At 40.0% G+C, this 72,089-nt stretch overlaps 2 protein-coding genes across 2 annotated transcripts; both read left to right on the top strand.

Annotated features, from left to right (window-relative positions):
- Window positions 1-30,151: 30,151 nt before the first annotated feature.
- Window positions 30,152-30,682, top strand: LOC127121343 (major pollen allergen Ole e 10). Its single transcript, XM_051051863.1, has one exon. It carries the CDS (start codon window positions 30,220-30,222, stop codon window positions 30,643-30,645), a length of 426 nt encoding a protein of 141 aa, XP_050907820.1. The 5' UTR covers window positions 30,152-30,219; the 3' UTR covers window positions 30,646-30,682.
- Window positions 30,683-44,712: 14,030 nt separating this feature from the next.
- On the top strand, window positions 44,713-63,061 carry LOC127122856 (uncharacterized). Its single transcript, XM_051053132.1, has 2 exons — window positions 44,713-44,831; window positions 61,810-63,061. Exons 1-2 carry the CDS (start codon window positions 44,713-44,715, stop codon window positions 63,059-63,061), a joined length of 1,371 nt encoding a protein of 456 aa, XP_050909089.1.
- The last annotated feature ends 9,028 nt before the right edge of the window (window positions 63,062-72,089 follow it).

Here is a 72,089-nt window from a genome sequence, read left to right as displayed (position 1 = left end):
TTAGATCACACACCTCAAATTTCAAATCCATGTATCTTTCAATATACGTGGAATTGGGAGAAATTGAGGTCAGATTTGGACTCCGGAGCATTTTTGCTTTAAATTAGTGTATTCATTTTTATTTTTGTGAAGGTTGGTGGTGGACGAGTCCGATGAGGTCCACCAGAGAAGAAGACCGGAGCTAGGGCTCCGGTGGTGTGTTGACACCCTTCTAACCGTTTGATTGTGTTTGAACGTTTTAATCATAACCATTGGTTCAGATTACCATGTGTGTGGCGTGTTTGACTTGGTGTACCTTGTTTAGCATGCATGTGACCATCAGATCTGCCACCTCAATTAATAAGGGAGATCTGATGGCCCTTGTTTTTTCTAATTTCTTTTTATTTTCTGATTTTTCTTTAATCCTTTTATTTTGATTAATTCATAATAAATTCATTTTTAATCCAAAAAATATGGGACTTTCAGCAAAAATCTTTAAATATTTCCCCCCTTCCATATTTTAAAATAAAATCATTTTTTGGATTAATTTTGATATTTTTTGTGAATTAATTGATTTTTGACTTGTTTTTAAATATTTTAAAATACTTATGACTTTCCAAAAATTATGATTTTTTTTGTCTAAGATCCTTTGATCTTGTTTGACCTAGGATAAATCCCTTGGCTATTTATTTGGTGATTTGAAGGAATTTGAGGTTTTGTCCATTTCAAAATGCCTTTTAATTCATTTTAAAATTGATTTTTAATTGTTTAATTGTTTATAAATATTGTTGAGCCATTCAATTGACCTTGTGATGTTTGAATTTCTGTTTGGCCTTGGTTATTGTTGATTTGACTTTTATTTGACCAATACTATTAGATATAGGGGGTTGATGAAATGTACATTTCATCCCTCAAGATGAATGAATAGTATTGATCATATGAATTTCCTCATGTGATCAATTTGGGTTTCTATTTCCCTTCCCCTCTTCATCTTCGTTCTTATTCTTTCCTAATCCATCATTGACCAACGATTTCTCTAATGTCCAAAAGCTAGTTGATTCATCAATGACCTTGTGTCAGATGAATAAACATGAGCTGGATTGAGATAGGTCATTCCCATCTTTTTTTGTGTGTGGTATGTTTTAGGAGCTTGGTTCATTATACTAAGTCTCTAACATGCATTAACATCCATATCTTTATTTCTCGGCCTTAGATAGTTGTGACTTATACATAAGTCCAATTACGATTGCTTAACATAGAGCTAAATTTGTCCCGCAAGGCATAACATTCTAGTAAGTAAGATTATAAGTCTCCCATTATTCATGGTATTGTGTGAAGACTTGACCTTTTTCCATTCATGAGAGCTAGTGGCATACTTGTTGATTTATCCAAGTTGGAGCCCTTCTAATCGATGATGTCTTGGTTCATGTATTCATACTTGTGAATGAATGGTTGAGTGTTCTCCAAGGAATGACTTAAACAATCAAAACTCTTCACTAACACTTGAATAACTCTTTACTAATGTTGATTTACTTTCAAGTCATTTACTTAATGCAATTTAAATTTTAGTACCTTTATCATTCATTGCCATTTACATTTCATGCAACTTGTTTATGTTTCAGTCTTTTTCACTTTGCTCACTTGAGCCATATCTTGTGATTGTATATTGTTTTCTTATGATTTTGTTCTGTTTATGGTCTTAGGACCTTAAAATACCTAATAACAACAAAAAACCCTAAAAATATCTTGTTGGACTATTGGGCTTGATCTGAACTTTTGGACTTAGAGTAGGCAACTTCCCTATGCTTCGAGGACTTGGCCAATGCCACTATCTGAGACTGAGTTATTCTTGACTGTGCCTTTCATCTGATGCAAACCCTAATTGCTCTTGGTTCATTTGTCACTTTGTATCTATGCTTGATTGTTATATTATCATTATTGTTGATGTTTGATGATTGTTTCTGTGAGCTTGCCAAGGAAATATTTCATTTGATACATTTGAAAACACTGAAGATTGCTTGCTATTGGAATGCTTTCTTAAATGTTATGTTTATCTTTATTTGATGCCATGGTCTTCATATGGTTTTCTTGGATATTTCTTATACTTGTTGCTTGCTCAAAAGTCCAAAGGAAAATGGGCTTCTATATGACATTCTTGTCTTATGGATTGCATCCCATTGGTCAGATCTTTTCAACTCTTAACTTTTAATTTCTGTCTAGGGTAGCCTCTTCATCTACTCCCACTTCTTTAATTTCAAAATCTCTCCCTCTTTTTAAAAAAACTATCTTTGTTTGTGTTTTCAATTTAGACATGTTTTATAGATTAGAAACAATGGGCTTATGCCATTGAATTTTTAAACTTTTTCTTAAATCAAACTTGTAAAAAAACTTAACTATACTGACTTTAATTTCAAAAGACAAAAAGAATTAGCAACCCCATTCAAATCTTTGGCAATTTTTGTGCCTTTTTCTGTTAAACTTTTTTTAAAATTAATTCACCAACTTCTTTGAAATTTTTACCACGAACTACGGGGCTTGGATCCTTCATTTTTATGTTGGTACTGAAGGAGAATTGCGATCCAAAACGCAGCAGAATTTAAAAATTTCTCCTTTAATGATCCTTACGAATGGGCATGATCAGTGATAGAATCGTTACCTCTTGTGGCGATCACGAACTTTGAACGATGACAACGCCTCTACCCAGTCCACACGAACGGATTCCTTCAATCTCAGTGCTAGCTATTACGAATGAAGGCTTTGAGTGAGAGAGAGAGAGAAACGAAATTGCAAGTGTTACAATGCTTCTACGCAAGGGTTCTATTTATAGAACCACTTGTGTGGGCTGCAAGCTAAAAGACCCACTCAAGTGTATATGGCCCATATCTTATAATATGTCAAAATCACTTAAGCTCGTGGTACCTTACCATATTTCGTATTCTACTTAAGTACACCGTACCTTACGATGTTCTATAATTCACTTAAGGGCACCGTACATTACGGTATTCCTTAATTACTCTATCTCTCATCAATCCGTCCTTTGTGTGTGACCCTATAGGTTTTCGCGACATTGGTAATTATATTAAATCACGTATTTAACATAATAAACAGTGAGCGGTATCTAGCAACACATCACTGCTACCCAAGACACGAAAATGTCATGTGATCTGACAAATCCTTCTGTGATAATAATTATCTGTATAATTACCCTTTTTCCCTTATGTCTATATTGAACACAAGGCATAGACCTGTAGCGGTGTATTCGTCGCTATATGATTTATTGATTAAACCATAAGCAAAGCATACAATGAAATTTCGAGTCGCCACCGCACTTTTATTTATCCAAAGGATTGGCTAAAAAGCGAACAAAAGCCTAAGAAGTTTTACACGTAGAAAACTAATAAAAAGATCAGAGAGTCTGGGTAAGGGGTAAATTACGCAATGGGAAGGTGTTAGGCACCCATCACGTCCTAGGTACTCCTAGGGAGCCCTTTTCACACTTGTTGTACTCAATTGTTATTTGTTATGACATAAATATTGTGCAAACATGATTGAGATGATGAGAAAAGAATATACAATTTTTTATTGGGTTTGAACGGATGAACCCGCTGCCTACGTACCTTCCATCAAAGGTAAGGATCAAAACACCGTAGTTCGGCTAAAAGATTTCCAAAAGTTGGTGGATTCAATTTTAAACACAAGCACTGAGGCTTTTCATTATCAATGGGAGAAAACTCGACCAAAACCAACATCCACCATGCGAGGATAGCTTCGACGTACTAGAGGGGTTAGCCCTGTTTTCAGTACGGAAGTCTTACTGTCGACTCACTAAGGATAGGCAAGATTTACATCAACCACAAAGATAATTGAAACCTATGGCTAATGCATGAAAAGATTAACAATGGACAAAGCCAAAACAAGTGAATGAGTGAAGTTAATTGATTGTGATTATGAAAGTGGAGTCAAAGTATGATTAAGATTGATTTGAAAGAAGTATTATGAAATGGAGTTTGAAAAAAGTCAAGGACTTGGGTCCAGGTTTTTAGTTTGAAAACATGAAGATGTTTGCACAATATCTATGTCAAGTTTGAAATCAAAGTGTGAAAAGGTTTAGGACATAATGAGGATGAATGGATGAAGATGGATGTAAAACTTCTTAGGAGGTTCACTTCTTGAAATCATATAGAGGATGATTCAAGTGTGTCCTTTGGAGTGGCAATGGATAATAACAAACAAAGAAGAAAGTCAACAAATGCGGATATCGGATGCCAATCACTGGGCTTATACCAATCTCCTAAAACAAAACTGGATATCAGAGGCCACTCAATGGTCTTACACTAATCTCCTCAAACAAAGAAATAAAAAGGTGGATACCGGATACCAATAGATGGATTTACACCAGTCTCCTAAAACAGAAATGGATATCAGAGGCCACTCAATGGTCTTACACTAATCTCCTCAAACAAAGAAATAAAAGGTGGATACCGGATACCAATAGATGGATTTACACCAGTCTCCTAAAACAGAAATGGATATCAGAGGCCACTCAATGGACTTACACTAATCTCCTCAAAAGAAAACAAAGATGAGAAATGGAAATCAACTGCCAATCTATCTGGACTTAGGTTAACTCCACATATGATCACAGGAAAACCAATGCCACATTACAGGGACTTACAATGGATCCTCACATACAAGAACAAAAGCAACAAATGATCACAGGAAAGCAAATGCCAACTTACAGGGACTTATAATTGCAACCTCACATACAAACAGATAAACCAACTTATGATCACAGGAAAAGCAGATGCCAACTTACAGGGACTTATAACTGCATCCTCACATACAAACAAAGCAACAGAAGATATGAGTGACCAATGAGGTCTTACACTCTATCCTTCCATATCATAGGAACAAATGGCCAAAGAGATGGACTTACAATTGTCCTCAATGGGCAAACAACAAATGACAATATCACAAAGACAAATGAGATGATTGTGCATTAATGAGCAATTAATGATGATGATAAATGCATGGAGCATACAAGCAAACATGTGCATATGAGGTAATCAATCAATCAATGAATAACAAACAGCACACTCTATAGCCAAACAAAGAGGCTCACACAAGAGGGTTAGGCACTGAGGCCAACTGGAATAGGGTAAAAAGTTTCTCTTAACCTTGCCATTGAGAGGCTAAGGTGAAGCAGATGAAAGGATATGAGGGGTGTGCCTCATTGCTCTTATCCCTAATTAGGGAGAGCATATCAGAAAGTGTGGGAGTTCAGAAAGTAGGAACTCTCTCCACATTATTGACTCGATAGATCTTGGGTTTTGATCTCAATGCTACAACCATGTAATGGGAGCAAGGAGAAGACTCACTGAATAGTAGGGGATAGGTTGCTTATCCCTTTGATCTACCAATTGCCTTACTTGAAGGACTTTTCCTGCTTGGGACAAAATTAAACACACACAAGCATTGCCTCTTAAGGAGGACTTCAGACAGTTTGCCCGGCCAAATAACAGGCCGGGTCTCCAGACTACATGAAGAAAGAGGGATTACCTCAAAGCAAATTGCTAAATAGCAAAGCAAAACAAGTTCAAAGAACTTAAGCAACTAAAGGTACCTGAAATAGTCAAACAAATCAGTACACTGTTCAACAGTTAAAACAAAAGGAATGGACTCAACAGTCAAACAGATAGACAAATGTGCAAAGCACAAGGCACAAGGCTTATGAGCCAAGCAACCTACAAAACAAAGAGGTTAGCACATGATAAACAATCAAGCTCAAACAAATTGGCAATGGTCTCTTTGAAGCATTTGTGCTTAACCTGAAACAATGAGCTCAAACATAAGCAACAAGACCACTAGGACAAGCCTAGGGTCAAAAATAAATGAGAAAGTCAAAACAGCAAATGAAAGTCAACCAAAATCAAGTTTAAACATTCAAGAAGAAAACTCAATTGGTCCCACATGCATATCATTCATCATCATGATTTCATAAGCAAAGGAAGGCAAAGCATGGCAAATGAGGGCACATAGAAGTCAACAGAAATACTTGGCTTCAAAAGTCAACTCAAACATTTTCAAAAATCACCAAATAATTCATGATCAATCCTAACACTTAGCATGGTAAGCATGTAAAATTTCATCACAATTGGACAAGTGGAAGGCAGTCAATGAAAATCATGAAGTCAAAGCAAATTTGAATATGCTCAATGAGGTCAACAGAAAGAATTAGCTCAAAAGCAAACATGGTCAATTCCAAAAATTATAAAATAATTCAGGGTCAATCACAATCCACATAATGATATTCATATAAAATTTCAGCTCAATTGGATCATGGGAAGATGGTCAATTAAAATCAGGAAGTCAAAATAATTTCAAGCATGCACAAAGAAGTCAAACAAACATGGGTCAACTTCAAAAAATCATAACTAAATGAAAACAGATGAGAAATGAATGGGATCAACACCAATGCAAAGCTCAAGATGTCTAGTATGCACATGTAAAATTTCATGATCATCCAATAAGGTATGAGAATTTCCCAAATGGAATGGCAAGATCTATCACACAAAGTCAATAATTGACTAGGCAGGGAAGAAAATTCTCAAACAATTAGTAAATGGCATAATTAATTCCAAGAAAATTCACAAGTGAACTAGACATATAAGAGATGGCTCATGCAAGATTTCACATCAATTGGAGGTCAGGAAGCATGTGAACAAAAATCATGAAATTGCATAACATTGGTGTGACACAAATTGTCACACCCTACTTCCAAAATTCATATCTCACAAACCACATATGATAAATGCAAGAACTTTACATCAAAACAAACATGAATGAGTGTAGATTAACCACAAAAAATTTCAGGGTCATTGGATGCATCATCATTATTTCACAAAAGAAATGGAAAAAGGTACAAATTAAGCATACATGTCAAGAAACCTAGAGCCATTAAAAATCCAGCCAACCAAAAATTCAGCAAAAATCATGATAAAAAAGTAGACATTCATATGAACACAATGCTGAAATTTTCATGAATTTTGGATTTGAATTGAAGATGTTATGATTTTTGTGAGTCGAGGTAACAATTTGAATGATTATTGAAAAAAATAAATAGAATAGCATATGATTAAATAACAACAATTAAACACGGTGGCAGTATGGTAAATACCGGTTCACTTAAGTGAAACGGTGTGCTTCGATGGTGATGTGGCAGGTAGCAAATGGTAGCATGCTAACGAAACAGTACGCCCATGCAAATACGATACATACAACAGCCAACAACATTTGAAAAATGAAAATCTGGGAAATGTTTTTTAGGGTTTTACTGTAGCATCAGTGTTCATCACCATCTTCACAAAACGCGATTCCACGAAATTTCCAGAAATGCAAATTGGACATACAATCATGATCAGCAAGCAATGCATAACACAAATCCAACAACCATTATCACTAATTCGAGCTCACAAAAGAGTAATCAACACAAACAAGTTTGAACATAGAACTTCAAAGTCAGATTTCTCTTAACACAGTTAATCATTTCAAGTGACACAAAGCTCAATGGAATCAGCATCAAAAGATCTATCCTAAGCACCTCATGATTTTGGAAATAAAAGAGATCGAAAACTTACTTATATTTGAAGAAAAGAGTGAAACGGTTGCTGTTTTGATGATGTATGCTCAAACAGTCGAGGGTCCAAACTCCAAATGATGGATGATGAAGTTATTTAAGCTCAAACTTGCTCGATTCAACCCTTAGCTCCAAACTGCCATGGAAGTGTCTTGAAGAAACAGAACCCGAAAATGGCCTTCCAGCTGGTGTTTTGTGTTTGAAAAGGCTCTCAAATGTTGGCCAGAATGAAGAACAAACCAATGGAGATCGTGTACTTTGAAGGTTTTGAGCAGAAATTGCAAAAATGTAAAAATGGGAAATGAGAGAGAATGAGGATTTCTGATGTGCAAAGGCTGCTAGGGCTGCTTCCAATGACAGAAAATGTCTTAAATATGGACTGTTTAAGCAATGCTAATCATGTGTTAATCAAACTTTGCTTAAATGAACCAAATTGCAAAATTGCTAATTTTCAACATAAGCACATGGAGGTGTAAGGTTCTGCACGAATTTGGGCCCCAAACATGTTTCAAATATCAATTAAAACAAATCCCAAATGGCCAAAGTGAGTGAAAATGTTTAATTTCAAAAGTCAACTTTTGGTCAAACTTGAATTTAAATGCAACAAGTCCAAAAATGCCATTTTGATCCATAGATTTTTGGTACATAAAATTTATGTTTTTGGAAAGAGGAGATGAAATGTGGTTTGTAGGAAAAAACCCCACCAAAATTGGCCAAATGGTTTGAGAGATATGGCCTTTTGAAGTTCACAAATTTTTGAGATTGATTTGATCATATCTTGCCAACCATACATGGGATTTGAGAGTTCTTGGACTTTTTGGAAATGGGAGAACAAGATCTTCAACTTTCATGTTGGGCAAAAATTCATTTGAAGCTTGTATCATGATGTAAGTTTAAGATCAAGAAGTTTCCATTTTTGGCAGTTGAAATTATAGGTCCACTTTCTATTTTGGGAAATTTTCTGTTTGACCTCAAATTCTTCCATGATGGGGTTTGGCATGATATATGAGGCTTGTATAGACATGAATGAGCTCCTTCAAATCAATTCCATCCATCAAATCACTGATTAAATCAACAGTTGACCAAGTTTGACTTTTTGTTGACTTCTCTAGGGTTTTGCCTGATTGAACCACTTCTGATGAATTCCAAACCCTAATTCTTTGAGACCTTGATTCCAAATGATGTCCCAAGTCATGTGAACTCTTGATTATTGATCATGGTGCCCAAATTCTGCAAGAATGGCCACCATCCACTGCTTTGACTGACTGTTGACTGATTTTGACCTAATTGCTGATGATTGCTTCAACTGCAAGCAACAAGGTTAAACTGACAATATTTTTGTACTTTTTGGTTAGTAAACATATGAAAAGCAAAGATATACAAATGCAACATGCTTGGTGATCCAGAATCAACTCACAAGGCAACCCACCCACTAGGAGAAAAGCTAGGGCATGCAATGATCCTTGAGGCCATGATATGATATGATATGGGCCATGAGGGATCTTAGGGCCCAAAATTGGGGTCTTACAGATGCCCCTATTTAAGGTCATTCTAGCCGGAGAAGTGGAGTTTAGAAATCTTCATCTCGACGCGGTAGAATGGGCTTAAATAACAGTAATGAGACAAATTTTGGTCCCTAAGAGACCTCATGATGCAAATGTATGCATGCAAAAGACACAAACTCTGTGGGGAATATGATTCACACAGAAGAAAAGACGATCCATCGGAGTAATACACTCACCAGGAACAGAGACTCTAACAAGACTCTAGTTGGGGATAAACAAAACTGACACAGCGTGAACAATACACGACTCTGATTAGAAAAACAGAAAACAGACTGGAGAACTCACTGGGGAGTGAAGGACTCACACTGGGGAAAAGATTTCCAGAGGAAAATAAATCCATTGGAGAGACACAAGCTGACTCCTGAGGGAAGCAACAGGAAAAACTTCACTGAGGAAGCGCCAAAGAAAATGAGATGTCATCGGGTGTAAGGGTAACAAAAATCAGGAAGGAACACCAAGGATACCGGGTTGTAGGTATGTAACAGGTGACCGACCAAAGACGTGAATTGGTGTGTGTTCCAAAACACTCATCATCCTGAAGAGAGCGAAAGCAAACTTGATTATAGGATGGATATTTGATTCTGTAAAGAATGCAAATCTTACTCAGTTGGGGAAACAAACAAAGTGTTCGACAAGAGAGTGCATGAGATATATTATTCATAGCCGTCAAAACGTGAATAATGTACTCGCATGGAAAATTATCCTGAACCGGGTTGTAGGTTGTTTATAGGATAAGATCCGAAATCGTGAATTGGTTTGTGTTCCAAAACACTCATCACCCTGAAGAAAGCTAGAACAGCAGACTTGTTTATAGGATGGCCAAAAAACGTGAATTGGTGTGTGTTCCAAAACACTCATCACCCTGAAGAAGGCTAGAACAGCAGACTTGTTTAAAGGATGGACAAAAAAAACGTGAATTGGTGTGTGTTCCAAAACACTCATCACCCTGAAGAAAGCTAGAACAGCAGACTTGTTTAAAGGATGGACAAAAAGCGTGAATTGGTGTGTGTTCCAAAACACTCATCACCCTGAAGAAAGCTAGAACAGCAGACTTGTTTAAAGGATGGAAAAAAAGCGTGAATTGGTGTGTGTTCCAAAACACTCATCACCCTGAAGAAAGCTAGAACAGCAGACTTGTTTAAAGGATGGACAAAAAAAACGTGAATTGGTGTGTGTTCCAAAACACTCATCACCCTGAAGAAAGCTAGAACAGCAGACTTGTTTAAAGGATGGACAAAAGGCGTGAATTGGTGTGTGTTCCAAAACACTCATCACCCTGAAGAAAGCTAAAACAGCAGACTTGTTTAAAGGATGGACAAAAAGCGTGAATTGGTGTGTGTTCCAAAACACTCATCACCCTGAAGAAAGCTAGAACAACAGACTTGTTTATAGGATGGACATTCGATTCCACAAGGAATACGAATCTTACTCGACTGGGGAAGATCAACAAAGGACTCCAACCAAAGAGCGCATGAGACATATTATTCATTACCGGCAGACCGTGAATAATATACTCGAAAGGAAAATTATCCACAACCGGTTACTGGGTTAATAAAGGATAAATCAACCGAAAAGAAAAGGCATCGGGATACCAAACTAGGTATATAATGATAACCAATCAAAGGGAGCAACAGACATTACCAACAAAAGGGTAAATGAAAGGCGATCTGCTGAGGATAAATTGCAAGCATCCGGCAATTATCCACAGGGACTAGCTGGGGATGCATTGATATACAACCAATGATCCGGGGAACACAATCACTAGCAAACGGTGAGAGGACCCACTGGGGATAAAATTGCTAGCATACGGCAATTATCCACAAAAGACTTGCTAGGGATATAAGTGCTGATCTGAGCAACTTATCTAAGCAAAGGAAAATCAACATCAAGAACTAGATGGAGATAACCACAAAATTAGGGTTTACATCTACCGAATACGGGGTAGAAGACCTAAAACTCCGCGTGGGGATAGAACAAATCACAAATCCGCACGGGAAACCAAAATAGGGTTATAACAAACCACAAACTGCTGAAGAGCAGGAAAATAGGGTTTACGACTACCGGTATGAGGGTAGAAAACCAAAACTCTGGCTGGAGAATAAAAGGTGTATAACCACAAATTCTGTTAAGAAAGCCAGGAAAAATAGGACTTATAACTACCGATATGAGGGTAGAGGCCCAAAACATTCCGCTGGGGAACAACCCACTGGGAAGCACAAGACGTTTGACAAATGGTCGATTCGGGAATAATCCGAAAAGACAGACTGAATCAAGACACGTCCTAATGAGGATGTAACTCAAATAGGAAAATCCATCCCAATATATGTGTTGGGAGGAAACTGAAGAAACCGTCATCCACGAGAATGTATCTCAGTGGGGAACTGCAGAAGGAAAAACAACATTTTCTGCTTATGGGGTTGACTCTATATGCAAAGATTTATAACACCCGACATCCGCTTGGGGAGATCTGTAAAGATCTATATCACCATAGCAGGAGACACGTCAAACAAAAGATATATGGCAAGAAATGCAACATGAATATCTGAATGTTTAGTGAATATGCATGAATATGCGTGATTTATGTTTGATGAATGCTGACAAAACAGACAATTCTAACACAACAGGTTCAGGAATAAACGTCCGGTATTATACTTCCAGGGGAAAAACCAGCTGGAGAGCCAATCTGCGGAGATCTATATGCTGTAAAGCAAAGATCTGCAGGTACTGCTGAAGAAGCAGAGAGTCAGAGATATCAGGAAACAACCCCATCAGGGTACAGAAAGTCACAACGGGCGAAACGGCCACCAAGACAAATCTGTAAGGGAACAAGAGAAGTCCCAAAGATATCTGCAGGGGATCCCAGTGCCAACTGAGAAACAAAAAGGGTGCGTAAGCACGAACTGCTGCTGTAGAAGCAACTCCACACAACTCCGCTGGGGAACAACCCACTGAGAGAGAGTGATATCATCCAAATAGAATCTAAATGCATAAGCAATTCTACTGGGGAAAACTGTCGGCTACTCTCTTGGGGAACAAGCCACTGAGGGGGGACAGATCAAACAAGCAGATTCTGCAATAAACCACTCCACTTGGGGAGAATACACATAGCAAACTGATTACAACAAGTAGATTCTGCAATACAAGCCACTCTACTGCGGATCACGAACAGTCAGGAAATCAATCCATTCACTGGAGGCTAGAGCCATCATCCGGCCATACTGGGGATTGAAGGAGTATTCAACAGGCGAAGCTGCCACAATAAACATTCTGCAGACTAAGCTGAGGAAAAGATGGTTGAAAATACTGGGATATCAACCCAAACAATCCACTGAGTAGGAAAATAAATCCTGCTCTGCTGAAGAGAAAAACTCTGATGGAGAGATAGCAACAATTCCACAGACGACTTCGCCGGGGAGAAGGTAAAGTACCGGGTATCAAACCACTGACTTACCGAGTCTTTAAAAGAAGGCGATCGTGCTGAGGAAACAGACAATTCCGCTGGCAACTGCACTGGGAAGAGTGACAACAACTCTACTCGCGAATCCGATGGGGATATCAATAACAACTCTACTCATGACTGCGCTGAGGAGACAAATAAAGTCTGGGGCATACGACCCACTGGAGAAAGTGACGGGGCACCAAGATGACAAACCAACAACCGCCGAAACTTCACAATAAAACACCCATGCTAGGGAAAAATTGCTGCTGGAGAAAACGAAGTCTTCAACAACACTCTGCTTGCGACTATACTGGGGAACAACCCCAACAACAACTTTGTTTGAGGAACAACCCCAACAAAGATCTGAAGAAAGAAGATACAACCAAACCAGGAATATGAACCAATGTCTTACCTGTTGGAGATCATGCCACCCTCGGGAGAGCACTGAGATATTCTTGAGTATCCTTTCAATCTTGTGAATGTTCACTTTGTTTAATACAACAAATTTTGAAAAATTTGATTTGTTTAAAACAATGATATTTTATCAATTTAAAACATGCAAAACATTTGTTGAATTGAAACAAATAAGAGTGCAAATAATTGGATAAAAAGCTCAAATTGATTTGATAGAATGGTAGCCTGCAAATGGCAAGACTCCATAGATCTGTACAAATTTGAAATCAGTGATATATATTGGAAGAGGGCTACATTGAACATAATGATCCTTTCTCTACCAATTTGAATCTCGATGTATCCGAAGCTTCAGTTGACGACGAATCGAGAATCTTCTGACGAAATGACAGTTGTGGAACAGAAAGTCTTGTCAGGATGCAGTTACTTGCCAATTCCCTAATTTTTGCCTAGATTGCCCCAGGGTGAGGTACTCAATCTAGCGGGATGCAAATATATTCTTTTTTCAAGTCTCTAATTTTTGCCTGGATTACCCTTGCGGGTTCTCCACCGAGACGCTCATTTTTGCCTAAGCCGCCCTTTCGGGTTTTCAACTTAGCGAGCTATTCTGTTTTTTTCATTTGTTTTTTCATTTGCATATACTTTTTTTTAGGCAAAGTATCTCTTAACTGCATCTGAATTCACAGGACGAGTGAAATCCTCCCCATCCATTGTTGTAAGCATCAAAGCACCGCCTGAAAAGGCTCTCTTAACAACATATGGACCCTCGTAGTTTGGAGTCCACTTGCCCCTGGAATCGGGCGTGAAAGACAAAACTTTCTTGAGCACGAGGTCACCTTCTCGGAACACGCGAGGCTTGACCTTCTTGTCGAATGCTTTCTTCATTCTCTGCTGATATAACTAACCATGGCACATGGCAGTTAATCGCTTCTCTTCGATCAAATTCAATTGGTCGTAACGACTTTGAATCCATTCAGCATCAGTCAACTAGGGACTTGAGGGTATAATTTTTTCTTTTTTTTTTCTTTTGACAAATCTTGAAAATTTTTTGCTGATTTTTGATTTTTCATCTTTTTCACCCTCTTTTTTTTTTTTTTTTTTTTTTTTTTTTGATTGCATTTGCAATGCCCCAGTTTGACTGTTTTACTGATTCTCATGATACAGCTGAATGAGCTCTTCTTTGTGCTCAAGAAGGCGGGTAATCTCGTCAGGAATCCCCTTCAACATCATCTTCCTCTGCCTCAAATACAAAGAATTCAAGATTGGGAGATGGCGTTGGATCATTATGTTCAATGGGTTTAGAAATCCCTGCATAATGATTCTGGATAATGAAAAGCTTTTTGATATTTAAACAAGCAAATCAGTTATGCAGATGAAAAAGTTGTTTTATTTGTTTTTCAGGGTTTTTTGTGATCACTGATTTCATGCAAAAGCAAAAAGTGAAAACAAATGGAAAAACAAATGTTTAACAATGCATTAATTGAATGAAAACATCATTGTATTAAATGCTGCCAACAATGTCATCACTTCTCCTTTTGGCATGGGAGAAGGGTTTTGAACAAAGTGAACAAATCACGCTGACTTATGAATGACCGTAGGAACATCCACAGCGACCCAATTGTGGCAGACACCACCAGGAATGATGAAATTGTTCAGGTCCTCTGCATCCGCTTCCAAGATAGCAGCAGCCTCTTCTGCAGGTTGATCGACATGGATGAATCCTCCACTTGTGAACAAACCTTGCTCATTAAGTGCCCCAGAACAGTAGCCAATGTCAGCCCGGGATTGGTTAACCAGGAATAAATCCATCAACAGCACATGGTCTGGCAAAATCCTCCTTGAGTTCACAACTCTCTTGCTCAAGATGATCCATCAATCTGGCAGAGTTGGCTCTGGTATAATACCGGCGAAGTGCGTCTTCAAAATAAATGAAGATCGCAGGGTCAGACCACAGGACGGGAGACCGGAACAAAACACCTGCTTATGCAAATGATGCATGAAGTGTTTGTGCATATGCTTGTTTTTGTATTTCAAAGGAACCCGGGGGTTTTATTTGCACACTTCGAAATTTTTAGCATTTTGATCTTACATGAGAATATCTCGTCAGATATATCAGGTGAAAAATTTTTCCCGGTTTTTCATGTTTTGAAAATTTTTGCAAATAAACTCCTTTGAGTTCCTTGAAAATTTTCTTTTTTTGATGACATGAATGCGGATGAATGCGTGAATGTATGAATGCAACAAACACACTCAAGGATCAAGCAAGGCACGCCAAACAAAGGTCGTGGGAAAGCTCATTGTATCCCTAATATCAATCATCCATTTTGGTGGATTTAGGTTTTCACCTTATCGACACCCAAGTTCCATTGATATTAACGGTACCTGAACCGGTTCTAACATTCTTAATATCAACCAGCCGCTTTGATGGATTTTAGGTTTTACACCTGATCCGGGATCCATTGATATTAACAATGTTTGAACGACTCAACCACGAATCACGGGTTTGTTGAGAGTCACGAGCATGGAGTCTCGGTTAAGAACCACCCAAAGGGAGTGTACTAGGGTTTAAACCTGCCAGACATGTTCTATCAGAGGTTCCCATAATCATCGTTCCATCTTTCGAATATTATCGGAGGAACGAATACTCGTATTCCAAGAATATTCTCAAGAGAAACTCTCATGAGTGTAGTATCGCGTAACAATCGTATCAGAACTGACATCTGAACGACCTCCGCACTACGGTCCTAAAAATAGGCCAAGATGGGTTTGGTAAACTAAGGTCCTTGGCTTCTGCGGAACATGATTGAAAGAATAATGCCTAACCACAAATAACTTGTGTGACGTTATTAGTCCAACATGACCTCCACCAAGTGAATGGACTCGCAAGTCAACTGGCTAAGGAATACTCCACACCAATCAACAAGACTATGCCATTCTCGTATCCTAGAGTGCACTCGAGTTCGGGTATAGAACTCATCTCACAGATCACCAAAGCAAACAGCAATTGTATATCAAGCAATTCAAACATTACAATCAATACAGTGATCCCAAATTGTACAAAAATATGTCATACAATAAATAACAATATGGCACAACAAGGGTGAAAAGTAGGCAATACCACCAAGGATGGTCTCTTCCCCAGCAGAGTCGCCACTTTTCTGTAGCGGTGTATTCGTCGCTATATGATTTATTGATTAAACCATAAGCAAAGCATACAATGAAATTTCGAGTCGCCACCGCACTTTTATTTATCCAAAGGATTGGCTAAAAAGCGAACAAAAGCCTAAGAAGTTTTACACGTAGAAAACTAATAAAAAGATCAGAGAGTCTGGGTAAGGGGTAAATTACGCAATGGGAAGGTGTTAGGCACCCATCACGTCCTAGGTACTCCTAGGGAGCCCTTTTCACACTTGTTGTACTCAATTGTTATTTGTTATGACATAAATATTGTGCAAACATGATTGAGATGATGAGAAAAGAATATACAATTTTTTATTGGGTTTGAACGGATGAACCCGCTGCCTACGTACCTTCCATCAAAGGTAAGGATCAAAACGCCGTAGTTCGGCTAAAAGATTTCCAAAAGTTGGTGGATTCAGTTTTAAACACAAGCACTGAGGCTTTTCATTATCAATGGGAGAAAACTCGACCAAAACCAACATCCACCATGCGAGGATAGCTTCGACGTACTAGAGGGGTTAGCCCTGTTTTCAGTACGGAAGTCTTACTGTCGACTCACTAAGGATAGGCAAGATTTACATCAACCACAAAGATAATTGAAACCTATGGCTAATGCATGAAAAGATTAACAATGGACAAAGCCAAAACAAGTGAATGAGTGAAGTTAATTGATTGTGATTATGAAAGTGGAGTCAAAGTATGATTAAGATTGATTTGAAAGAAGTATTATGAAATGGAGTTTGAAAAAAGTCAAGGACTTGGGTCCAGGTTTTTAGTTTGAAAACATGAAGATGTTTGCACAATATCTATGTCAAGTTTGAAATCAAAGTGTGAAAAGGTTTAGGACATAATGAGGATGAATGGATGAAGATGGATGTAAAACTTCTTAGGAGGTTCACTTCTTGAAATCATATAGAGGATGATTCAAGTGTGTCCTTTGGAATGGCAATGGATAATAACAAACAAAGAAGAAAGTCAACAAATGCGGATATCGGATGCCAATCACTGGGCTTATACCAATCTCCTAAAACAAAACTGGATATCAGAGGCCACTCAATGGTCTTACACTAATCTCCTCAAACAAAGAAATAAAAAGGTGGATACCGGATACCAATAGATGGATTTACACCAGTCTCCTAAAACAGAAATGGATATCAGAGGCCACTCAATGGTCTTACACTAATCTCCTCAAACAAAGAAATAAAAGGTGGATACCGGATACCAATAGATGGATTTACACCAGTCTCCTAAAACAGAAATGGATATCAGAGGCCACTCAATGGACTTACACTAATCTCCTCAAAAGAAAACAAAGATGAGAAATGGAAATCAACTGCCAATCTATCTGGACTTAGGTTAACTCCACATATGATCACAGGAAAACCAATGCCACATTACAGGGACTTACAATGGATCCTCACATACAAGAACAAAAGCAACAAATGATCACAGGAAAGCAAATGCCAACTTACAGGGACTTATAATTGCAACCTCACATACAAACAGATAAACCAACTTATGATCACAGGAAAAGCAGATGCCAACTTACAGGGACTTATAACTGCATCCTCACATACAAACAAAGCAACAGAAGATATGAGTGACCAATGAGGTCTTACACTCTATCCTTCCATATCATAGGAACAAATGGCCAAAGAGATGGACTTACAATTGTCCTCAATGGGCAAACAACAAATGACAATATCACAAAGACAAATGAGATGATTGTGCATTAATGAGCAATTAATGATGATGATAAATGCATGGAGCATACAAGCAAACATGTGCATATGAGGTAATCAATCAATCAATGAATAACAAACAGCACACTCTATAGCCAAACAAAGAGGCTCACACAAGAGGGTTAGGCACTGAGGCCAACTGGAATAGGGTAAAAAGTTTCTCTTAACCTTGCCATTGAGAGGCTAAGGTGAAGCAGATGAAAGGATATGAGGGGTGTGCCTCATTGCTCTTATCCCTAATTAGGGAGAGCATATCAGAAAGTGTGGGAGTTCAGAAAGTAGGAACTCTCTCCACATTATTGACTCGATAGATCTTGGGTTTTGATCTCAATGCTACAACCATGTAATGGGAGCAAGGAGAAGACTCACTGAATAGTAGGGGATAGGTTGCTTATCCCTTTGATCTACCAATTGCCTTACTTGAAGGACTTTTCCTGCTTGGGACAAAATTAAACACACACAAGCATTGCCTCTTAAGGAGGACTTCAGACAGTTTGCCCGGCCAAATAACAGGCCGGGTCTCCAGACTACATGAAGAAAGAGGGATTACCTCAAAGCAAATTGCTAAATAGCAAAGCAAAACAAGTTCAAAGAACTTAAGCAACTAAAGGTACCTGAAATAGTCAAACAAATCAGTACACTGTTCAACAGTTAAAACAAAAGGAATGGACTCAACAGTCAAACAGATAGACAAATGTGCAAAGCACAAGGCACAAGGCTTATGAGCCAAGCAACCTACAAAACAAAGAGGTTAGCACATGATAAACAATCAAGCTCAAACAAATTGGCAATGGTCTCTTTGAAGCATTTGTGCTTAACCTGAAACAATGAGCTCAAACATAAGCAACAAGACCACTAGGACAAGCCTAGGGTCAAAAATAAATGAGAAAGTCAAAACAGCAAATGAAAGTCAACCAAAATCAAGTTTAAACATTCAAGAAGAAAACTCAATTGGTCCCACATGCATATCATTCATCATCATGATTTCATAAGCAAAGGAAGGCAAAGCATGGCAAATGAGGGCACATAGAAGTCAACAGAAATACTTGGCTTCAAAAGTCAACTCAAACATTTTCAAAAATCACCAAATAATTCATGATCAATCCTAACACTTAGAATGGTAAGCATGTAAAATTTCATCACAATTGGACAAGTGGAAGGCAGTCAATGAAAATCATGAAGTCAAAGCAAATTTGAATATGCTCAATGAGGTCAACAGAAAGACTTAGCTCAAAAGAAAACATGGTCAATTCCAAAAATTATAAAATAATTCAGGGTCAATCACAATCCACATAATGATATTCATATAAAATTTCAGCTCAATTGGATCATGGGAAGATGGTCAATTAAAATCAGGAAGTCAAAATAATTTCAAGCATGCACAAAGAAGTCAAACAAACATGGGTCAACTTCAAAAAATCATAACTAAATGAAAACAGATGAGAAATGAATGGGATCAACACCAATGCAAAGCTCAAGATGTCTAGTATGCACATGTAAAATTTCATGATCATCCAATAAGGTATGAGAATTTCCCAAATGGAATGGCAAGATGTATCACACAAAGTCAATAATTGACTAGGCAGGGAAGAAAATTCTCAAACAATTAGGAAATTGCATAATTAATTCCAAGAAAATTCACAAGTGAACTAGACATATAAGAGATGGCTCATGCAAGATTTCACATCAATTGGAGGTCAGGAAGCATGTGAACAAAAATCATGAAATTGCATAACATTGGTGTGACACAAATTGTCACACCCTACTTCCAAAATTCATATCTCACAAACCACATATGATAAATGCAAGAACTTTACATCAAAACAAACATCAATGAGTGTAGATTAACCACAAAAAATTTCAGGGTCATTGGATGCATCATCATTATTTCACAAAAGAAATGGCAAAAGGTACAAATTAAGCATACATGTCAAGAAACCTAGAGCCATTAAAAATCCAGCCAACCAAAAATTCAGCAAAAATCATGATAAGAAAGTAGACATTCATATGAACACAATGCTGAAATTTTCATGAATTTTGGATTTGAATTGAAGATGTTATGATTTTTGTGAGTCGAGGTAACAATTTGAATGATTATTGAAAAAAATAAATAGAATAGCATATGATTAAATAACAACAATTAAACACGGTGGCAGTATGGTAAATACCGGTTCACTTAAGTGAAACGGTGTGCTTCGATGGTGATGTGGCAGGTAGCAAATGGTAGCATGCTAACGAAACAGTACGCCCATGCAAATACGATACATACAACAGCCAACAGCATTTGAAAAATGAAAATCTGGGAAATGTTTTTTAGGGTTTTACTGTAGCATCAGTGTTCATCACCATCTTCACAAAACGCGATTCCACGAAATTTCCAGAAATGCAAATTGGACATACAATCATGATCAGCAAGCAATGCATAACACAAATCCAACAACCATTATCACTAATTCGAGCTCACAAAAGAGTAATCAACACAAACAAGTTTGAACATAGAACTTCAAAGTCAGATTTCTCTTAACACAGTTAATCATTTCAAGTGACACAAAGCTCAATGGAATCAGCATCAAAAGATCTATCCTAAGCACCTCATGATTTTGGAAATAAAAGAGATCGAAAACTTACTTATATTTGAAGAAAAGAGTGAAACGGTTGCTGTTTTGATGATGTATGCTCAAACAGTCGAGGGTCCAAACTCCAAATGATGGATGATGAAGTTATTTAAGCTCAAACTTGCTCGATTCAACCCTTAGCTCCAAACTGCCATGGAAGTGTCTTGAAGAAACAGAACCCGAAAATGGCCTTCCAGCTGGTGTTTTGTGTTTGAAAAGGCTCTCAAATGTTGGCCAGAATGAAGAACAAACCAATGGAGATCGTGTACTTTGAAGGTTTTGAGCAGAAATTGCAAAAATGTAAAAATAGGAAATGAGAGAGAATGAGGATTTCTGATGTGCAAAGGCTGCTAGGGCTGCTTCCAATGACAGAAAATGTCTTAAATATGGACTGTTTAAGCAATGCTAATCATGTGTTAATCAAACTTTGCTTAAATGAACCAAATTGCAAAATTGCTAATTTTCAACATAAGCACATGGAGGTGTAAGGTTCTGCACGAATTTGGGCCCCAAACATGTTTCAAATATCAATTAAAACAAATCCCAAATGGCCAAAGTGAGTGAAAATGTTTAATTTCAAAAGTCAACTTTTGGTCAAACTTGAATTTAAATGCAACAAGTCCAAAAATGCCATTTTGATCCATAGATTTTTGGTACATGAAATTTATGTTTTTGGAAAGAGGAGATGAAATGTGGTTTGTAGGAAAAAACCCCACCAAAATTGGCCAAATGGTTTGAGAGATATGGCCTTTTGAAGTTCACAAATTTTTGAGATTGATTTGATCATATCTTGCCAACCATACATGGGATTTGAGAGTTCTTGGACTTTTTGGAAATGGGAGAACAAGATCTTCAACTTTCATGTTGGGCAAAAATTCATTTGAAGCTTGTATCATGATGTAAGTTTAAGATCAAGAAGTTTCCATTTTTGGCAGTTGAAATTATAGGTCCACTTTCTATTTTGGGAAATTTTCTGTTTGACCTCAAATTCTTCCATGATGGGGTTTGGCATGATATATGAGGCTTGTATAGACATGAATGAGCTCCTTCAAATCAATTCCATCCATCAAATCACTGATTAAATCAACAGTTGACCAAGTTTGACTTTCTATTGACTTCTCTAGGGTTTTGCCTGATTGAACCACTTCTGATGAATTCCAAACCCTAATTCTTTGAGACCTTGATTCCAAATGATGTCCCAAGTCATGTGAACTCTTGATTATTGATCATGGTGCCCAAATTCTGCAAGAATGGCCACCATCCACTGCTTTGACTGACTGTTGACTGATTTTGACCTAATTGCTGATGATTGCTTCAACTGCAAGCAACAAGGTTAAACTGACAATATTTTTGTACTTTTTGGTTAGTAAACATATGAAAAGAAAAGATATACAAATGCAACATGCTTGGTGATCCAGAATCAACTCACAAGGCAACCCACCCACTAGGAGAAAAGCTAGGGCATGCAATGATCCTTGAGGCCATGATATGATATGATATTGGCCATGAGGGATCTTAGGGCCCAAAATTGGGGTCTTACAAGACCGTGTCATCCTTGTCCAGTTTAATATTGGGCCCATAGACATTTATCCTGTTACGCAGGATGGGCAAATTCCATCTAGGTCACTCATGTCCCTTAGCATGCGTCGTGAAGTACCCATCAAATGTCTTTATGGTCATCCAGTTACGGACAATGTTTGATCAGCAATAAGGAACTCGACTCTACATCTAGGGTCCATAGTGGTTTCAGGTCGAAGGGTGGTATACACCACTATCACCATGAGAATAACTTATGACACTTTGCATAACATTCTATATAGTATTCTCATAGCGGGTGAATCCAGTATAAATATTACTCTTAATATTCATACCTATGTTTGAGACTTGATAACTCCTTATCCATGATCCATGAGATGTGATCACCAGTCTATAAACATAATAGTCTTCATGCTTTAATGTTATCCCACTTCACAATAAAGCTCGACTACGGATACTTTAAGAATAGTGTCCTTATGTTTAATGTGCTCTCATGATTAAGTCACACTTGATACATTGAACGGACTATCTATTCCAGGGACTTTATTAAACAAACATAATAAAGAAAAAGCCTTTTATTATTAATAAACAATTCGATACAAGTACCAAAAGTATTGGCCTCTAGGGCTTACACCAACAGGTACGTAGGAATAAGACCGAAGGTCTTGTCAAACACAAAATATAATTAATGAATTCTTTTCTCATCCCCCTATTCCATTTTTATCAAACATCTTTTCAACTAAAACACTTGGACACAAAAAAGGGCTCCCTAGGAGTACCTAGGACACTTTGGGTGCTAACACCTTCCCTCTGTGTAATCAACCCCCTTACCTATAATCTCTGGCATTTTATTAGTTTTTATTTGAAAACTTCTTATCTTTGGGTTTTGTTCGTACCTTTTCCCTTTTCCTTTGGAAACAAATAAGGCGCGGTGGCAACTCTGATTTTTCAATTGACGTCGGGTTTATCCATAGCTCGATGGTCACGAATGCATCGCTACAGGGGCTTAAGGCATAGTTCCCTTTTATATGGTTGGGCCAAAAGCAAAGATAATTAAATGTTTGGAAATAAGCCAAACAACTCTTGGTTCACAAGGTGGACTCCGATTAAATCGTCCTAAAAGGATATGTATGAGACCCAAAGGAAAATGATGTTTGGTACAAGGAACAATATATCACTGTAGGGAACAAATAATTTGAAGCAAAAAAGAATGGTATATTAAAACTATGAAGGAATAAACTATGAACCAAAGAGTAACAGGTATAAACCAAAAAGTGAGGGGCCAAAGGCATGGTATCACTGTATTTGAATGAACAAAACAAAGAGAACTAAGAGTTTGGAAATAAGCCAAACATCTATTGGTTCACAAGGTGGACTCCTATTAAATCGTCCTAAAAGGATATGCATGGAATCCAAAGGGATAAAGATGTTTGGTACAAGGACACAATATATCACTGCAGAAGAATAGACAATCTGAAACCAAAAGATAAAGGTATATTGAATCCATGGAGGAATAAACTCTGAACCGAAGAGTAAACAGACATCAAGCCAGAAAACAAAGAAATTAAGTGTTTGGCATCAAGGAAAACATCTCTTGGCTCATGAGGATAAACATTGGAATTATCCTAAAAGGATATGCATGAAATCTAAAGGGATAAGATATTTGGTTTCAAGGAGAAGACAATAAAATACTGCTGAGGGATGGTAATGAATAGATGATCGGGAAATAATATATAAATTTGCTCGCCAAGGGTTCGAAGCCTTGTGCCTACTTATTCCCATCGCGCAATGAGAAAGTCAAAACTCCATAGTTCGTATAACTAAGGGTAGGAAAAAAGGAAAAGGGTGTTTGCCTACACACGGGGTCTGACAAGGCAAACAAAGCAAAAAAAGGGAGTTTACCTAAGCACGAGGACTGATAAAGCAAATAAAGCAAAATAAGGGAGTTTTCCCAAGCACGAGGACTGGTAAGGCAAACAAATCAAAAGAAGGGAGTTTGCCTAAGCACAAAGACTGATAAGGAAAATAAGAGAGGTTTGTCTAAGCACAAGGTATGATAAGACAAACAAGATAGATAAAGGTTTGTCTAAGTATAAGGTCTAATAAAGAAAACAAGATAGAGAGAGGTTTGTGTAAGTACAAGGTCTGATAAGGCAAACAAGATAGAGAGAGGTTTGTCTTAGCACAAGGCCTGATAAGATAAACAAGATAGAGAGAGGTTTGTCTAAGCACAAAGTCTAACAAGACAAATAATAAAGAAAATGGGTTTGTCTAAGCACAAGGTCTTACAAGACAAACAAGAAAGAAAACATTTTCCTAAGAACGAGGTTTGATAAGGCAAACAATGCAAAAGAAGGGAGTTTGCCTAAGCGCGAGATCTGACAAGGCAACCAAGAAGAAAAGGGGTTGCCTATCTATCTTCATCAGAGATCTGGTTGCTTCTGAGTATCTCTGATTTCCAGCACGAGTTGTTGTGGCGTGTCCGCCAGTATGTTGAACTCTTTTCTCCGGTTATGACTGACGATCCCTCCGGAAGCCTCTGGTGGTCTTCCTCCCCAGCAGGATGGTGATGCTCCCTGATATCCCAGTCTCCAGTGGATTTTCTTGGCTCTCTGGTGACTTTGGTTTTCCCTCTGAAAGAGTGGTGCCGGATGGTTGATTCCCGGACCTGTGTGTTGAGCATGTCTGTTTGTCAGCATTCATCATACATTTTTTAGGAATAATGCATACATGCATAATCATAGCATTCAGATACTCATGTTGCAGCTGTTGCCGGGTATTTGTTGATTGTTGCCTCCTGCTAATTGGTGATACAGATCTCTCCAGTAGATTCTCTAGCAGATGTGGGTGTGTCTGATCTCTCCATGTAGAGCCAACCCCTTAAGCAGAAAGTGTCTATCCTTTCCTGCCATTTCCCCACTGAGATACATCCTCGTGGATGACGGTTGTTTCCGTTCCCTCCCAACACACATTGGGATGGGTTTTCCCTATTGAGTTCTTTCCTCATTAGGATGAGTCTTGTTTCAGTCTGCCTTTTTGGATCGATCCTAAATTGGCTTCCTGTTAGCTGTCTCCTGTGCTTCCCTGGGGCATAAATGAATAGTTGCTCACTAACCGGCACTCATTCACTTTATCCTCAGCGGAATTTGTTGGCTTCTACCAACGAACCGGTAGTTGTAAGTCCTATCTTTGTGGTTTTCTACCTACTAACTGGTAGTTGTAAAATCCCACTTTCATCCCTAGCAGAGTTAACCCTTTGTGCTCATCCTGGTCGATGACTGGTTACTTTTCTGTGGTTTTCTGCCTACAAACCGGTAGATGTAATCCCCTCTTTGTGGTATTGATAGTCTTGTCCCCTTTGGATACTTGCCTTGATCAAGTAGTATTGTCCCCAGTGGGTCTTCCCCTTTCTTTTGGGTATTTGCTCCGAGTTAGCAACTTTATCCTCTTTTGATTGGTCATCTTTTGCATGCCTAGTCCTGGTACCCTGATACTTTTCTTTTCGGTCGATTATTCATTTAACAACCTACAACCCGGTTATGGGTAATCTTCCATGCGAGTGTATTATCTACCTTTTGACGGCTACAGATAATATATCTCATGCACTCTTTGGTCAATCTTTCGATTGTTATCCCCAGCTTGGGTCTTTGGCATGCGTGCCGGCTCACGTATCACTGTTTTGTTATCTTCGCCGATGATGATAGACATGAAGAAGTTTCCGGTATCCAGACCGAAGTGGCATTCAGGCCAGTTTCCGGTATCCAGACCGAAGTGGCATTCAGGCCAATTTTCCGGTATCCAGACCGAAGTGGCGTTCAGGCCAGTTTCCGATTTCCAGATCGAAGAAGTTCTCAACAATCAGGACGAAGAACTTATGGTATTCAGACCAGTTTTCCGGTATTCAGACCGAGGTGGTATTCAGACCAGTTTTCCGGTGTTCAGACCGAGGCGGTGTTCAGACCGAGGCGGTGTTCAGACCGAGGCGGTATTCAGACCGAAGTGGCATTCAGGCCAATTTTCTGGTATCCAGACCGAACTGGCGTTCAGGCCAATTTCCGATTTTCAGATCGAAGAAGTTTCCGACGATCAGGTCGATGTACTTATGGCATTCAGGCCAATTTTCCGGTGTTCAGACCAAGGCGGTATTCAGACCGAAGTGGCATTCAGGCCAATTTTCCGGTATCCAGACCGAACAGGCGTTCAGGCCAATTTTCGATTTTCAGATCGAAGAAGTTTCCGACGATCAGGTCGATATACTTATGGCATTCAGGCCAATTTTCCGGTGTTCAGACCGAGGCGGTATCCAGACCGAAATGGCATTCAGGCCAGTTTCCGATTTCCAGATCGAAGAAGTTCTCAACAATCAGGACGAAGAACTTATGGTATTCAGACCAGTATTCCGGTATCCAGACCGAAGTGGCATTCAGGCCAGTTCCCGGTATCCAGACCGAAGTGGCATTCAGGCCAGTTCCCGGTATCCAGACCGAAGTGGCGTTCAGGCCAGTTTCCGATTTCCAGATCGAAGAAGTTCTCAACAATCAGGATGAAGAACTTATGGTATTCAGACCAGTATTCCGGTATCCAGACCGAAGTGGCATTCAGGCCAGTTTTTTCCGGTATTCAGACCGAAGTGGCATTCAGGCCAGTTTTTTTCCGGTATCCAGACCGAAGTGGCATTCAGGCCAGTTCCCGGTATCCAGACCGAAGTGGCGTTCAGGCCAGTCTCCGATTTTCAGATCGAAGAAGTTTCCGTTTTTCAGATCGCAGAGGTTTCCGACGATCAAGTCGAAGTACTTGGGGCATTCAGGCCAGTTTTCCGATTTCCAGATCGAAGTGGTGTTCAGACCAGATTTCCGGTGATCAGACCAACATTGATACTCTCATATTCCGATGCTTAGTGCGGCGTTCAGGTCATGGGTATTCCTGTGTTACCATTTATTTTGGTATCCAGGTCAATTTTCTGTTTCGGTACTCAGGCCAATTTTCACCGTACCAGACGGATTCTTCTTTTGGGATTGCTTCTTTGCCAATTCTGACAGGCATGGTTAATTGTTTCATGGGGATTCAGGATCAAAATCCGGGTTTTTTTTAGTATTTAACCATCTCCCACAATGATCATATGAAGAACGTCTTGCTTCATATTCTCTAGTTGAAGATGTTTAAATAGGGGCAACTGTCATACCCCGATTTTGGTCCTGAATTTTTTATGTTTTTATGAGGATTGTTTTTTTTATCCAAAGTCATGGTGTTGTGATTATGGATACATCTATGGTCTGGGTCATCTGCCAGTCAAGTTATTGGTTCATGGATGCTATGCCAAAACCCTAACCTTATGGTCTCATTTCATGGCCTTGTTCATGTACATCAAAAGTCATCCAAATCATAAAAAAAAAATTTGGAAACCAACTTCAAACCATTTTGTTAATCCATTTCAATTTATTTCATGTCATTGTAAACCATTTACATTTGATTCCATACAAGAAAAATACAAATTTGACATTTTTTGACCAATTGTTGACTTTGGTCAACAGTTGACTTTTTGGTCAACTTTGACCAAAGTCAACCCAAATTCACCCAAAACCCTTTTCTATTGGCCCTCATCCTATTCTTCATGTCATCGAGGTTGGGCTGAACATCTACACTTTGCTGAAATGTACCATCTAAGTCCGTTGACATAACTTGGGTTGAATGAATAGGTTCATTTGGCGCTTGTTGATGCATTCCATTCCCATGAGGTGTAACGTCACCCTCACTCCGTAATAAGCTTGAACACCAGGCTTGGAAGTTCGCCTCCAGTTGACCAGCCCTAACCTGAACTACTCTATTGATAGCATAGATTAAATAAAGTGGTTCATCAGGTGCAATGAATGGGAGCAAGGCAAGAACCTCTGTGCAGTACGTTAAGAGAGCTATTACAAATTTGTTCCATTTTGGATTATCAAATTTTCGCACTATTGAGGACATAAATTCATTCCTCGACATCCGGTTCCCTCGGGCGAGCTTGTATATTCGAGAAAGCCCAACTCTTGATTGAGTGATTGAGTCAGACTCAGGTTTCCCTTTTCCAGAAACAGGGATCTTAGATGGGGTCTTGTGGTTAACATTTTCATCGGGAATAACACAAATAGCTTGCATGAACATAAAAGACATTTGAAGTCCATCACCCAAGCGGCTTTCAAAAAATGCAGGATACTTCTCATTCATATTCATTAGGAGATGATGAGCCAATTTTGAATTTGACTCCAGAGGATCTGTTTCAAGTGCTATAAGATATGGAATACAGGTGATGGGATGAACAAGACCTTGGCGCAGCACAATTTCAACAATCTTCAAGGCTGATTGTCGAACTTGTTCATCACAATCCAAACATCGGCCCAAAATATTGTCCCAGTACAACTGAACAATACCCCCACATATGTTTGTATCTCCCGCCACAGCAGCAACCTCGTCCCCAGCAAGGCCTCACTCAATTTTCTTTTGCAGCAAATCCAAAATCATCCACACAAGTGCAGACGGTAAACTCCACCCAGTCTCCATCTCCTCCAGTTATGGTTGGCTCACCAACAAATTCCTACAACCTGCAAAACGACAGCACCCCACACACACAGAAGCAAACCGCAACAGTAACTAACATGTCGGAAAATTCAGTACAGAGTTTATTTCATAACTCTGAGAAAGTTGCAAATTTTGTTCAAACATCACGTATCATAGGCCATCATATCCAGTCATCAGGAACCTCTGGTATAGGCTCTGTCAATGCCTCCATCAAAGCTCCATCCGCGAACTGTAGTGCATAACTGGTTGGGCTCCGGTGTCTGCCCGCAGGTTGTAGCAAAAGGCATGAGGAGTTTCTTTTGGACCCTGAAGTGGACATCATTACCAAGCCTTGTTTGAGCCAAGACCTGCAGTAAAGACATGTTGTAAATACGCCTGTTACCAAATGAAACCATATCCAAGCAATGAGGTTCCAAAGGAAAAACCTGTTACCAGCTGCAGTCATCCTGCAGTAACACCATAATCATACGAGCTTTACATAACCAGTTGAACATACTTACACATGCAGCAGGCCTTGGACTTATGATAGTGGAGAAGGCTCATGAAAAGCTGCAACAAGGAAGCCTCCCTGCTCACAACCCTGCACAACAACATGACATGCTGAAATACTAAAAGGCCAAAAGATCACCACAAGCGACAGTCCAATGCAGAAAAGCACGAGCATACACCAAATAAGATCCTATAGAAAGCCAGGTTTTATAGTGGAGGCCATTCACGAGCTTTGATCCAATTTGCTGCGAGATAATGTGAAGCAATTTACACTGCAAAAGGCCTTGCCTGTCAGGAATAAAAAGCACCAGTCCAAATCATAACATGTAAAATCAGGGTGTGGAATCAAGATGGCAAAGACAAGGGAACTTACCGATACAGAGGTCACCAAAGTTCCAAGCTTACTTTTGGTTTTGTGTGGTATTGGTTCGCTGTTTAACTTGTGAACCATGCTACAAGACGGTCCTTAAAGAGTTCACTACTGTAGAGAAAGTGAAAGGTTTACTAGCTGCGGCATCTACTGAACAAGCTCAATCATCTTTACTCAACACTTTCTCCACTGTCTATCCAAATAATGTTGAAAGGCTTCTAGAGGAGGGCATTAGTGTTGTCACAAACTGCAGTGGTTTAATTGAAGATGTTGATCATTAATCTAAATTTAAGTCTGCACATGCATTGTTTGTTTTCTTTGGGATGTTTTGATGACGTGTTCGAAGCATTACCGATCCTACTGCATAAGGTTGCTTACCGCTGTCACATTAAATTCGGTGCAGACATGCCATCACACATTATTTGAAAATAACTTTCAGTTAATTCTAACTCATTTAGAACACAATCCTTGGAAGATGGTTACACCGCAGCTGTTGGTATGGCATGGCAAATTTCATCATGTCGAGTGGAATGTTGAAGACAATACTGTAGAGCCAGAATACTCCTGCCCAACTCCCAACCAACTAGCCTAACCTCAACTGCAGCACACCACTACCTTTGCTTTAGACCCTCAGATACACCAACCATTGTAGCGGTTCCTTCCACAAATCCTGTCACGATTTCCCCTACAAATCCAGCTGCAATGCCCGTAACGGTTCCTTCTACTACACCTGCTGTTCCTTTACCTCCAACAAATCCAACCAGTTCACCGGTTCCGGCCTTCAATCCAGCTACAACACCTTCAACTGTTCCAGGTGCGCAACCAGTAACCAACCCTGTAACGTCTTATCCACCTCCATCGGGAAGTGTTCCTGTTCCTGTCATAAACCCTCCTTCAAACACAAATGCTCCTTCTGTTCAGGGACAGAGTTGGTGTGTGGCGAAAGCAGGTGCTCCACAAGCCTCCCTTCAATCAGCACTGGATTATGCTTGTGGAATGGGTGCTGATTGTTCTCAGATACAGCAGGGTGGGAGTTGTTTCAGTCCAGTCACTTTGCAGAGTCATGTTTCTTTTGCTTTCAATAGTTACTATCAAAAGAATCCAGCTCCAACAAGTTGCGACTTTTGAGGCGCTGCCACCTTAATTAACACAAATCCAAATTCTGGTTCTTGCATTTTTCCATCATCATCGTCGTCGTCATCCTCGACGCCAACGATATCATTCCCAACACCACCTACACAATCAACTCCAACTGCAATACCACCACCAAGTCCAATAAAAACGGCACCATCAATTCAAACAGCTCCATCATCAATTCCAACGGTTCCACCAACATCTTCAGGATCGAGAACAGGAACTTTCGGCTATGGTACTCCGCCTTCAGTGTTAAATTCAAGCAGCCCAGATTCAGGTGCAATGCCAGATCTTGGATCCAATAGCCCTCCAGTTGTGAACACAACATCTGCCTCACACCCTCGAGCTCTAAAATCTTTTACTGGCTGCATAATTTTGATGATTCCATTCGTCACTGCCAGACACAGCATGCTGATAAGCCAAGGAAAAAGATACCCCGCAGCGGAGAGTCCAAACAAAGCCCTGCGAATCATATTTTACAAGGATGATGTAAGTGAAGGACATTTTTATCAAGTTTTACTCTATGAGTTGGACGCAATCCGGAAGGCATGTGCTCCCTTAGAACCAAACTGTCAGCCTCCAGTAACTTTCATCATTGTACAAAAACGGCACCATACTCGGTTATTTCCAAACAACCATAGGGACAGTAATTTCGTGTATACTGAATGAAGGTGTTCACTCTGTTAAAATTGAGCATGTTAAAAGTTACTTGAACTATTCAGGAAAACGCTTGCTTCCAATCCTTCCCTTAATTATTTACAGACTCATTGAGAATGATGCAATGGATACAGCAGAAAACTTCTGGAAATAAACCCCGGTCTGACCATGAACTAGATTTGCAACTTAAAGATTTAAACTGTTACCAGCAGACGGATAGTAGTGTTCAAACTTAAGATGATACTGGTAATGGCTGTGGGATGAAGATACTATACTTTCATTTGTTTGGTCAACTGCAATTTTGCATTTTTGAGGATTCTATGCTTGTTGCTTCTTGTACTTTTCTTCTGGAGCTACGTGGTTTATCTGCCAGCAAGATGCGCATTAACATTGCTGTGCTAAAACAGTGATGTAACAAAATCTTTTGTTCGAGCTCTAGCTGAGGTGTATTTGCATAAGGACTCTCCTGTAATTGCTTGCTGAAGTAGTAGACAGGATGCCCATTTTGTATCAATATTACACACACTCCATTCCTTCAAGTGTGTTGAGAAATTTTGCTGCAGTAAAAAAATAAAAATAACTCAGTAAGGCAGTAAAAGTTCACAAGCAACAAAAATGAAACATTTTCACAGAAGAAGTACAAGGTACATGTTACCTTTTTCAGAGCAAACACCAAAATGGGATAGACAACAGAGCAGCACAAAAAAAAAAAGCACTTCCAATTCCATACTCTTTTGATCTCATCCAAACCCTAGCAATGGGATTATAAAAAGGGAGAAATCAGTGAGAAAAAAACCCTAGAGAACAACAGAGAGCTGGAGGCGAAAATCTGAGAAGGAACCCTAAGATCCCAAAATCAATTACCTGGAGGCCAGCTTCTTCGCGTCCTTCACCACCACCGCCGCGACACTTTGTAAGGACTCTTTTTCTTTCTTGTTATTCTTCTCTTGTTTTGTTGTTGAAAATATTTGTGAGAGTTGAGAGAGTTCGATTCACTGAGTTGGAGAGCGTGAGAGGATTTTGTTGATGTCATAAGAGGGACGAGAGGTGCGAGTTCGTGAGATTGCCATTGTTGGGGGAAGGTTGAGTTTGTGAGGTGGGAGAGAAGAAGACGAGTCTCTGTTTTCTTTTGTTTTCATTTCTTTGTTTTCATTTCTTTTTTTAATTTATTTTTTTAATCAAATTTGTTTTGTTTAACAGAGATAAAAGATAATAATAAACAAAAACATAAAAAAGGTTTTATATGTTAGTTTTGTTCTTAATCTTTTTTTTATTTATTTTTTCATTCCGGTTTATATATTTAAGGTAGTACTTCAGTAGCATATAACCCTGAGTGGTCTGGTGGAGAATGGCAGTGTGTATGTTCTTGAGTGGAGTGGGTTCAATACTCATGTGTGACCTTTTTTTGGCATTTTATTTCTTTTAGCTATATTATTTTTTCTTTTAGCATTTTAGTTTCTTTTTATGTTTATGCCTTTATTACACTCATATGTTCATTTTGTTAATAATGTAAAGTTGTTGTATTTTAATTCAAAACCATTTTAAAACTATAAAAACCATACTTTTCTCGATTTAATATCGAGCCCAGTTTTCACACCCTTGTAAGTCGATTGCTTTTTAAGCATCGCCATCGACCTCACATAGCTTACTCTTGGGCTTTCTTACAATGAGCCGGTTCCTTTGCACTTACACTCATACATTGCATTATTTATTGTTTGGACCCGATTTAATTATTCCAATACTTTGAACCCCCATTCATAACAAATGTATCCCTCTCCCATGAAATGTATAATATATTTTTATTCTCTATTCATCTGTTAATACAAGAAATAAAATGAATACCCGATAACCATTTCAAAACAAGACCAAAACCTCGATCCAACGTCGAGTAATCTTTTTTTTAAAACCTAACAGAACCAGCACGTATTCATCCACCCTTGTAAGCCGATTGCTTTATGCATCGCCATCAACCTTGTAAGTCGATTGCTTCATGCATCGCCATCTACCCTCATCCCTAACACTTCTCCTTGCTCCATTCGTCGATTCTTGTTCCGATTAGGTAGCACCCATTAGATAGAACCCTTTGTATGATAACATAGGTAGGATTCCCATATCCTTTTGTATGATAACATAGGTAGAATTCCCATATTCTTTGCATGCTAACATTAGGTAGATATTCCCATTTGTAAATCCTAAGACTTAAGTACATATTGCATGACAACTCTAGGGCAGAGCTTCCCCATTTCTTTTAGACCTTCCGTGCGTCTCCGATCTTGCGGCATGTAGTCCGTCCTATTGTAAAGAGGTAACTGCCTAAGACTCGATTCAGCGAGCTGCGACACCTACTGCTAGGACGTGAACACATCGCCCACTCTCCTTTGACACAACTGGTGTCCTCCTTGTAAGTCCATGTTCAGATGGCAATCCCTATGAAGGGGAACTACATCGCCCTGATCCTTGTTCCAGACGAGGTATGTAGGCAGGTGGTCGTGCGAGACCACTCCGGGCACTTTTTTTCCTTTTTGTGTGTGTTTGACAATTGCTAGGCTCGAGTTCTCGACTCCTTGGCAATTTGTTGTTTGTTGTTCTTGTTGTGTGCTTGGAAGCTGATGTAAGTCCATCGAGTGGCATTCGGGTTCCAGTGTGGGTTTGTTGGGTTCGGATGCTGATGTAAGTCCAATGATTGGCATTCGGGCTCCACGTTTGCCCTTTTGTGTGTGTTTTGGTTCGGATGCTGATGTAAGTCCAGCGATTGGCAGTCGGGCTCCATGTTTGCCACCTTTTTGTGTGTAGGTGCCATGTTCAGATGGCGATCCCTATGTAGCCGAACTACGGCAACTCTGATTCTCATGTTCAGATGAGATACGTAGGCACAAGATGCGATGTCTTGCCGAGTTTGACTAACGACTAACAACTAATCCATGTTTGCTTTCGCCCTCGTTGCGATCCTTTCTCTCGCCTTCGTTGCGATCGAGACTTTCCCTTTCTCTTGCCCTAGTTGCAATCGAGACCCTTATTCCCGTAGTTAGGCTGAACTACGTTTTTGCTCTGATTCTCATTCCAGATGAGATACGTAGGCATAAGACGATATGTCTTAGCGAGCACACTTATCCTTAACCCATAGGTAGCCGAGCTATGAAGACTCTGATTCTCATATTCAGATGAGATACGTATGCAATGGATGCGATATCTGTGCGAGTCATTTTTGTCTTGACCCTTTTAGTAAATAGTACATTAGATAAACATACACCTTTTAGACAAGAAACAACAAGAGTGGATCCCGTAGAGTACTACGGATGCGTAGGGGTGCTAATACCTTCCCTTCACATAATCGACTCCCGAACCCAAGATTTGGTTGCGAGACCTTGTCTTTTCCTTTCCTTTCTCCAGGTTTACTTCGAGCGTTTCCTTTCCCTCCTTTGGGATAAATAACGCACGGTGGCGACTCTTCTGTCATTTTCTTTCGCCGGTTGTTTTTTCGCACCTCTGTATTTTCCAGGCTGCGACAGCTGGCGACTCTGCTGGGGATATACAGTTTCCCTAAGCGAGTCCCTCCTAGCTTTTGTAGATTTCTTGTTTGTTGGGTGTTTATGCTTTTGTACAGTCGTTTACTTTCCGCATTTACTTGCTTTACCTTATTGCATTCATGTACATATGTTTGCTGTATCTGCTGCCGTTTATCTGTTTGTTGGGGTGGGGTGTTCTATGAGAGGTAAGCCCATTACCCAGGCTTGAGTGTACACACAGATTTTAGAGTGGATGTTCATGAGGCTTGCGTGGCATGTTGCTACGTTAAGTCGTTCGTGAAGAACCACACCCAGACGAGGTTTCTGTTGGATATATTTTGTCCTATGGGTGTTCCATAACGACAGATATTCCTTTAGAAATCGTCGACTCTGGTGACCATTTCCCGAGAACTCAGTCGAGGCCTCTCCTCCGAGACGTGATTATGTTAGCTCTGGTGGGCGCATTCTCGCTGCTCAATCCGAGGACCCCGAGACTGGGAACTTGCTTTAGGATATCCTGTTGAGGGGAGTCAGCAGAGGTCTTTTATCCCGAAATAATGCCAAACCTTCAGTGGTAAACGTATTATTCTCGACTGAAGGGCTGAAGCTGACAAACTTCTGTTCTTAGAACCTACCAGTGAGGGGAGGGTTTGATCTCTACAGATACGGTTTCTGCCAGTGGTGATGTGATGGTGACTTTGGTTCAGCCAAATTTATGGACATTTATTTCTGGGACGCCGGAGTTCTGTCCGTGGTTTATCAGCGGGTTCCGTTTATTTCGGATCCCTGGGCTGAATCTGTGGGTGCTCACTTAGATGGTGACTCAGTTCTCCAGACATGGGTTCAGATGCCAGTTGATCAGATTGACTTTGGGTTTCAGATGGTTGTGATTAGAGTTCAAGCCGAAGCTTCGGATCCTGTGTGCCGAGATGCACAGCCTGCCAGTCTTGGCTCCATCATTTGCATCATAGCATGTTTATTTTCCAAAAAATAATAATGCATGAAAAAAGTTGACTCGCATGTGCATATCCTTTTCAGGATCATTCATGATAAAATAGCATCCGCATCATATGCATATCATGCACATATCATCCTTGCATTGCAGACATGCTTGGGAGAGACTTCTCACTCTGGGTTTTGACTGAGACTGGATTGTTGATCATCGTCCGCACCGCAACCAGATTGAATCATCAGAGGAGTATGGATCAAGTCCAAGCTGAGTTGGCTGAGATGAGGGCAAACATGGCCCAGTTCATGACCATGATGCAAGGAGTTGTTCAGGGGCAAGAGGAGCTGCGTGCCTTAGCCCAAAGACAGGACATGGCTCAGATCATGAGCATGATGCAAGGGGTTGTTCAGGGGCAAGAGGAGCTGCGTGCCTTAGCCCAGAGACAGGAAGCTGTGATTCTGCCGCCCAATCGTGCTTCACCAGAGGGGGTCCTTGTCAATGATCAAATTACTGTTGTCACTATTCCCGTCAACAACTATGCCGTGGGTGAAGATTTGAGGGGTATTATAATCAGTGGACAGCCCCTTGCTACAGAGACTGTTAATGTCAGAGCAACTCTTGCTCCGGTTCGCCATCCTGGCTCTTCAAATCCTTCAAGTTCTAAAAAGCCATCCTCTGGGGCACCCAGAAGGGGAGAGGGTGAAACAAACGCTGTGCACCGTCCGAGGAGTGTGAACAAAGGACAATATCGGCAAGTTGCTGCTGTGACTATTCCAGCCACTCAAACACAACAACAACAGAGAAGACCAACTCAGCAATATCAGCATCAACAACATCGTCCTCAGCAGCAGGTTTACCGGCCTCCCAATGGTAATCAAGCCAGTACGAGTAATGAGAGGAAGAAGATCATTTTTGATCCGATCCCTATGTCCTATGCAGAGCTATATCCCTCTTTGATAGAGCGGAACTTGATTACTCCTAGAGACCCGCCGGCTATACCCGTCAACCCTCGGTGGTGGTATAGGCCTGAACAGCATTCGGGTGCTCCTGGTCATGATGTTGATAGTTGTTTCTAGCTGAAGATGAAGGTTCAAGACCTTGTGAGGTCAGGGATTCTGAGCTTTGAAGACTTAGGTCCCCGTGTTAATCAAGCTTGAAGACGGCAAGTCCCGGGTTGGCGATGGTTGTTCTTCTGAGGTCTTCAACGAAGAGGTTTGTTCAAAAGCAGAAGTTGCTGATGCAAAGGATACTGACAGTTGTTATCCCTGGTGGGATCTATCACAAATGGGTCACTGTGGGTGTTCATACAGTTGTTCGGAAGTCAGAGTAATAATCACTTTTTTTAAAAACCCTTCTCCCATGCCAAAAGGAGAAGTGATGACATTGTTGGCAACATTTTGTGCAGTGATATTTTCATTCAAATAAATGCATGTTAAACATTTGTTTTTTTCCAATTGTTTTCCTTTTTCGCTTTTTACATGAAATTGGTGATCACAAAAAACCCTAAAAACAGGAATAAAAACAATCTTTTCATCTGCATAATGATTGTCTTGTTTGATTTCCAAAAAACTTTTCATATCAAAATCATTATGCAGGTTGTTTCTTAAACCCATTGAACACAATGATCTGACGTCATCTCCCAATTGTGAATTCCCTGTATTCGAAGCGGAAGAAGATGATGTTGAAGGGATTCCTGACGAGATTTCCCGACTTCTTGAGCAAGAAAAGAAGATCACTCAGCTGTATCTCGAGAATCAGCAGAACAGCCAACTGGGGCATAAAAGAAAAAGAAAAAGAAAATACAAAGAAAGAAGAGGGTGCAAAATCAAAAGAAATCAGAATCAAAAGAAAGAAAGAAAGAAACAGAAGAAAAAATAGCACCCTCAAAGTCCCAAGTTGACTGATGCTGAATTCGATCGAAAAGAAGAGATTAACTGCCATGTGTCATGGTCAGTTATATCAGCGGAGAGTGACGAAAGCACGCTATAAGAAGGTCAAGCCTCGTGTGTTCCGAGGGACCCTGTGCTCAAGAAAGTCTTGTCTTTCGTACCCGATTCCAGGGGCAAGCGAACCCTAAGCTATGAACGCCCATAGGTTGTCAAGAGAGTCTTTTCAGGCGGTGCTCTGACACTTACAGCAATGGATGAAGAAGTTCACTCGTTCTGTGAATTCCCGATGCAGTCAAGAAATACTTCGCAATAAAAAGAAAAAAAAAAGAACAAAAAGCTCGCTAAGTCGAACACCCCAAAGGGCAACTTAGGCAAAAAGGAGCGTCTCGGTGGATTGAAAACCCGAAAGGGCGATCCAGGCAAAAGTTAGAGACATTGGAAAAAAAAGAATTCGCATCCCGCTAGATTGAGCACCTCACACTGGGGCAATCTAGGCAAAAATTAGGGATTTGGCAAGTAACTGCATCTTGACAAGACCGTGTTCTATATCTGTCATCCGTCAAGAATTCTCGATGCGTCGTCGACTGAAGCTCTGAATACATCGAAATTCAGAATGGTAGAGTAAGGGTCATTATGTTCAATGTAGCCCTCTCCAATATATATCACCGATTTCAAACTTGTACAGATCTATGGAGTCTCGCCCTTTGCAAACTACCATTCCATCATATCAATTTGAGCTTTTATCCAATTATTTGCACTCTTATTTGTTTCAACTCAACAAACGTTTTGCATGTTTTAATTGATAAAGTATCATTGTTTTTCAAAATAAACAAATTTTTCAAAATTGTTCTTAAACTAAGTGAATATTCACAATGATGGAAGGATACTTAGGAGACCCACAGTGCTCTCCCAAGGGCGGTATGATTACCAACAGGTAAGACAATTGTTCGTATCTCGAGCATGACTGTATCTTTTTCCTGTAGAACCTCTCATGGTTTCTCCTCAGCGAGATTGCCCAGTGTAGTGTTGGTTGAAGTTGTTCATCTTCATGTCCCCGGCAGTGCAGTTTTTTCTTCCAAGTCCCTATTAGCACCTATAGTGGGGCATCCCCAGTAGAGTGCTGTTTGAGCCCTATTGTGGGGCATCCCTAGCAAGTTTGCTGTTTGGACGCTTTTTGTGGGGCAGTCCTAGGCAGAGCATTTATTGAAGACTTCAACTTTCCTCTCTCCAGCAGAGCAGTCTTCCTCTCTCCCCCAGCATGGGTGCTCTTCTTGTAGGATTCAGTATTTGGTGGATTGACATCCCAGTACTCCATCATGTCCTCAGATAGATCCCCAGCGGAGTTGTTAGCATGAGGAGCTTTATCAATGCCTATCTATCTTCATCAGAGATCTGGTTGCTTCTGAGTATCTCTGATTTCCAGCACGAGTTGTTGTGGCGTGTCCGCCAGTATGTTGAACTCTTTTCTCCGGTTATGACTGACGATCCCTCCGGAAGCCTCTGGTGGCCTTCCTCCCCAGCAGGATGGTGATGCTCCCTGATATCCCAGTCTCCAGTGGATTTTCTTGGCTCTCTGGTGACTTTGGTTTTCCCTCTGAAAGAGTGGTGCCGGATGGTTGATTCCCGGACCTGTGTGTTGAGCATGTCTGTTTGTCAGCATTCATCATACATTTTTTAGGAATAATGCATACATGCATAATCATAGCATTCAGATACTCATGTTGCAGCTGTTGCCGGGTATTTGTTGATTGTTGCCTCCTGCTAATTGGTGATACAGATCTCTCCAGTAGATTCTCTAGCAGATGTGGGTGTGTCTGATCTCTCCATGTAGAGCCAACCCCTTAAGCAGAAAGTGTCTATCCTTTCCTTCCATTTCCCCACTGAGATACATCCTCGTGGATGACGGTTGTTTTCGTTCCCTCCCAACACACATTGGGATGGGTTTTCCCTATTGAGTTCTTTCCTCATTAGGATGAGTCTTGTTTCAGTCTGCCTTTTTGGATCGATCCTAAATTGGCTTCCTGTTAGCTGTCTCCTGTGCTTCCCTGGGGCATAAATGAATAGTTGCTCACTAACCGGCACTCATTCACTTTATCCTCAGCGGAATTTGTTGGCTTCTACCAACGAACCGGTAGTTGTAAGTCCTATCTTTGTGGTTTTCTACCTACTAACTGGTAGTTGTAAAATCCCACTTTCATCCCCTAGCAGAGTTAACCCTTTGTGCTCATCCTGGTCGATGACTGGTTACTTTTCTGTGGTTTTCTGCCTACAAACCGGTAGATGTAATCCCCTCTTTGTGGTATTGATAGTCTTGTCCCCTTTGGATACTTGCCTTGATCAAGTAGTATTGTCCCCAGTGGGTCTTCCCCTTTCTTTTGGGTATTTGCTCCGAGTTAGCAACTTTATCCTCTTTTGATTGGTCATCTTTTGCATGCCTAGTCCTGGTACCCTGATACTTTTCTTTTCGGTCGATTATTCATTTAACAACCTACAACCCGGTTATGGGTAATCTTCCATGCGAGTGTATTATCTACCTTTTGACGGCTACAGATAATATATCTCATGCACTCTTTGGTCAATCTTTCGATTGTTATCCCCAGCTTGGGTCTTTGGCATGCGTGCCGGCTCACGTATCACTGTTTTGTTATCTTCGCCGATGATGATAGACATGAAGAAGTTTCCGGTATCCAGACCGAAGTGGCATTCAGGCCAGTTTCCGGTATCCAGACCGAAGTGGCATTCAGGCCAATTTTCCGGTATCCAGACCGAAGTGGCGTTCAGGCCAGTTTCCGATTTCCAGATCGAAGAAGTTCTCAACAATCAGGACGAAGAACTTATGGTATTCAGACCAGTTTTCCGGTATTCAGACCGAGGTGGTATTCCGACCAGTTTTCCGGTGTTCAGACCGAGGCGGTGTTCAGACCGAGGCGGTATTCAGACCGAAGTGGCATTCAGGCCAATTTTCCGGTATCCAGACCGAACTGGCGTTCAGGCCAATTTCCGATTTTCAGATCGAAGAAGTTTCCGACGATCAGGTCGATGTACTTATGGCATTCAGGCCAATTTTCCGGTGTTCAGACCGAGGCGGTATTCAGACCGAAGTGGCATTCAGGCCAATTTTCCGGTATCCAGACCGAACAGGCGTTCAGGCCAATTTCCGATTTTCAGATCGAAGAAGTTTCCGACGATCAGGTCGATGTACTTATGGCATTCAGGCCAATTTTCCGGTGTTCAGACCGAGGCGGTATCCAGACCGAAGTGGCATTCAGGCCAGTTTCCGATTTCCAGATCGAAGAAGTTCTCAACAATCAGGACGAAGAACTTATGGTATTCAGACCAGTATTCCGGTATCCAGACCGAAGTGGCATTCAGGCCAGTTCCCGGTATCCAGACCGAAGTGGCATTCAGGCCAGTTCCCTGTATCCAGACCGAAGTGGCGTTCAGGCCAGTTTCCGATTTCCAGATCGAAGAAGTTCTCAACAATCAGGACGGAGAACTTATGGTATTCAGACCAGTATTCCGGTATCCAGACCGAAGTGACATTCATGCCAGTTTTTTCCGGTATCCAGACCGAAGTGGCATTCAGGCCAGTTTTTTTCCGGTATCCAGACCGAAGTGGCATTCAGGCCAGTTCCCGGTATCCAGACCGAAGTGGCGTTCAGGCCAGTCTCCGATTTTCAGATCGAAGAAGTTTCCGTTTTTCAGATCGCAGAAGTTTCCGACGATTAAGTCGAAGTACTTGGGGCATTCAGGCCAGTTTTCCGATTTCCAGATCGAAGTGGTGTTCAGACCAGAGTTCCGGTGATCAGACCAACATTGGTACTCTCATATTCCGATGCTTAGTGCGGCGTTCAGGTCATGGGTATTCCTGTGTTACCATTTATTTTGGTATCCAGGTCAATTTTCTGCTTCGGTACTCAGGCCAATTTTCACCGTACCAGACGGATTCTTCTTTTGGGATTGCTTCTTTGCCAATTCTGACAGGCATGGTTAATTGTTTCATGGGGATTCAGGATCAAAATCCGGTTTTTTTTAGTATTTAACCATCTCCCACAATGATCATATGAAGAACGTCTTGCTTCATATTCTCTAGTTGAAGATGTTTAAATAGGGGCAACTGTCATACCCCGATTTTGGTCCTGAATTTTTTATGTTTTTATGAGGATTGTTTTTTTTATCCAAAGTCATGGTGTTGTGATTATGGATACATATATGGTCTGGGTCATCTGCCAGTCAAGTTATTGGTTCATGGATGCTATGCCAAAACCCTAACCTTATGGTCTCATTTCATGGCCTTGTTCATGTACATCAAAAGTCATCCAAATCATAAAAAAAAAATTTGGAAACCAACTTCAAACCATTTTGTTAATCCATTTCAATTTATTTCATGTCATTGTAAACCATTTACATTTGATTCCATACAAGAAAAATACAAATTTGACATTTTTTGACCAATTGTTGACTTTGGTCAACAGTTGACTTTTTGGTCAACTTTGACCAAAGTTAACCCAAATTCACCCAAAACCCTTTTCTATTGGCCCTCATCCTATTCTTCATGTCATCGAGGTTGGGCTGAACATCTACACTTTGCTGAAATGTACCATCTAAGTCCGTTGACATAACTTGGGTTGAATGAATAGGTTCATTTGGCGCTTGTTGATGCATTCCATTCCCATGAGGTGTAACGTCACCCTCACTCCATAATAAGCTTGAACACCAGGCTTTGAAGTTCGCCTCCAGTTGACCAGCCCTAACCTGAACTACTCTATTGATAGCATAGATTAAATAAAGTGGTTCATCAGGTGCAATGAATGGGAGCAAGGCAAGAACCTCTGTGCAGTACGTTAAGAGAGCTATTACAAATTTGTTCCATTTTGGATTATCAAATTTTCGCACTATTGAGGACATAAATTCATTCCTCGACATCCGGTTCCCTCGGACGAGCTTGTATATTCGAGAAACCCCAACTCTTGATTGAGTGATTGAGTCAGACTCAGGTTTCCCTTTTCCAGAAACAGGGATCTTAGATGGGGTCTTGTGGTTAACATTTTCATCGGGAATAACACAAATAGCTTGCATGAACATAAAAGACATTTGAAGTCCATCACCCAAGCGGCTTTCAAAAAATGCAGGATACTTCTCATTCATATTCATTAGGAGATGATGAGCCAATTTTGAATTTGACTCCAGAGGATCTGTTTCAAGTGCTATAAGATATGGAATACAGGTGATGGGATGAACAAGACCTTGGCGCAGCATAATTTCAACAATCTTCAAGGCTGATTGTCGAACTTGTTCATCACAATCCAAACATCGGCCCAAAATATTGTCCCAGTACAACTGAACAATACCCCCACATATGTTTGTATCTCCCGCCACGGCAGCAACCTCGTTCCCAGCAAGGCCTCACTCAATTTTCTTTTGCAGCAAATCCAAAATCATCCACACAAGTGCAGACGGAAAACTCCACCCAGTCTCCATCTCCTCCAGTTATGGTTGGCTCACCAACAAATTCCTACAACCTGCAAAACGACAGCACCCCACACACACAGAAGCAAACCGCAACAGTAACTAACATGTCGGAAAATTCAGTACAGAGTTTATTTCATAACTTTGAGAAAGTTGCAAATTTTGTTCAAACATCACGTATCATAGGCCATCATATCCAGTCATCAGGAACCTCTGGTATAGGCTCTGTCAATGCCTCCATCAAAGCTCCATCCGCGAACTGTAGTGCATAACTGGTTGGGCTCCGGTGTCTGCCCGCAGGTTGTAGCAAAAGGCATGAGGAGTTTCTTTTGGACCCTGAAGTGGACATCATTACCAAGCCTTGTTTGAGCCAAGACCTGCAGTAAAGACATGTTGTAAATACGCCTGTTACCAAATGAAACCATATCCAAGCAATGAGGTTCCAAAGGAAAAACCTGTTACCAGCTGCAGTCATCCTGCAGTAACACCATAATCACACGAGCTTTACATAACCAGTTGAACATACTTACACATCCAGCAGGCCTTGGACTTATGATAGTGGAGAAGGCTCATGAAAAGCTGCAACAAGGAAGCCTCCCTGCTCACAACCCTGCACAACAACATGACATGCTGAAATACTAAAAGGCCAAAAGATCACCACAAGCGACAGTCCAATGCAGAAAAGCACGAGCATACACCAAATAAGATCCTATAGAAAGCCAGGTTTTATAGTGGAGGCCATTCACGAGCTTTGATCCAATTTGCTGCGAGATAATGTGAAGCAATTTACACTGCAAAAGGCCTTGCCTGTCAGGAATAAAAAGCACCAGTCCAAATCATAACATGTAAAATTAGGGTGTGGAATCAAGATGGCAAAGACAAGGGAACTTACCGATACAGAGGTCACCAAAGTTCCAAGCTTACTTTTGGTTTTGTGTGGTATTGGTTCGCTATTTAACTTGTGAACCATGCTATAAGACGGTCCTTAAAGAGTTCACTACTGTAGAGAAAGTGAAAGGTTTACTAGCTGCGGCATCTACTGAACAAGCTCAATCATCTTTACTCAACACTTTCTCCACTGTCTATCCAAATAATGTTGAAAGGCTTCTGGAGGAGGGCATTAGTGCTGTCACAAACTGCAGTGGTTTAATTGAAGATGTTGATCATCAATCTAAATTTAAGTCTGCACATGCGTTGTTTCTTTTCTTTGGGATGTTTTGATGACGTGTTCGAAGCATTACCGATCCTACTGCATAAGGTTGCTTACCGCTGTCACATTAAATTCGGTGCAGACATGCCATCACACATTATTTGAAAATAACTTTCAGTTAATTCTAACTCATTTAGAACACAATCCTTGGAAGATGGTTACACCGCAGCTGTTGGTATGGCATGGAAAATTTCATCATGTCGAGTGGAATGTTGAAGACAATACTGTAGAGCCAGAATACTCCTGCCCAACTCCCAACCAACTAGCCTAACCTCAACTGCAGCACACCACTACCTTTGCTTTGGACCCTCAGATACACCAACCATTGTAGCGGTTCCTTCCACAAATCCTGTCACGATTTCCCCTACAAATCCAGCTGCAATGCCCGTAACGGTTCCTTCTACTACACCTGCTGTTCCTTTACCTCCAACAAATCCAACCAGTTCACCGGTTCCGGTCTTCAATCCAGCTACAACACCTTCAACTGTTCCAGGTGCGCTGTAACACCCCGATAATAATATGATAATTATTTAAATTAAGTTAATAATATATTTATTAATTTAATTAGATAATTGGATTATTATTATTATTATTTTTGGAATTATTGAATTATTATTATTATTGGAATAATAATATAAATTGGAAAATATATATAAGTTGGAAATAAGGAAAAGAGCCCATTTGGAAAAGAAAGTTTTCACGTGAAACAGAGAAGCGATTGAGAAAGAGGAGAAAGAGCAAAGAGGCAGAGCAAGAGGAAGAAGATTGGAGAAGAGAAAAGCTTGGAGCTTAGAGATTGCCGGATTAACTCAGGTAAGGGGGGTTTATCGTCGTTTAATGGGTATTATGGGTTAGCATGTAATGGGTAGTGATAAACCGTTGAATTGACCCTAATTGGGATTTGGAATGCTGAGAAATTGTGATGAAATAGTTGTGTTAAATCTGAAATTTAATCGGTAATTGGATGGGTAGTGTTTTCCCGAACGTATAGCTTTTTACGGAATTGGAATCGGAGGTCCGGAAGTCCTCCAACGGCGGAAAATGCGGAGAATTCTGCATTCTGCTTTGTGTTAGCGCAGGAACAGCTTCTGTCTTGCGTTAACCGGTTAACCCAGGGTGTTAACCGGTTAACACTGTGTTGTATTGTGTAAAATTGTTGTTTTGTCTGCGTTAACCGGTTAACCCAGGGCGTTAACCGGTTAACACTGTTGTGATTGCTGAGATATTGCTGTTTGTGCTGCGTTAACCGGTTAACCCAGGGCGTTAACCGGTTAACACTGTTAAGTTTTGGGCAGGAAGCGTGTTTGTGCTGCGTTAACCGGTTAACCCAGGGCGTTAACCGGTTAACACTGTTGCAGAGTGGGAAATTGGTGTTGTAAATGTTGTGTGCCTAATTGATGGTTGCCTATATCGGTGTGTGATATAGTAGGGATTATTTCCCGCTGTTTTGAGCAGTATAGGTATTAGTAGAGTATGCTAATACTGTGTTTAATTATTGACATGATATGATGTGTTGATACATGTGTTGATGATGTATGATGATATGCATAATATTGTGAATGTATATGTTATGCATGTGTTGTGAATGGACTGTTTTATGGCTTAGAGAGTGAGCATAGGTCCATTGTGGATTATTGTTGTGATGTTGCATTGCTAGGTGATTAGCATGCATAATGTGGCCTTTATGGTGGTAGCTAATTCCCATGGTGAGGAATTAGTGATGTTAGTCATTTTGGACTGTTGTTGATGTTTGCATGCTAGGTGAATTAGCGTGCATAGCATGGCCCTTGGGGTGGTAGCTAATTCCCATGGTGAGGAATTAGTGATGTGAGTCACTAGGTCTCAAATGAGTGGGACTAGTGAGCTTGGTAGCCGTACCTGGATTTGGTCGGTGAAGTTGAACTATATGTTCACGAATAGTCGGTACCGCATGCATGGAGTCTCATTGCATAATATATGTGTGGTGTATAATATGAATGGATGTATTCCAATGTTATACGTGTGTTGTGTTGGCATTGAGCATGAGTATGAATTGTGTTGATATTGAGTATGATATTTGGGTTGATGTGCCATTACTGAATGTGTGATACGATTAGGGTGATTAATGTGTTAAATTACTTAACATGACCTTATATTCTATAATGCTTATTATATTGAGGAACTCACCCTTACAACTATTTTTCAGGTAACGAGCAATGAGTTGAGTAGAAGCTAATGCTTGGAGTCTAGTGTAGTCTCCTTAGTGGGTCATGCTCTGATAGATGTAACATCGGGAGGGAACATTTTAATTGTGTTGTTGATGATTGTTGAACCAGTTTACATGTAGTATGTTGCATGTTTTGAATGATCGATTTGATCTCTATCCGCTGCGTATTGTGCAATGTTTTATGTTTTGAGTTAAATAATGAGCATGACTAAATATTATGACGAACGGTGTGAAATAATTGTGTGACACCCTTGATTGCATATTTACTCTGATTTATATATGTTGTTATTTAATTAAATAATTGGGGTATTTTAGAAGGGTGTTACATTAGTGGTATCAGAGCATAGTCGGTCGAGTCGAGTCGTAATTATTCTGTTTCCCTGTACGGGATAGGTGTTGTGTAACCCTATCAGTACTTATTGTTTAGCTTGTTGGGTTTTCAGAATAGAGATGGCTGGAAGAGGTAGAGACGATGCTGCGATTGCTGAGGCTCTGGGTATGCTAGCTGGAGTACTTGGAGGGAATCCGAATGTTGTAGGAATGGGAGCTGCTCGTCAACTGAGTAAGTTCCAGAAGAACAATCCTCCAATGTTCAAGGGAGCATACGATCCAGATGGCGCTCAGAAGTGGTTGAAGGAGATAGAGAGAATCTTCCGAGTGACTGAGTGTGCTGATAACCAGAAGGTCAGGTTCGGTACGCATATGCTGTCAGAGGAAGCTGATGATTGGTGGGTTGCTACCCGCACTGAGTTGGAATCTGCTGGGAATACTGAGATCACTTGGGCTGTGTTCAGAGAGAGATTCCTGAGGAAGTACTTTCCAGAAGATGTCAGAGGAAAGAAAGAGATAGAGTTCTTGGAATTGAAGCAGGGTAACAGGTCTGTTACTGAGTATGCTGCTAAGTTCACAGAGCTGTCAAAGTATTACACTCCCTATGATGAGGCTGCTGGAGAATTTTCGAAATGTGTGAAGTTTGAGAACGGGTTGCGTCCCGAGATCAAGCAGGCTATTGGATATCAGCGGATCAGAGTGTTTTCTGACTTGGTTGACTGTTGCAGGATTTTTGAACAGGATTCCAAAGCCAGAGCAGAGAGCTATCAGCAGAGAGTTGATAGGAAAGGCAAGAATCAGAATGATCGTGGAAAACCGTATGCAGCTGGCAAAGGTTTCTAGAGACAGAGTGGGATGAAGAGGTCATGTGGGGGAGACTCTACTGCTCCTGCTAAGTGTTACAGATGTGGTCAGGCTGGACATCGTTTCCACGAGTGTACCAGTGCTGAGAAGAAGTGTTTCAAGTGTGGTAAAGGTGGTCATTTGGCTGCAGAGTGCCGGTTGAAGACTCTGACTTGCTTCAACTGTGGAGAGGTGGGTCATATCAGTCCACAGTGTCCTAAGCCAAAGAAGGAGAATCAGTCAGGAGGCAAGGTCTTTGCTTTATTGGGTTCTGAGACTTTTGCAGATGATCGTTTGATCCGAGGTACGTGTTATATTAATGGCTTTCCTCTTGTAGCTATTATTGACACCGGTGCTACTCATTCCTTTGTATCTTTGGATTGTGCTGTGAAACTTAAGTTAGAGATATCTGAGATGCATGGAAGTATGGTGATTGATACTCCTGCGAAGGGTTCAGTGACTACTACTTCAGTTTGTTTAAATTGTCCTTTGAGTATTTTTGGTAGAGACTTTGGGATGGACCTTGTGTGTCTTCCACTAGTGCAAATTGATGTTATCTTGGGTATGAACTGGTTGGTGTTTAACCGAGTTTCTATCAACTGTTTTGATAAGACTGTGATATTTCCTGAGATTGAGGAAGGGAAGAGTTTGTTTCTGTCAGCCAGGCAGGTGAATGAGGCAGTAGCAGATGGGGCAGAGTTGTTTATGCTGTTAGCGACTTTGGAGGCTAAAGATAAACTGGTGATTTGCGATCTAGCCGTGGTGTGTGATTTTCCTGATGTGTTTCTAGAAGAAGTGAATGAATTACCGCCAGAGCGTGAAGTTGAGTTCTCGATTGATTTGGTACCTGGTACTAGACCGATATCGATGGCTCCGTACCGTATGTCTGCTGTTGAGTTAGCTGAATTGAAGAGTCAGCTGGAAGATCTGTTGGATAAGAAATTTATTCGTCTGAGTGTGTCACCGTGGGGTGCACCAGTGTTATTGGTTAAGAAGAAAGAAGGTACTATGAGGTTGTGTGTGGACTACAGGCAACTGAATAAAGTGACGATCAAGAATCGGTATCCTTTGCCGAGGATTGATGATTTGATGGATCAGCTGGTTGGTGCGAGTGTGTTCAGCAAGATAGATTTGAGATCTGGGTATCATCAGATACGTGTGAAAACTGAGGATATTCAGAAGACTGCTTTCAGAACAAGGTATGGACATTATGAGTATTCTGTAATGCCTTTTGGTGTGACTAATGCGCCTGGAGTATTCATGGAGTATATGAATAGGATTTTCCATCCGTACCTAGATAAGTTTGTTGTGGTGTTTATTGATGACATTTTGGTGTATTCGAAATCTGAAGAAGAGCATGCTGAGCATTTGAGAGTGGTTTTAGGAGTTCTACGAGAAAAGAAATTATTTGCTAAACTGTCGAAGTGTGAATTTTGGTTAGAAGAAGTTAGTTTTCTTGGTCATGTGATTTCAAGAGGTGGTGTTGCTGTTGATCCTTCTAAGATAGAAGCGGTATCTAAGTGGGAAGCTCCTAAGTCTGTTGCTGAGATTCGAAGTTTCCTTGGTTTGGCTGGTTATTATAGGAAGTTCATTGAGGGATTTTCTAAGTTGGCGTTACCGTTGACGATGTTGACTAGAAAGGGGCAAGCGCTTGTTTGGGACTCAAAATGTGAAGAAGGTTTCCAAGAGTTAAAGAGAAGGTTAACTACTGCTCCTATTCTGATATTACCGAGTTCGTCGGAACCATTTGAGGTTTACTGTGATGCTTCATTGTTGGGTTTGGGTGGTGTGTTGATGCAGAATAAGCAGGTTATAGCTTATGCTTCGAGGCAACTGAGGGTTCATGAGAGGAACTATCCAACACACGATTTAGAGTTGGCAGCTGTGGTGTTTGTTCTGAAGTTATGGAGGCATTATTTGTACGGGTCAAGATTTGAAGTTTTCAGTGACCATAAAAGTTTAAAGTATTTGTTTGATCAGAAAGAGCTGAATATGAGACAGAGAAGATGGTTAGAGTTTCTGAAGGATTATGACTTTGGTTTGAATTACCATCCGGGTAAAGCAAATGTAGTGGCTGATGCATTGAGTCGGAAATCATTACATATGTCTATGTTAATGGTTAGGGAATTGGATTTAATTGAGCAGTTTAGAGACTTGAGTTTGGTGTGTGAGAGTACTCACAATAGTGTTAAATTGGGAATGTTGAAATTAACGAGTAGTATTCTGGATGAGATTAGAGAAGGTCAGAAATCCGATGTGCTTTTGGTTGATAAGTTGACTCTAGTGAATCAAAGTCAAGGTGGTGAATTCAGAGTTGATGAGAATGGTGTTTTGAGATTTGGTAATCGGGTGTGCATTCCGGATGTTATCGAACTTAAGAAGAGTATTCTGGAGGAAGGACATCGTAGTGGCTTGAGTATTCATCCTGGAGCTACGAAGATGTATCATGATTTGAAAAAGTTATTTTGGTGGCCGGGGATGAAGAGAGAAATTGCGAGTTTTGTTTATTCCTGTTTGACTTGTCAGAAGTCAAAGATTGAGCATCAGAAACCGTCTGGGCTAATGCAACCGTTGGCTATTCCAGAGTGGAAGTGGGATAGTATCAGTATGGATTTTGTTTCTGGTTTGCCGAGGACAAATAAGAATTTTGAAGCTATTTGGGTGATTGTTGACAGATTGACGAAATCGGCTCATTTCATTCCGATCAGAATGGATTATCCGTTAGAGAGATTAGCTGAGTTGTATATTGAGAAGATTGTAAGTTTGCATGGTATTCCGTCGAGTATTGTTTCGGACAGAGATCCTAGATTTACATCGAAGTTCTGGGAAGGATTGAAGAGGGCTTTGGGAACTAAGCTGAGATTGAGTTCTGCATATCATCCGCAGACTGATGGTCAGACTGAGAGGACGATTCAGTCACTAGAGGATCTTTTGAGGGCTTGTGTTTTGGAAAAGGGAGGTGCTTGGGATTGTTATTTGCCTTGGATTGAGTTTACCTACAACAATAGTTTTCATTCGAGCATTGGTATGGCACCGTTTGAAGCTTTGTATGGTAGGAGATGTCGGACGCCTTTATGTTGGTATGAGTCCGGTGAGAGTGCTGTGGTTGGACCGGAGATTGTTCAACAAACTACGGAAAAGATTAAGATGATTCAGGAAAAGATGAGAATTACTCAGAGTCGTCAGAAGAGTTATCATGACAAGAGGAGGAAGTCACTTGAGTTCCAAGAGGGAGATCATGTGTTTCTTCGTGTTACTCCGATAACTGGGGTTGGTCGAGCTTTGAAGTCGAAGAAGTTGACACCTCGATTTATTGGTCCTTATCAGATTTTGGAGAGGATAGGGGAGGTAGCCTATCGTATCGCTTTACCGCCGTCGCTTGCGAATTTGCATGAGGTTTTTCATGTGTCTCAGTTGAGGAGGTACATTCATGATCCGTCGCATGTAGTCCAAGTAGATGATGTACAGGTGAGAGATAACCTAACTGTTGAAACATCACCTATGAGGATCGAGGATCGAGAGTTGAAGCAGTTGCGGGGTAAAGAGATTGCCTTGGTGAAGGTAGCTTGGGGAGGACCAACAGGTGGCAATGTGACTTGGGAACTGGAGAGTCGGATGAAGGAGTCTTATCCGGAGTTATTCGCTTGAGGTATGTTTTCGAGGACGAAAACTCTTTTAGTGGGGGAGAGTTGTAACACCCCGATAATAATATGATAATTATTTAAATTAAGTTAATAATATATTTATTAATTTAATTAGATAATTGGATTATTATTATTATTATTTTTGGAATTATTGAATTATTATTATTATTGGAATAATAATATAAATTGGAAAATATATATAAGTTGGAAATAAGGAAAAGAGCCCATTTGGAAAAGAAAGTTTTCACGTGAAACAGAGAAGCGATTGAGAAAGAGGAGAAAGAGCAAAGAGGCAGAGCAAGAGGAAGAAGATTGGAGAAGAGAAAAGCTTGGAGCTTAGAGATTGCCGGATTAACTCAGGTAAGGGGGGTTTATCGTCGTTTAATGGGTATTATGGGTTAGCATGTAATGGGTAGTGATAAACCGTTGAATTGACCCTAATTGGGATTTGGAATGCTGAGAAATTGTGATGAAATAGTTGTGTTAAATCTGAAATTTAATCGGTAATTGGATGGGTAGTGTTTTCCCGAACGTATAGCTTTTTACGGAATTGGAATCGGAGGTCCGGAAGTCCTCCAACGGCGGAAAATGCGGAGAATTCTGCATTCTGCTTTGTGTTAGCGCAGGAACAGCTTCTGTCTTGCGTTAACCGGTTAACCCAGGGTGTTAACCGGTTAACACTGTGTTGTATTGTGTAAAATTGTTGTTTTGTCTGCGTTAACCGGTTAACCCAGGGCGTTAACCGGTTAACACTGTTGTGATTGCTGAGATATTGCTGTTTGTGCTGCGTTAACCGGTTAACCCAGGGCGTTAACCGGTTAACACTGTTAAGTTTTGGGCAGGAAGCGTGTTTGTGCTGCGTTAACCGGTTAACCCAGGGCGTTAACCGGTTAACACTGTTGCAGAGTGGGAAATTGGTGTTGTAAATGTTGTGTGCCTAATTGATGGTTGCCTATATCGGTGTGTGATATAGTAGGGATTATTTCCCGCTGTTTTGAGCAGTATAGGTATTAGTAGAGTGTGCTAATACTGTGTTTAATTATTGACATGATATGATGTGTTGATACATGTGTTGATGATGTATGATGATATGCATAATATTGTGAATGTATATGTTATGCATGTGTTGTGAATGGACTGTTTTATGGCTTAGAGAGTGAGCATAGGTCCATTGTGGATTATTGTTGTGATGTTGCATTGCGAGGTGATTAGCATGCATAATGTGGCCTTTATGGTGGTAGCTAATTCCCATGGTGAGGAATTAGTGATGTTAGTCATTTTGGACTGTTGTTGATGTTTGCATGCTAGGTGAATTAGCGTGCATAGCATGGCCCTTGGGGTGGTAGCTAATTCCCATGGTGAGGAATTAGTGATGTGAGTCACTAGGTCTCAAATGAGTGGGACTAGTGAGCTTGGTAGCCGTACCTGGATTTGGTCGGTGAAGTTGAACTATATGTTCACGAATAGTCGGTACCGCATGCATGGAGTCTCATTGCATAATATATGTGTGGTGTATAATATGAATGGATGTATTCCAATGTTATACGTGTGTTGTGTTGGCATTGAGCATGAGTATGAATTGTGTTGATATTGAGTATGATATTTGGGTTGATGTGCCATTACTGAATGTGTGATACGATTAGGGTGATTAATGTGTTAAATTACTTAACATGACCTTATATTCTATAATGCTTATTATATTGAGGAACTCACCCTTACAACTATTTTTCAGGTAACGAGCAATGAGTTGAGTAGAAGCTAATGCTTGGAGTCTAGTGTAGTCTCCTTAGTGGGTCATGCTCTGATAGATGTAACATCGGGAGGGAACATTTTAATTGTGTTGTTGATGATTGTTGAACCAGTTTACATGTAGTATGTTGCATGTTTTGAATGATCGATTTGATCTCTATCCGCTGCGTATTGTGCAATGTTTTATGTTTTGAGTTAAATAATGAGCATGACTAAATATTATGACGAACGGTGTGAAATAATTGTGTGACACCCTTGATTGCATATTTACTCTGATTTATATATGTTGTTATTTAATTAAATAATTGGGGTATTTTAGAAGGGTGTTACATTAGTGGTATCAGAGCATAGTCGGTCGAGTCGAGTCGTAATTATTATGTTTCCCTGTACGGGATAGGTGTTGTGTAACCCTATCAGTACTTATTGTTTAGCTTGTTGGGTTTTCAGAATAGAGATGGCTGGAAGAGGTAGAGACGATGCTGCGATTGCTGAGGCTCTGGGTATGCTAGCTGGAGTACTTGGAGGGAATCCGAATGTTGTAGGAATGGGAGCTGCTCGTCAACTGAGTGAGTTCCAGAAGAACAATCCTCCAATGTTCAAGGGAGCATACGATCCAGATGGCGCTCAGAAGTGGTTGAAGGAGATAGAGAGAATCTTCCGAGTGACTGAGTGTGCTGATAACCAGAAGGTCAGGTTCGGTACGCATATGCTGTCAGAGGAAGCTGATGATTGGTGGGTTGCTACCCGCACTGAGTTGGAATCTGCTGGGAATACTGAGATCACTTGGGCTGTGTTCAGAGAGAGATTCCTGAGGAAGTACTTTCCAGAAGATGTCAGAGGAAAGAAAGAGATAGAGTTCTTGGAATTGAAGCAGGGTAACAGGTCTGTTACTGAGTATGCTGCTAAGTTCACAGAGCTGTCAAAGTATTACACTCCCTATGATGAGGCTGCTGGAGAATTTTCGAAATGTGTGAAGTTTGAGAACGGGTTGCGTCCCGAGATCAAGCAGGCTATTGGATATCAGCGGATCAGAGTGTTTTCTGACTTGGTTGACTGTTGCAGGATTTTTGAACAGGATTCCAAAGCCAGAGCAGAGAGCTATCAGCAGAGAGTTGATAGGAAAGGCAAGAATCAGAATGATCGTGGAAAACCGTATGCAGCTGGCAAAGGTTTCTAGAGACAGAGTGGGATGAAGAGGTCATATGGGGGAGACTCTAGTGCTCCTGCTAAGTGTTACAGATGTGGTCAGGCTGGACATCGTTTCCACGAGTGTACCAGTGCTGAGAAGAAGTGTTTCAAGTGTGGTAAAGGTGGTCATTTGGCTGCAGAGTGCCGGTTGAAGACTCTGACTTGCTTCAACTGTGGAGAGGTGGGTCATATCAGTCCACAGTGTCCTAAGCCAAAGAAGGAGAATCAGTCAGGAGGCAAGGTCTTTGCTTTATCGGGTTCTGAGACTTTTGCAGATGATCGTTTGATCCGAGGTACGTGTTATATTAATGGCTTTCCTCTTGTAGCTATTATTGACACCGGTGCTACTCATTCCTTTGTATCTTTGGATTGTGCTGTGAAACTTAAGTTAGAGATATCTGAGATGCATGGAAGTATGGTGATTGATACTCCTGCGAAGGGTTCAGTGACTACTACTTCAGTTTGTTTAAATTGTCCTTTGAGTATTTTTGGTAGAGACTTTGGGATGGACCTTGTGTGTCTTCCACTAGTGCAAATTGATGTTATCTTGGGTATGAACTGGTTGGTGTTTAACCGAGTTTCTATCAACTGTTTTGATAAGACTGTGATATTTCCTGAGATTGAGGAAGGGAAGAGTTTGTTTCTGTCAGCCAGGCAGGTGAATGAGGCAGTAGCAGATGGGGCAGAGTTGTTTATGCTGTTAGCGACTTTGGAGGCTAAAGATAAACTGGTGATTTGCGATCTAGCCGTGGTGTGTGATTTTCCTGATGTGTTTCTAGAAGAAGTGAATGAATTACCGCCAGAGCGTGAAGTTGAGTTCTCGATTGATTTGGTACCTGGTACTAGACCGATATCGATGGCTCCGTACCGTATGTCTGCTGTTGAGTTAGCTGAATTGAAGAGTCAGCTGGAAGATCTGTTGGATAAGAAATTTATTCGTCCGAGTGTGTCACCGTGGGGTGCACCAGTGTTATTGGTTAAGAAGAAAGAAGGTACTATGAGGTTGAGTGTGGACTACAGGCAACTGAATAAAGTGACGATCAAGAATCGGTATCCTTTGCCGAGGATTGATGATTTGATGGATCAGCTGGTTGGTGCGAGTGTGTTCAGCAAGATAGATTTGAGATCTGGGTATCATCAGATACGTGTGAAAACTGAGGATATTCAGAAGACTGCTTTCAGAACAAGGTATGGACATTATGAGTATTCTGTAATGCCTTTTGGTGTGACTAATGCGCCTGGAGTATTCATGGAGTATATGAATAGGATTTTCCATCCGTACCTAGATAAGTTTGTTGTGGTGTTTATTGATGACATTTTGGTGTATTCGAAATCTGAAGAAGAGCATGCTGAGCATTTGAGAGTGGTTTTAGGAGTTCTACGAGAAAAGAAGTTATTTGCTAAACTGTCGAAGTGTGAATTTTGGTTAGAAGAAGTTAGTTTTCTTGGTCATGTGATTTCAAGAGGTGGTGTTGCTGTTGATCCTTCTAAGATAGAAGCGGTATCTAAGTGGGAAGCTCCTAAGTCTGTTGCTGAGATTCGAAGTTTCCTTGGTTTGGCTGGTTATTATAGGAAGTTCATTGAGGGATTTTCTAAGTTGGCGTTACCGTTGACGATGTTGACTAGAAAGGGGCAAGCGTTTGTTTGGGACTCAAAATGTGAAGAAGGTTTCCAAGAGTTAAAGAGAAGGTTAACTACTGCTCCTATTATGATATTACCGAGTTCGTCGAAACCATTTGAGGTTTACTGTGATGCTTCATTGTTGGGTTTGGGTGGTGTGTTGATGCAGAATAAGCAGGTTATAGCTTATGCTTCGAGGCAACTGAGGGTTCATGAGAGGAACTATCCAACACACGATTTAGAGTTGGCAGCTGTGGTGTTTGTTCTGAAGTTATGGAGGCATTATTTGTACGGGTCAAGATTTGAAGTTTTCAGTGACCATAAAAGTTTAAAGTATTTGTTTGATCAGAAAGAGCTGAATATGAGACAGAGAAGATGGTTAGAGTTTCTGAAGGATTATGACTTTGGTTTGAATTACCATCCGGGTAAAGCAAATGTAGTGGCTGATGCATTGAGTCGGAAATCATTACATATGTCTATGTTAATGGTTAGGGAATTGGATTTAATTGAGCAGTTTAGAGACTTGAGTTTGGTGTGTGAGAGTACTCACAATAGTGTTAAATTGGGAATGTTGAAATTAACGAGTAGTATTCTGGATGAGATTAGAGAAGGTCAGAAATCCGATGTGCTTTTGGTTGATAAGTTGACTCTAGTGAATCAAAGTCAAGGTGGTGAATTCAGAGTTGATGAGAATGGTGTTTTGAGATTTGGTAATCGGGTGTGCATTCCGGATGTTACCAAACTTAAGAAGAGTATTCTGGAGGAAGGACATCGTAGTGGCTTGAGTATTCATCCTGGAGCTACGAAGATGTATCATGATTTGAAAAAGTTATTTTGGTGGCCGGGGATGAAGAGAGAAATTGCGAGTTTTGTTTATTCCTGTTTGACTTGTCAGAAGTCAAAGATTGAGCATCAGAAACCGTCTGGGCTAATGCAACCGTTGGCTATTCCAGAGTGGAAGTGGGATAGTATCAGTATGGATTTTGTTTCTGGTTTGCCGAGGACAAATAAGAATTTTGAAGCTATTTGGGTGATTGTTGACAGATTGACGAAATCGGCTCATTTCATTCCGATCAGAATGGATTATCCGTTAGAGAGATTAGCTGAGTTGTATATTGAGAAGATTGTAAGTTTGCATGGTATTCCGTCGAGTATTGTTTCGGACAGAGATCCTAGATTTACATCGAAGTTCTGGGAAGGTTTGAAGAGGGCTTTGGGAACTAAGCTGAGATTGAGTTCTGCATATCATCCGCAGACTGATGGTCAGACTGAGAGGACGATTCAGTCACTAGAGGATCTTTTGAGGGCTTGTGTTTTGGAAAAGGGAGGTGCTTGGGATTGTTATTTGCCTTTGATTGAGTTTACCTACAACAATAGTTTTCATTCGAGCATTGGTATGGCACCGTTTGAAGCTTTGTATGGTAGGAGATGTCGGACGCCTTTATGTTGGTATGAGTCCGGTGAGAGTGTTGTGGTTGGACCGGAGATTGTTCAACAAACTACGGAAAAGATTAAGATGATTCAGGAAAAGATGAGAGTTACTCAGAGTCGTCAGAAGAGTTATCATGACAAGAGGAGGAAGTCACTTGAGTTCCAAGAGGGAGATCATGTGTTTCTTCGTGTTACTCCGATAACTGGGGTTGGTCGAGCTTTGAAGTCGAAGAAGTTGACACCTCGATTTATTGGTCCTTATCAGATTTTGGAGAGGATAGGGGAGGTAGCCTATCGTATCGCTTTACCGCCGTCGCTTGCGAATTTGTATGAGGTTTTTCATGTGTCTCAGTTGAGGAGGTACATTCATGATCCGTCGCATGTAGTCCAAGTAGATGATGTACAGGTGAGAGATAACCTGACTGTTGAAACATCACCTATGAGGATCGAGGATCGAGAGTTGAAGCAGTTGCGGGGTAAAGAGATTGCCTTGGTGAAGGTAGCTTGGGGAGGACCAACAGGTGGCAATGTGACTTGGGAACTGGAGAGTCGGATGAAGGAGTCTTATCCGGAGTTATTCGCTTGAGGTATGTTTTCGAGGACGAAAACTCTTTTAGTGGGGGAGAGTTGTAACACCCCGATAATAGTATGATAATTATTTAAATTAAGTTAATAATATATTTATTAATTTAATTAGATAATTGGATTATTATTATTATTATTTTTGGAATTATTGAATTATTATTATTATTGGAATAATAATATAAATTGGAAAATATATATAAGTTGGAAATAAGGAAAAGAGCCCATTTGGAAAAGAAAGTTTTCACGTGAAACAGAGAAGCGATTGAGAAAGAGGAGAAAGAGCAAAGAGGCAGAGCAAGAGGAAGAAGATTGGAGAAGAGAAAAGCTTGGAGCTTAGAGATTGCCGGATTAACTCAGGTAAGGGGGGTTTATCGTCGTTTAATGGGTATTATGGGTTAGCATGTAATGGGTAGTGATAAACCGTTGAATTGACCCTAATTGGGATTTGGAATGCTGAGAAATTGTGATGAAATAGTTGTGTTAAATCTGAAATTTAATCGGTAATTGGATGGGTAGTGTTTTCCCGAACGTATAGCTTTTTACGGAATTGGAATCGGAGGTCCGGAAGTCCTCCAACGGCGGAAAATGCGGAGAATTCTGCATTCTGCTTTGTGTTAGCGCAGGAACAGCTTCTGTCTTGCGTTAACCGGTTAACCCAGGGTGTTAACCGGTTAACACTGTGTTGTATTGTGTAAAATTGTTGTTTTGTCTGCGTTAACCGGTTAACCCAGGGCGTTAACCGGTTAACACTGTTGTGATTGCTGAGATATTGCTGTTTGTGCTGCGTTAACCGGTTAACCCAGGGCGTTAACCGGTTAACACTGTTAAGTTTTGGGCAGGAAGCGTGTTTGTGCTGCATTAACCGGTTAACCCAGGGCGTTAACCGGTTAACACTGTTGCAGAGTGGGAAATTGGTGTTGTAAATGTTGTGTGCCTAATTGATGGTTGCCTATATCGGTGTGTGATATAGTAGGGATTATTTCCCGCTGTTTTGAGCAGTATAGGTATTAGTAGAGTGTGCTAATACTGTGTTTAATTATTGACATGATATGATGTGTTGATACATGTGTTGATGATGTATGATGATATGCATAATATTGTGAATGTATATGTTATGCATGTGTTGTGAATGGACTGTTTTATGGCTTAGAGAGTGAGCATAGGTCCATTGTGGATTATTGTTGTGATGTTGCATTGCTAGGTGATTAGCATGCATAATGTGGCCTTTATGGTGGTAGCTAATTCCCATGGTGAGGAATTAGTGATGTTAGTCATTTTGGACTGTTGTTGATGTTTGCATGCTAGGTGAATTAGCGTGCATAGCATGGCCCTTGGGGTGGTAGCTAATTCCCATGGTGAGGAATTAGTGATGTGAGTCACTAGGTCTCAAATGAGTGGGACTAGTGAGCTTGGTAGCCGTACCTGGATTTGGTCGGTGAAGTTGAACTATATGTTCACGAATAGTCGGTACCGCATGCATGGAGTCTCATTGCATAATATATGTGTGGTGTATAATATGAATGGATGTATTCCAATGTTATACGTGTGTTGTGTTGGCATTGAGCATGAGTATGAATTGTGTTGATATTGAGTATGATATTTGGGTTGATGTGCCATTACGGAATGTGTGATACGATTAGGGTGATTAATGTGTTAAATTACTTAACATGACCTTATATTCTATAATGCTTATTATATTGAGGAACTCACCCTTACAACTATTTTTCAGGTAACGAGCAATGAGTTGAGTAGAAGCTAATGCTTGGAGTCTAGTGTAGTCTCCTTAGTGGGTCATGCTCTGATAGATGTAACATCGGGAGGGAACATTTTAATTGTGTTGTTGATGATTGTTGAACCAGTTTACATGTAGTATGTTGCATGTTTTGAATGATCGATTTGATCTCTATCCGCTGCGTATTGTGCAATGTTTTATGTTTTGAGTTAAATAATGAGCATGACTAAATATTATGACGAACGGTGTGAAATAATTGTGTGACACCCTTGATTGCATATTTACTCTGATTTATATATGTTGTTATTTAATTAAATAATTGGGGTATTTTAGAAGGGTGTTACATTAGTGGTATCAGAGCATAGTCGGTCGAGTCGAGTCGTAATTATTCTGTTTCCCTGTACGGGATAGGTGTTGTGTAACCCTATCAGTACTTATTAATTAGCTTGTTGGGTTTTCAGAATAGAGATGGCTGGAAGAGGTAGAGACGATGCTGCGATTGCTGAGGCTCTGGGTATGCTAGCTGGAGTACTTGGAGGGAATCCGAATGTTGTAGGAATGGGAGCTGCTCGTCAACTGAGTGAGTTCCAGAAGAACAATCCTCCAATGTTCAAGGGAGCATACGATCCAGATGGCGCTCATAAGTGGTTGAAGGAGATAGAGAGAATCTTCCGAGTGACTGAGTGTGCTGATAACCAGAAGGTCAGGTTCGGTACGCATATGCTGTCAGAGGAAGCTGATGATTGGTGGGTTGCTACCCGCACTGAGTTGGAATCTGCTGGGAATACTGAGATCACTTGGGCTGTGTTCAGAGAGAGATTCCTGAGGAAGTACTTTCCAGAAGATGTCAGAGGAAAGAAAGAGATAGAGTTCTTGGAATTGAAGCAGGGTAACAGGTCTGTTACTGAGTATGCTGCTAAGTTCACAGAGCTGTCAAAGTATTACACTCCCTATGATGAGGCTGCTGGAGAATTTTCGAAATGTGTGAAGTTTGAGAACGGGTTGCGTCCCGAGATCAAGCAGGCTATTGGATATCAGCGGATCAGAGTGTTTTCTGACTTGGTTGACTGTTGCAGGATTTTTGAACAGGATTCCAAAGCCAGAGCAGAGAGCTATCAGCAGAGAGTTGATAGGAAAGGCAAGAATCAGAATGATCGTGGAAAACCGTATGCAGCTGGCAAAGGTTTCTAGAGACAGAGTGGGATGAAGAGGTCATGTGGGGGAGACTCTAGTGCTCCTGCTAAGTGTTACAGATGTGGTCAGGCTGGACATCGTTTCCACGAGTGTACCAGTGCTGAGAAGAAGTGTTTCAAGTGTGGTAAAGGTGGTCATTTGGCTGCAGAGTGCCGGTTGAAGACTCTGACTTGCTTCAACTGTGGAGAGGTGGGTCATATCAGTCCACAGTGTCCTAAGCCAAAGAAGGAGAATCAGTCAGGAGGCAAGGTCATTGCTTTATCGGGTTCTGAGACTTTTGCAGATGATCGTTTGATCCGAGGTACGTGTTATATTAATGGCTTTCCTCTTGTAGCTATTATTGACACCGGTGCTACTCATTCCTTTGTATCTTTGGATTGTGCTGTGAAACTTAAGTTAGAGATATCTGAGATGCATGGAAGTATGGTGATTGATACTCCTGCGAAGGGTTCAGTGACTACTACTTCAGTTTGTTTAAATTGTCCTTTGAGTATTTTTGGTAGAGACTTTGGGATGGACCTTGTGTGTCTTCCACTAGTGCAGATTGATGTTATCTTGGGTATGAACTGGTTGGTGTTTAACCGAGTTTCTATCAACTGTTTTGATAAGACTGTGATATTTCCTGAGATTGAGGAAGGGAAGAGTTTGTTTCTGTCAGCCAGGCAGGTGAATGAGGCAGTAGCAGATGGGGCAGAGTTGTTTATGCTGTTAGCGACTTTGGAGGCTAAAGATAAACTGGTGATTTGCGATCTAGCCGTGGTGTGTGATTTTCCTGATGTGTTTCCAGAAGAAGTGAATGAATTACCGCCAGAGCGTGAAGTTGAGTTCTCGATTGATTTGGTACCTGGTACTAACTCATTTAGAACACAATCCTTGGAAGATGGTTACACCGCAGCTGTTGGTATGGCATGGCAAATTTCATCATGTCGAGTGGAATGTTGAAGATAATACTGTAGAGCCAGAATACTCCTGCCCAACTCCCAACCAACTAGCCTAACCTCAACTGCAGCACACCACTACCTTTGCTTTAGACCCTCAGATACACCAACCATTGTAGCGGTTCCTTCCACAAATCCTGTCACGATTTCCCCTACAAATCCAGCTGCAATGCCCGTAACGGTTCCTTCTACTACACCTGTTGTTCCTTTACCTCCAACAAATCCAACCAGTTCACCGGTTCCGGTCTTCAATCCAGCTACAACACCTTCAACTGTTCCAGGTGCGCAACCAGTAACCAACCCTGTAACGTCTTATCCACCTCCATCGGGAAGTGTTCCTGTTCCTGTCATAAACCCTCCTTCAAACACAAATGCTCCTTCTGTTCAGGGACAGAGTTGGTGTGTGGCGAAAGCAGGTGCTCCACAAGCCTCCCTTCAATCAGCACTGGATTATGCTTGTGGAATGGGTGCTGATTGTTCTCAGATAGAGCAGGGTGGGAGTTGTTTCAGTCCAGTCACTTTGCAGAGTCATGTTTCTTTTGCTTTCAATAGTTACTATCAAAAGAATCCAGCTCCAACAAGTTGCGACTTTGGAGGCGCTGCCACCTTAATTAACACAAATCCAAATTCTGGTTCTTGCATTTTTCCATCATCATCGTCGTCGTCATCCTCGACGCCAACGATATCATTCCCAACACCACCTACACAATCAACTCCAACTGCAATACCACCACCAAGTCCAATAAAAACGGCACCATCAATTCAAACAGCTCCATCATCAATTCCAACGGTTCCACCAACATCTTCAGGATCGAGAACAGGAACTTTCGGCTATGGTACTCCGCCTTCAGTGTTAAATTCAAGCAGCCCAGATTCAGGTGCAATGCCAGATCTTGGATCCGATAGCCCTCCAGTTGTGAACACAACATCTGCCTCACACCCTCGAGCTCTAAAATCTTTTACTGGCTGCATAATTTTGATGATTCCATTCGTCACTGCCAGACACAGCATGCTGATAAGCCAAGGAAAAAGATATCCCGCAGCGGAGAGTCCAAACAAAGCCCTGCGAATCATATTTTACAAGGATGATGTAAGTGAAGGACATTTTTATCAAGTTTTACTCTATGAGTTGGACGCAATCCGGAAGGCATGTGCTCCCTTAGAACCAAACTGTCAGCCTCCAGTAACTTTCATCATTGTACAAAAACGACACCATACTCGGTTATTTCCAAACAACCATAGGGACAGTAATTTCGTGTATACCGAATGAAGGTGTTCACTCTGTTAAAATTGAGCATGTTAAAAGTTACTTGAACTATTCAGGAAAACGCTTGCTTCCAATCCTTCCCTTAATTATTTACAGACTCATTGAGAATGATGCAATGGATACAGCAGAAAACTTCTGGAAATAAACCCCGGTCTGACCATGAACTAGATTTGCAACTTAAAGATTTAAACTGTTACCAGCAGACGGATAGTAGTGTTCAAACTTAAGATGATACTGGTAATGGCTGTGGGATGAAGATACTATACTTTCATTTGTTTGGTCAACTGCAATTTTGCATTTTTGAGGATTCTATGCTTGTTGCTTCTTGTACTTTTCTTCTGGAGCTACGTGGTTTATCTGCCAGCAAGATGCGCATTAACATTGCTGTGCTAAAACAGTGATGTAACAAAATCTTTTGTTCGAGCTCTAGCTGAGGTGTATTTGCATAAGGACTCTCCTGTAATTGCTTGCTGAAGTAGTAGACAGGATGCCCATTTTGTATCAATATTACACACACTCCATTCCTTCAAGTGTGTTGAGAAATTTTGCTGCAGTAAAAAAATCAAAATAACTCAGTAAGGCAGTAAAAGTTCACAAGCAACAAAAATGAAACATTTTCACAGAAGAAGTACAAGGTACATGTTACCTTTTTCAGAGCAAACACCAAAATGGGATAGACAACAGAGCAGCACAAAAAAAAAAGCACTTCCAATTCCATACTCTTTTGATCTCATCCAAACCCTAGCAATGGGATTATAAAAAGGGAGAAATCAGTGAGAAAAAAACCCTAGAGAACAACAGAGAGCTGGAGGCGAAAATCTGAGAAGGAACCCTAAGATCCCAAAATCAATTACCTGGAGGCCAGCTTCTTCGCGTCCTTCACCACCACCGCCGCGACACTTTGTAAGGACTCTTTTTCTTTCTTGTTATCCTTCTCTTGTTTTGTTGTTGAAAATATTTGTGAGAGTTGAGAGAGTTCGATTCACTGAGTTGGAGAGCGTGAGAGGATTTTGTTGATGTCATAAGAGGGACGAGAGGTGCGAGTTCGTGAGATTGCCATTGTTGGGGGAAGGTTGAGTTTGTGAGGTGGGAGAGAAGAAGACGAGTCTCTGTTTTCTTTTGTTTTCATTTCTTTGTTTTCATTTCGTTTTTTAATTTATTTTTTTAATCAAATTTGTTTTGTTTAACAGAGATAAAAGATAATAATAAACAAAAACATAAAAAAGGTTTTATATGTTAGTTTTGTTCTTAATCTTTTTTTTATTTATTTTTTCATTCCGGTTTATATATTTAAGGTAGTACTTCAGTAGCATATAACCCTGAGTGGTCTGGTGGAGAAGGGCAGTGTGTATGTTCTTGAGTGGAGTGGGTTCAATACTCATGTGTGACCTTTTTTTGGCATTTTATTTCTTTTAGCTATATTATTTTTTCTTTTAGCATTTTAGTTTCTTTTTATGTTTATGCCTTTATTACACTCATATGTTCATTTTGTTAATAATGTAAAGTTGTTGTATTTTAATTCAAAACCATTTTAAAACTATAAAAACCATACTTTTCTCGATTTAATATCGAGCCCAGTTTTCACACCCTTGTAAGTCGATTGCTTTTTAAGCATCGCCATCGACCTCACATAGCTTACTCTTGGGCTTTCTTACAATGAGCCGGTTCCTTTGCACTTACACTCATACATTGCATTATTTATTGTTTGGACCCGATTTAATTATTCCAATACTTTGAACCCCCATTCATAACAAATGTATCCCTCTCCCATGAAATGTATAATATATTTTTATTCTCTATTCATCTGTTAATACAAGAAATAAAATGAATACCCGATAACCATTTCAAAACAAGACCAAAACCTCGATCCAACGTCGAGTAATCTTTTTTTTAAAACCTAATAGAACCAGCACGTATTCATCCACCCTTGTAAGCTGATTGCTTTATGCATCGCCATCAACCTTGTAAGTCGATTGCTTCATGCATCACCATCTACCCTCATCCCTAACACTTCTCCTTGCTCCATTCGTCGATTCTTGTTCCGATTAGGTAGCACCCATTAGATAGAACCCTTTGTATGATAACATAGGTAGGATTCCCATATCCTTTTGTATGATAACATAGGTAGAATTCCCATATTCTTTGCATGCTAACATTAGGTAGATATTCCCATTTGTAAATCCTAAGACTTAAGTACATATTGCATGACAACTCTAGGGCAGAGCTTCCCCATTTCTTTTAGACCTTCCGTGCGTCTCCGATCTTGCGGCATGTAGTCCGTCCTATTGCAAAGAGGTAACTGCCTAAGACTCGATTCAGCGAGCTGCGACACCTACTGCTAGGACGTGAACACATCGCCCACTCTCCTTTGACACAACTGGTGTCCTCCTTGTAAGTCCATGTTCAGATGGCAATCCCTATGAAGGGGAACTACATCGCCCTGATCCTTGTTCCAGACGAGGTATGTAGGCAGGTGGTCGTGCGAGACCACTCCGGGCACTTTTTTTCCTTTTTGTGTGTGTTTGACAATTGCTAGGCTCGAGTTCCCGACTCCTTGGCAATTTGTTGTTTGTTGTTCTTGTTGTGTGCTTGGAAGCTGATGTAAGTCCATCGAGTGGCATTCGGGTTCCAGTGTGGGTTTGTTGGGTTCGGATGCTGATGTAAGTCCAGTGATTGGCATTCGGGCTCCACGTTTGCCCTTTTGTGTGTGTTTTGGTTCGGATGCTGATGTAAGTCCAGCGATTGGCAGTCGGGCTCCATGTTTGCCACCTTTTTGTGTGTAGGTGCCATGTTCAGATGGCAATCCCTATGTTGCCGAACTACGGCAACTCTGATTCTCATGTTCAGATGAGATACGTAGGCACAAGATGCGATGTCTTGCCGAGTTTGACTAACGACTAACAACTAATCCATGTTTGCTTTCGCCCTCGTTGCGATCCTTTCTCTCGCCTTCGTTGCGATCGAGACTTTCCCTTTCTCTTGCCCTAGTTGCAATTGAGACCCTTATTCCCGTAGTTAGGCTGAACTATGTTTTTGCTCTGATTCTCATTCCAGATGAGATACGTAGGCATAAGACGCTATGTCTTAGCGAGCACACTTATCCTTAACCCATAGGTAGCTGAGCTACGAAGACTCTGATTCTCATATTCAGATGAGATACGTATGCAATGGATGCGATATCTGTGCGAGTCATTTTTCTCTTGACCCTTTTAGTAAATAGTACATTAGATAAACATACACCCTTTAGACAAGAAACAACAAGAGTGGATCCCGTAGAGTACTACGGATGCGTAGGGGTGCTAATACCTTCCCTTCGCATAATCGACTCCCGAACCCAAGATTTGGTTACGAGACCTTGTCTTTTCCTTTCCTTTCTCCAGGTTTACTTCGAGCGTTTCCTTTCCCTCCTTTGGGATAAATAACGCACGGTGGCGACTCTTCTGTCATTTTCTTTCGCCGGTTGTTTTTTCGCACCTCTGTATTTTCCAGGCTGCGACATTGCCTAAGCATGAGGTATGACAAGGCAACCAAGAAGAAAAAGGGTTTATATAAGCACAAGGTCTGACAAGACAACCATGAGAGAATAAAGTGTTTTCCTAAGCACGAGGTATGACAAGGAAAAGAATGCATGAGAAAGAGGTTTACCTAAGCACGAGGTCTGACAAGGCAACCAAGAAAAAAATGGTTTGTCTAAGCATAAGGTCTGATAATATAACCATGTAAGAAGAAAGTGTGTGCTTAAGGACGAGGTATGACAAGGAAAATAAGGCATGAGAATGAGGTTTGCCTAAGCGCGAGGTCTGACAAGGCAACCAAGAAGAAAATGGTTTGTCTAAGCACAAGGTCTGACAAGACAAATGTGCAAGAAGAAAGTGTTTGCCTATCCACGAGGTCTGACAGGGCAACTAATGACTGGGTTGATTGAGTAGGATTCAAAGACTTGACCACAAGGGAATTAATCCAAAGGATATCTGAATATCAAGGACATTATGATTTATGATCTAAATAGGAGAGAGTGATTTATGCACTTGAAGAAGACCTTGTCAATTACTTGATTCGAATTGCATTAAAGTCTATGAACGAAGACGAATACCTTGGGCAACTGGGTTATTCATCTCGTACCCAAAGGAATTCTAGACAAGGATAGGAATGCTCCGCTCTCATCATTCTTTGTTACATAAGTCTCATGACATACAACTTGAATCATAATTGACAAGTTGCTGATAGAAGATCTTGATTGTTGATTCTGATGATGCAGTGTTGCTTGTTGTGGGAGGAGACTTGACAATCATTTGAATCAAATTGCACTAAAGTCTATGAATAGAGGTGAATACGATGATCAAGTGGGTCATTCATCCGCTACCCAAAGATATTCAGAATGAGGATAGAAATCTCCATTTTCACCCTTTCTCTATTGCTTAAGGCTCATGGTACAGAACTTGAATCAGGATTGACAAGTGTTGACCTTTGTTGTGCTTGAACAGTGCTTCAGCCTCCATGTCCAGAGAGTTCAGAGTCTTAAATATGAAACTTGACTTGACTATGACTTGAAGAAAAATTTCAGGACAAAGTCAAAATAAAGTCTAATATCAAGTGTAATTAATTGATCAAGGGTGAACTTGATCAACTTATCAACAGAAAAAGATCATGTTAAACACATGAAATTATGGAAAAGAAATAAGGCATTAAAAATTGAAATTTAATCATGTTTATTCTAATATCTAAATAAACATGAAATGAAATTAAAAATAAATTAGTAATTAAACTTAATTAAAAGTTAATTCTAATTAATTAAACTCTACCAAAACTAAATCCAATTAAAATGAAATTTATCTATAAAAAATGTGTATTTAAAATTGTATTTTTAATATTATAAAAAAGAGAGATTAAAAGAGAAAATTAGAAACAAAGCAACATATGTCTATTTAAAATCTGAATTTTCATCTTCTTCATTTTACATTCCCAACCGGTCATGTTCAAAGCATCATAAAATGCTCATTTCTTAACGAAAATGGACAGATAAATATATGTTGGAAAGGTATCATGGTATACAACAAGATGATCTCAAGAAAAATGCAAACAGAAACAAAATGCATGATAAATAGAGCCGAAAAGTTTACAAAAAATGGTGTTCTTCATTTTCTGCATTTTACATTTGCAACTAACCATCTTTGAAGTAATATAAAATGGTAATTTCTTAACAAAAATGGACAAATAAATATGTGTTGGAAAGATATAGTGGCATACAACAAGATGATATTAAGAAAAAATGAAAACAGAAACAAAATCAATGCTAAACAGATCCATAAGGTTTACGAAAAAAAATTGTGTTCTTCATTTTCTACATTTTGCATTTCTAACTAGCCATCTTTGAAGCAACATAAAACGTTCATTTCTTAACGAAAATGGAAAAATGAATACGTGTTGGAAAAGTCTCATGGAATACAACAAGATGGTATTGCTAAAAAATTAAAAAATCAACAAAATAGATGCTAAAAAGAGCCATAAAATTTATGAAAAAAAATTATGTTCTTCATTTTATGCTATTTGCATTTCCAACTAGCCATCTTTGAAGCAACATAAAACGCTCATTTCTTAACGAAAATTGACAAATAAATATGCCTTGCAAATGTCTCATGTCATAAAAAAAGATGATATTAAGAAAAAATGAAAACATAAACAAAATTGATGCCAAAGAGAGCCATAAAGTTTAGAAACAAAAATGTGTTCTTCATTTTCTGCATTTTGCATTTCTAACTAGCCATCTTTAGAGCATGATAAAACGTTTATTTTTTAACGAAAATGGACAAATAAATATGTGTTAAAAAGGTCTCATGGAATACAAAAATATGATATTAATAAAAAATTAAAACAATAACAAAATAGATGCTAAATAGAGCCATAAAGTTTACAAAAAAAGCGGTTCTCTTTATTTTCTGCATTTTGTATTTCCAACTAGCTATCTTTGAAGCAACATAAAACGCTCACTTCTTAATGAAAATGGACAAACAAATATGAGTTGGAAAGGTATCATGGCATAAAACAAAATGATATTAAGAAAAAATGAAAATAGAAACAAAATCATTCTAAATAGAGCCATAAAGTTTATGAAAAAAACTGCTATATTTTATGCATTTTTTGCGGTTTTGACATAATTACAATTTGTGTTATGATTTGATTATAACTCAATTTTGGTACACATTTTGACTTAAGTTACAACCAAAACAAGCACATCACATCAAAGAATTATAATGGATGAAATATTGTTGGTAAAAGTGAAGACAAATGTGGAATTCGCGATTGCATGCAAGGTGCTCAATAAAATGTTTCAACCAAGTTTATTTTCTTTTTGGATTCAAATAAGTGATTATCTTATTAAGTTATTAACAATAATGGCTTAAATTAAACAATAAGCAAACATCCAATAATTCATGGCAAGACTGTGGAAAAGATGAAGGATTACCAATGGAGTGGAGGTTTGCTCCGGTTAGTGTTGAAAATTGAAATGTTAAAGAGAAACCCAAAATACTTCAAGAATAAGCTCCTTTAAACCAATTAAATTTCAAGCTTGATGATTATTTTTGATGATAAATGAATGTAGAAGATGAATCTTGAATGTAGAATATTGATGAGTAAGCTTGAATTGATAAACTTTGCATGATGATTATGGTTGAATTTTGATAAACTTTAGATGATGATTGTTGATGATAATGTAGAAACTGTTGATTGATGATTTGTCGAAATTGAATGGTGACTAAGTTCCACCATTTTAGAACTTCAATGTGAAGTTATAAATGGTGAAGAAGATGAACTTTGGTGATGGTGGTGGAGAAGATGAATTGAGAGAGAGAATTCGAAGAAAAAAAATAGTGGGAAAAAAGATGGTTTAATTTGTTATGTTAGTTAACCTCTAAAATTGTGAGAAATAACATATTTATATAGACTTTGCAAGTGAAAGAACACCATTAAATTGTGATCCATGTAATAGTTTTATCAATGGTTGGAAGTTAATTTAGGCTTAAGTTGCGGATCACCAATTTCAACCATAAGATTAATTGTTAAGAGTGGCTAGGATTGAATGAAAAAAGGAGAAGTTGAGATTTATGTTTGTTTGGAAGTTTTGGTAGTTAAGGGTTAAATGGGTAATTGCATGATTGTGATAAATAAGGAAGTTAAAGACCATTGGTCTTGGAGTTTAACAAAAGTACCAAGTTAGGATGTAAGGCAAATAGTCACTATTAAATAACTTGGATTTTAATGCCTTTGCCTTTGGTTTTTCACCACTTTTGCCTTGAATTTTGAGTGACTTAATCCATGACTTTTAGTGATTTTGAGAAATGATTTTGTGTTGAAAATAAGCATTCTTGAATCAAATTCTGAATTTTTTGGCTTGAAATAATGTTGGAAAGCATTGAAAAACAAGTGTAGAATTTGTTGGAAATTAGCATTGACATAATCATGCACAAGTCATTTGTGATAATTGATGATGAATCCCTTCATCAAATGCTTGTAGAATAGATCTAGGAAAATTCTGGAGTCAAAATTGAGTCAACCGTCGACAGTTGACCAAAAGTTAATAGATGACCAAAAAGTAAACAGTTTGACCAAAAAGTTAACTGTGCAAAAATGATGTAGTTTTTATCCTTTTTTCTTGCAATCCATTATTAACCAATAAATGAATGAAATCTTCTTTTTATTTCAACTTTGCCCTTTTCTTTGAATTCAAGCAATCTTCTGAATTGAGTAACAATCATTCTAATCCCTAACTAACCATGAATATCAAATAAAGAGATGATTTGCACCACAAATAATACGGGAAATAAACTCAAATAATTATCAAATATTATCCACCTCAAAAATCCACTTAAACCGATTAAATCCATTATCACCGATCCTTTGGCCTAAATTTGTTACCATATGCAAATGTCGATGAATGCATGATCAAATAGAAAAAAAGTATGCAAATGAACAAAACCATAAGCCAGTCGAATAGAATAAAAAAAGTAGGGCAAATTTTGGGGTATGACACCAATGGGTTTCAAGCCACGAAAATGCTTCATTCAGCTTCAGAAGGTACCGATGAGTGATTATGGGCAAAGATTCGAAGCTAAAAGACCTTGAATCAAGGAAATGGTTAACTGTTTTTTGAGGTATCAGGTTCAAATGGTTTCAAAGTTTCTTTGGAAATCCAATCTTGGAAATGAAGGCAAATGCTTTCTCTATTTATAGGGAATGAAGTGAGATCATCGTATGTGTGAAGTAGAGGCAAATTCATGTGAATTAGGTCAGAACTTTGAGGATTTGCCAAGTGTGTGAAATGAAACATGAAATGTGTGAGTTGATGATGAAACTAGGTCATTTTTCACTTGTCTATACACGTTTTGCTTTTCTAAAGAGGTTGCACATGTGCAGATGGTCCCAAATTGAACATGGTATGAAATTTGTGACCTAAATTTGCACCAGAAGCAGAGTCCATGGTACCATGTTGGATCTTAGGTCAAACGAAATCCACTCATGCATTTTGAGATATTCTTTGTGCCAAATGAACTCCTCAAGGTGAAGAATCAAATGTAAAAATAATTAAATCAAAAGGATACTTGAGTTGAAAATGGCATGGATGGAAAGTTGAGGTCGTGACCTGAAATTCTCAATCAGGCATTAGGTCAACCAAGTCTTGGGCCTACTTTTGTGCACACATGGGCATCTTGGACAATTCCAAAATTGATGGACTTAGAGGCAAAATTGATGTTTGACCCTTGAAGTAAAGTTATAGAGGAGTTCAAATGCGACATTTAGCTCGAAGTAGATTCCAAAAATGTTGAGAAATGAGAGAGTTCTGGTGTTTGGACTAAGTGACATGCCATACTTGATTGTAGGTCAACCAAACATGCACCAACTTGTGATTTCTTGCCATTTCTTGCATCCAAAGGCCCAATGATGAACACTTGAATGTGAAATGAAGGAAACTTGATTGTCCTTTGAATAATCTTGATGATTGCCTAAAAATTGGATGCGAATGGCATGTAAATAA

Source organism: Lathyrus oleraceus, chromosome 2, assembly GCF_024323335.1.
Source record: "Lathyrus oleraceus cultivar Zhongwan6 chromosome 2, CAAS_Psat_ZW6_1.0, whole genome shotgun sequence".
In the NCBI taxonomy this organism is placed as follows: Eukaryota; Viridiplantae; Streptophyta; class Magnoliopsida; order Fabales; family Fabaceae; genus Lathyrus; species Lathyrus oleraceus.
The sequence above is the reverse complement of the archived record's forward strand: the minus strand, read 5'-3'. Positions and strand labels throughout refer to the sequence as shown.

Bases quoted from the DNA above. Each gene is read 5' to 3' on its own strand.
- LOC127121343 (XM_051051863.1), top strand. From the start codon at position 30,220: ATGCCCGTAACGGTTCCTTCTACTACACCTGCTGTTCCTTTACCTCCA.
- LOC127122856 (XM_051053132.1), top strand. From the start codon at position 44,713: ATGCCCGTAACGGTTCCTTCTACTACACCTGCTGTTCCTTTACCTCCA. The intron at 44,832-61,809 runs GTAACACCCCGA...ATAATACTGTAG, and splicing joins TCAACTGTTCCAGGTGCGCT to AGCCAGAATACTCCTGCCCA.